Below are 72,089 nucleotides of genomic sequence, written 5' to 3' on the forward strand. Positions count from 1 at the left end.
ATTTTGTTTGTTGATATTAGGTCTATATGGGATACAAACGACAAACACATTGAAACTAAAACCACCATTGTCAGCACGCCAAAAGCAGATCAGAGACAGCACCTACGGAACCCCAGTACATTTGACCATTTTCTATCAGGCGGTCTGTCGCTAACTATAATTGTAAAACGATCGGTTGTGACCAATTATTTTAAAACTTGATGTTGGTACACATGACAATCATAAAAGTGCTAGTCAAGTTCATATTTTTAAGCCACGCCCAATGCGTTTCAGAGCTATGAGCCCCTTAAGCCTATGTTTACTTTATAGCAAGTAAGAGGTTTCTTGAGCAATCGTCTTGGTCAGTTTTCTAGGTACTGTTCTGAAACCGGGTAATCATTATAATCGTTTTATATTCTTATATTCTTTAATATTAACATTCGCCTTATTCTTTGTATAGCTAAAACCTGACGTTCATATTGTTTAGAACGCAAGGAGTTATGACGTCATTGTTTATTTAATAATTTCACACCGATTGGAGCAGCGCGACGTCATTTAACCAATGCTTTTAGACGTTACAAAAAGTAGCTATTATTTTTATTCAAACGTATGTTGTCGGTTACATTTCTATTTTCTTTGCAACAAGAAAGGACATGTTAAGAGGAACTGCCCAACTACATGTATATTGCAGCAGCTTTATTACACTAACTGCAAAGTAAGGGGCCTTGTAAGGCAGAGTTATGGAAATTTGTAAATATTAACGACAAGGAATTGCAAAAAAAACAAGCATAGACTGGGAGCAGCTAAAAGTGCTTCATCTTAGGAAATTACTCTTTAACCTTATCAATCCATTGAGACCAGGGAGTACACTGATATGAAAGTTACTTTCCCATCTATTGCAACTACGATTTTATTTGATCTATATGGCAACAGTTGTGAGCTGTTTAATAAAATAGCACCGTTTTTGGGTAGCAAGAAAATCTCATTATAGCACTGACGCTATTACATGTTCTTGATCTTATCACGGATGTCTTTCGAAAGTACGTTTCAATTATATGACAAGAACATTTGGAAATACGAAACTATTCTAAAATAACAGGATGACAAAGTTGGCCTCGGTAAGTATATTTGCTTAGAGTACCAATGTTGTATGTTTTATTTTCATCGGGTTCTGAAAAGTACCAATGAACTTTTGATTATAGTTTGAGGCTGTGTTTATGGTTCAATTTCCTTTACATGCACTTTTGGTTTAAACATATTTTATTGAGCAAAATTCATCAACATTTCAATACAAATACATAATCAAATTTCAGGATTGGATCGGTAGAAATAAACTAATAGAGTTCCTTTCCCTGTTATGATAAATTACAATTGGCATTTGAGGCAGATATTGGTAATAAAGTAATAATTATAGTAATATACAAGCTCATATTAAATCATGTTTCAAATACAGGTGATTGAATGAGAGACTTTAAATGCAATAACCTATATTAAAGAAAAACATCTTGATTCTAAATTAATCAACTGTATTTAAGTGGAAAAAAATAAAGTATGAGAAAAGAAGCAAGAAGAATAAGAAGAAAGAGAGACAAAGTAAAAGATGTGTGAGTGTTGGTGGTTTTAGTCAATCACTGGCTTTCAAATCCTTTTGACAAATATATAACGATCAACTGCATCAAACAGAGTACTATTTTGAACGGAGGGAAACCTTAGTCAGAGAATGAACAGTATTGAACATATGTTGCCTTTGTTCAGTGAAGAGAGGACAAATAAAGAGATAGTGGTATGTAATCTCCTGTCTTCCACACCTACAAAATGGTGAGGGGACAATATTTTTAACATAGAGATGGTGATTTAGGGAACTACAATCGTTGCGTAGGCGAGTGTGCAGAACCTGAAGCCGACGTTTCCCGTAATAACATATTAGTCTAAGTGTTTGGGCTAATCAGAATAGAGGTAGGATTTAAAACAGGCTCTTTTAGATTAAAACAAAAAACATTGATAAAGTAGCCTAAATGATGTTTTCAGATAAAAGTTAGTATTAATATTGTAACAAGTTTTAACATAATCATAATACAGTTTTCAACCTCATTCACATAATTCATTGCTGCCAATATATGAGACCTTATTAAATATTAACACACCTTCTTTTTCAATGTGTAAAAAATCTTCTATAAAAATAACAAACCAAGACGGGCTACTTAGTACAACCGCTCTTTTGCTTCGATCTTAATGTCATTTAATGCTAACCTGACAAGCTGCGTGTTATTCCCAAAGGTGATAATGCGCGTATCTTCCAACGAGAGAGTTTTTCTGTTAAATTTAACTGATTACCATTTCGATATCGAAACAATTTAACCAACTTTAGAACATCTCCATGATATTGTCTAACTTGTAATTAAGATTTTTTACACAACGGAACACATAAACTTATTAGTGTAATACCGATTGTTTCAAGAGCAAAGTTTAGCAATTTTCTATTGTTTGTTATAGTAATGTCTGCATGTGATAGATGACGCTCTATTTAAAAAGGAATTTAAAAGAAACAGAAAAACATATTCAAGGGTTTTCAAATAATATTTGGCATTAAAGACGCACAAAATAGGTTGATGCAAAAATAATAATTTGATATTAATCCATTAATTTGTTAAACCTTTTTGACTTCAATAAACAAAATAGAAACAAATTAGTTATGATTAGGCATAGATAAATCATAGAAGCGATGTTTTGGCGTTTTTTTAACTGAATATGTTGTGGCTACATCGGTATCAATTAAAATAAACATTAATAAAGATTAATATATTTTATCGTTTCCTAAAACATATGCTTTTTTAATTTTATTACTAAAGACAAAGGTGTTGAATTAAGTTATTTTGCATCAACCTTTTCTGCGCCCAATTTAGGGAAAGACGATACATTTGAAACTTGTTAAACCATTAAGAGTGAATTACAGTATGTTAGATTTTCTTTCTGATTCATAGACGTTTAACACATAAGACACCCCCAGGACACGTGATCGATGTTTTTGTATGAGTTGTTCAAAACACAAGTGTATTTTTGTTGAAAATATCACCATTACGGCTCCAAAACCTCTTACAATGCTGTCAGTGTCCCTATGACCTTTTATATGATGTCAGGCCAATCGCCGCTTTATGCTCTTGGTCAAGTATTCCATAAGTGTAATCAACACAAAATAAAACATAGAATTCCCTTTACATACGCTCAAACAATATTTTTATTTATAAAGCAGAGCTCTTTTATGGCCAGAAATGTTGTTGATATCTATTAATGCATATAAGAAGAAGGTTGGCAAAGACATCTTGAAATCTCGTTAGCCACTACCTTATCTGTCAAAATATGTCAACGGAATTGATAGCCATTTTCTAAAATATGTTTAAACAATATTGTACATGGTCTTCTTAAGCGGAATTTATCATACATACATCATAAAATTAAGAATATGTCCTAACCTCATTTCGCTTAAATCAATTGTTAATAAGTATTGCAAACCCCTCCCCAAAAAATAAAACGCAATCAACAATTTTACAATAAAATTAAGCGTTTCAGTTTCGAATCGTGAGCCAAGACGTCAGCTAATAGTATGTTGTCTCTACATGTTAAGATCGGACGGCTCCCAAGTGTTTACCAGTTGTGAACATCATCCATCAAACGCCAGATGGTCATCCATATGATTGTGCTCGTCAAGCTGATGTGAGCCCAAATATTGGTTTGGTTCTATGAATCTATACTAAACAATTAGCATTGATTAATGTATTATCTTACAAAAGAAATAGTCCCTCTGAATTCATTCAAGTAAAAATATTGGTTTGCATGACGCTCATATTATAACATGTGTCAATTATTTTTTCGATGTTTTACTTGCTTCTATTGTTTTGTACGCTTGAACGCGAGCGGTTGAAAATATATTATTAATGCATTGCAAATACATAAAATCGTAAGCATTTATCTTTTACACAGGCTGTTCACAGTGGTATACAGGAAATCGTAGCCCTAGAAAAACATATTTAAATATTGTTGAATTATAAGTACAAGAGGTCAAATGAAATAAAAGTTTTAATCATAATAATAGGTCAATTTGCTTCACAAATGCACTGTTATTGTAATAAATTAAGATTATGCATGGTGAAAAAAATGCTTTTTATAGGTTTTTACAGCAGCTAATTGAGTTTCTTTATAAGAGGTTGCACTATATATATTGATGAAATTTATATTTTATACGGTGTTCGTGAAAATGTGTGTGCATCCAAATTGATGTGATTATGATTATTGGCCCCAGTGACTGTAATTTATCCAATTATCTCAATGATAGCACATCTGCCTCTCAGCTAGACGTCCAAATTATCGACCTAAGTGCATGGGAGTTTATGTACTCACCAAACTAACAAGTTCGTTTTCTACTGGTACCAGTTGCCCCCACCCCCCCCCCCCCAAAAAAAAAAAACACTAGACCACACTCTCGCGCATGAACCTTTCTTCACATCGGTTTTAATAATTAATATTTAATTAAGTATTAATCTACTGATTTTGAGAACTACGTGCAGATATTCAAATGTTTCTTAAATAAGGCAATAAAGGGATCAAGTTAAATTAAAGAAAGAGTCCCTGTTATACATGCAATTTGACGTTTATTCCGTACAAAAGTGAAACTGAAAATTTACTTTGACAGTGACCGTTTAAGAGAAATGACCATCAAATACAAGCAAGAACTTCCAACCCAGTTTTTCGAAAATACTCGAAAGTTCACTGAACTCTTTAAACCATGTCACAGTCAGTATCAAAATCGTATGCGTTTTGACGTCAATAGAAGCAAATATTTCCAGATTCACATATTAAGTTTGAATACAGTCATGGTTGATACATTAAAAACATTTATTTCGGAATAAGAAATAGAATAAATATGACGAAATTACTGATCATTAGACAATTGTGCACTCTAGCTTTTTGTTCTAGATAGAAATAAATGGAATAATGAACACAAATTAGCAAATGAGATGTTTACAATACATCTATGATATAAACAAAATGTTATAAAATATGTATGTATCGCAGCTTGTAACCTAGATACTCTACAGATGGGGCTGTTCATACCAGAGAGTTTTTCTTTCGTGATCACGCAATCTTGAGAACATATTAGAGCACACTGTACTTCATTGCGAACTTTTTCCTGTGTAAAGTTGTGCTTTCTTTCTAGCTGAACAAAATGAGTGCATTTAAAGATATTCGTAATGATATGTGACAAAAAAGAAACATAAAGAGACTATAACAATCAAATGCGTATACAATGACAGCGTATATGCAAGATTGTGAAAAGATAAAATTGTTTGTTTATAATTTTGAACATTGTACTGACTATATGTTGTGTTTGAATGAGAAATGTATACTAACACGTTTGTAGAATCCATTGAAGACCACATCGTAAAGAAGATACTTATTATTTGAAGGTTCTAAGATGACGATTATTGATTATTAGGTTCCCGATCGAATGTTTTTTTCTAGTACTGGATACATTTGGCTACCCGATGGTGTTCCATCTGTTCCGATTGTAAGAGACGTTTACCATGCATCTATAACACTTTATAAAATACACATCATTTTAACTTCAAACAAAGTTATACTTCTTCGTATTAATATTATTAAGGTCTTATTTATACTACTGATCAATCGTTCTTATCCTCATGTTGTCATGTATGTAGGACCTTAGTGAAATAAAGATTTTTTGTTGTTGTTGTTGTTGGTTGTTGTTTTTTTTTTTGTTTTTTTATAAATCAATACACTGCAAGATTCCTAACCAGTACTGTTCATGCCAAGATTTACACTAAACTGAGTGTAACTGGTACAGGTTTGAACTGTCGTTTATCCGACGCGCTTTATATCATTAATTAAACCATGATCTTCGGTCTTGGACGCCTAACTACAGAGTTTTTTGGGCGATTGTAATTGCATGTACATGTGTATATTACAATAAAAATGGATACAATGAGATACAGATCAATGAGGTTAGACATTGAACACGTATCTTTTAACAATTAAGTGTTATGCATATTCAAGGTCAAGTAGAAACCCAAGCATTTTGAGTATATCCGGTTTTATTTTCCGATTATTATGTGCAATAATATTACAAAACAGACATGATATGGAGTAAATCAAATCATTTTCATAACTCACATTCAATTGTGTATGTCAATAACTACATTCAGTGATTCTATTATAAAACAGCAACAGTACATTGGATACCATATTATGATATGTATGACTTCAATGGAACATACTTGCGCTTCAAAAACAAAATTGAATGATATGAAATAAGACAAAATAAGACTTTATAAGATATTAAGTGTCTTCTGGCCAATTAATACAGACTTAATAGAAATGAAGGTAATACAAATATTGAAATCCGAATTTTTTTGCAATTAGTATTTAGACAAATGACTTAAGCATTCACAGTTTAAACTGAAATACAATAATGAGGAATTACATATATCATTGAAATATATCTACAATATCTGTAATAATTTATCAGCAAATCTCTGTTAATATTACACATTCTAATATCGCTCTTTTCTAACGTAACACGTCTACAACAACTGCCAAAAGACACTACACAATAAAAACAGAACGTATAAACAACTTAGACAGGCCACACGCGCATCAATAACGCTTGATTAAAAGCAAGTTAAAAAAGTGATAGATAAAAATACATATGGAAAATAGAAACTTTAAAAGTTGTAAATGCTTCTCCATGTAAGAACATGAGGACAGAAGTGCTTGTCTCTTATTTGACCAAAGACCCTTAGGTTTGTAAACTTTACCATTGAACTTTGAACCTTAACCATTTTAACCGCTCCAACATAAGGTCATTGAGAGAGACACAAGAGCAATTCACAGACAATCGACAGAAAGTCCGTTTTTTAAGATTCGTCTTTAGTAGCTCTTCATTCGTCTCTGTAATGCTGTGTCTGCCCACTCCACTATCAGCGCATTTAAGAACTCGGAAAAGCTTCGATCAAAGATAAACCTGAAATATTTAAAATCTTTGAATGTATTGCAATCCTCTAAGTGCAAACAATTTACATAACAAATACCCCACCCACTTACTGAAAATCACATACCATTCTCTAAAACAGTCAAACGATATAAACACAAAATCCTACTTTATCAATTATGGAATATTGTGACATGGAAATATAATACTTTGTTTACGAAACCATACTATTTAAGAAAACCACTAAGGAAAACTAAATCCAGATAATATTTAATTTGAAGAAAATACTGAATAATGTAATGTCTTGTTAATTACCATTGTGTTTTAATACGTTTTGAATTATAATTTTTTACATGGAAATTGCATATTCAAACACAATTTGAACTATTGTGATATGGAAATACAATATTTCTTTTTATTAAACCTTTAAGATATGATTTATTATAAATATAGTTATTTTGTTTTTAGAAAAGTAATACTTTATTGGCAGCAAGGTCATTACTTTTGATAATGATCTCAAAATGCTAAAGTTATGACGTTATCAATAGTTCAATTAAACTTTTTTTAGTGCGAAGAAGATATGCAGTTCCAAACTAAACGTGAAAAAGGCACAAAACCGAAATTGATGGTTGCGAGAAAGTCTGAAATTTGGCATACCATGTTATATACAACACCAGAATGCTTTTATTTGAACATAGGACATTTGTAGTTAGAGTATCGAAAACAAAAGTCTAATCAAGATCGAAGTGGAATCGTCACTGACCATCAACAGTGAATGTTTCTCCCAACTTCCCCGTTTGATCAATGTCCTCCTCTGTGATGCCTTTGACTATGAGCTCTTCTTTTACCGTCTGTATGTATTTAGCGTAGTTCCCCCACAAATACGACCTTAAAATAAAAGTTTTGCTATAATAAGACCGAAAGAGTATATTCATGAAAAGTTAACTCTAAATCGTAATGTGTCCACCTATTTTATGACTCAACCATCATTTTGTAGGCGAAGTTTCGTTCATAATATTATAATAATAGAACATGACACTTTTGCACACAACGTATTCACTTTGTTTGAAATCCATTAATACATACATTTCAAAAGAAAGCAAACTCTTCTGTACCAATATATTTCTTCCAGCCTCCCCTACATTACTCTTCTTTCTATAGTCACCGTTAAACAAGAATTTATACGTCATATTATCAAACAATAAAACACTACCAAGGATCGTGTCCGCCAGGTTTTCTTTAAAATAAATACGTACTTCGCATTTATACAGTCTAATATGTGTCATTGTTTTACAACGTTTTAAAATACGTGTAATATCGTGGAGAAACGTCATAGCATTGTATTTAGAATAGGAAATGTACATGCAAAGAAGTATCAACGGTATATTCCAACAACAAAGCTAGTTCTCTGAAAGCTTCTTTAACCGTATACCTTGTTACCCAGTTAAATTATGGCACCATTTCTAAGCTTACTTGTTTTTTCCACCTCGGATAAGTAGATCCAATAATTAAAACATGCTAAAAATTCTTATTTTGCCCACGGGCGAAGATAAAATGCCCGTATGTAACTCCTTTTTAATGGTCATCATATTTTAATTACCTCCCTTGTTGAAGAAAGTCGTCTGTGGCATCATGAAAACCGTGTCTTGTGGCTATATTTAGGACGCTAAATATTTCTCGCTTCAAATGTCATCATAAAACAGTTTTCACGCACCTTTCAAGAAACAATGCTTCACCCTCCGTAGAACTATTTTGAGACCGATTTGACTACTAACATAATGTGAATCACTGTGCGAATATCCATGACAACCACGAATTATCACATATCCATACGCATTTTTTTTCACTAAGCACAAAAGAGTTCCAGCAAAAATTACATTTTTTATCTAATTTTGTTAAACTGAGGTGCGATAAAAAGCATCTACAATAGCAGCTCGTGTAAGGTAGTTTCATCCCGGCCCTCGCGCAGGGTGTTTTGAGGAAACTCGATAAACCTCGTTTTCGCAAAACAACCTACGCTCGCCTCGAAATGAATCTTACACTCTCGGCCATGAAAGATACTTATAATCTCATAACAAAAATTAACTATAAACGAGAAAAACTACATTATACATAAAACTTATATATATTTGCTTTTATTAAACTGAAATCGAACATGAAGTTACCTTTTTTGAATGTTCTCTAGTCCAAAAACGGCTTGCGCATGAAACAACTTAGGTAGTACCAAAATAGTATGAGGATACGTTATATATTTGAGTATCTTACGAGATCGTTGACAATTTATGTGTTTCCTTAATAAAAAAAAATATCTTAAATCACACGCTACAGTATTCAGAAGTCACTGTGATCATTTTCAACTACAATCACGACAGAGAAGGATTTTTTATCAACATTTTATTAATTAAGATTCACAAAAGAAGTTAACGTTAAATATGCATATGCGTTTCAATTGAATTTATTCATGAGCTAAATCTTTGCAAGGGTTTCAATTAAATGCATCCATGAACTTTATCATATTCTAAACACTACTTAAGCGTCCAGTTTTCAGACCATGGTGAATCTTACCGTTTCTAATGAAAACGGTAAGGATAGGTATTGCATTTTAAAAAATGTATTCATGATACTATGATCGATTGTTTTTGTGTCATTTGATGAATGTTCGCATCTTGTAAATTCTCTCAAAAGAGCGGAAAACACTTCGTATGGGCAGTGCAGTAAATTCAGTAAATGATTAGGCTGACGTTTGTGACATTAATTCAATGACAATTGCGTTTCGCGCAGAGACTGGACCCTTAAACAGCGAGACGCCAGGGGTAGTGATTACAAACAGTCTCAAGTCTGGGTTCAGACTCAATACTCATTATGGCAAAACTTCATTTCAATGTATCTTTCCTTCTATCAGAGCATTGATGGTTAAATTTGCTGAAATATGTAACTATTTGAATGATTTTCTAGTTTTTACATATTTTTGATAAATGCAGTGGAAGTATGATTTTGTGTTTCTCCATATAAAGTATTTTCTTAGTCTGAGTCTCGACTGGGACTTGAGACTGTTCGCAATCATGGCCCAAGGACAACTTTCCCTTCATTCAGTGAACACCCATGCTCTTTTGCCGATCCTAAGCTGACTCTTTTTACAGCTGTTAAGAGTATTCATACCTGTAAACATACACTGCATCATTATACAAAGATACGCCCTACAGGACAAACTCCCGTATTTCACAACTGTAAACACTCGCCCTATCCTGAACGCCACCTTTAACATACTCAGAAGACTAACTATATTTGCAAAATAGTATAACCTCCATCCAATCAGTTGATGATCATACAATGAGACGCCATCTAGGACAATTTCCCCGTTATTCCCAAAGGTGAACATCCGTCCCCTCCTGAAAGCCGCCTTCAACATCCTACATACCACCTTGTTTTCCTCATCGTTTACTCTCAAACGCCCTGTGAACGTGCCACCGTTATACGGTTTTCCCGGGGACGGATGGAGTCTCTGCAAGTAGGGAAGACAAACGTTATATTATACGTGATGTAATTGATATAATAATCACAGCGTCTGCATTATACTTTCAGTGTGGTCATATTAGTAAAAAAAATATTTCAACTTAAGTTCATCACTTCTAAATACTATGTAAACATATATTTAATGTACAGTAATTAAGTTAAAAAAACGGCTTTGTATGCAGAAACTCACATCGTGTACATTCCCGCCAACTAAGACAGACACATGAACAGTATTTCAATTAATTGTTCAAAACTGTTAGACAGGTAATAGATTTATCGAAAATTCCATAAGTTTCAACGCTCTATACATTGAATGTGCAATCATAACTTTAATTGAGGGGGGAGGGGTTATGGTTACTTTTTTTCGGATGATGACTTTGAACTTACACACGAAACATATTTTGGAATCATATCATAACTCGGTATATTTGTTTACAGGTTCAGCAACAACTACCACCGAGGTATAATATGAAAACCATTTTATGCATTGTAAAAAGCTTTTATTTCGACGCCTATATCTAAATGATGATCTGTCTGACATTTGTTTATCAACACAAATTTCTGCAAATCAATCACCACCTTTTAAGATAGTTTGAAACTATTACAACCCCGTTTATATATTAACTATATTTCACATAGACTTAAACATATTTATTAATATTTATTAAGTATTTGCATGTATTCAGAATTCCCCTTTCGAAAGGAACCGGTCCTTTTCCACAAGCAATACAAGACAACCCTGATAGCTTGGGTTTGACCTTGAATGTTTGGTATGTTTACTACGTCATGTATTATACACGCTTTGAAATTCAAAAATATGTAATTTTGCGTTCATTATACGGTATCAAAACACTGAGAGTACTGAATGCGGCAAAGCCTTTATCATACTGACACTACGGAAACTAAAAACTTGGTTCAAACAGGGTTTCAGATACCATAAATTAAGGAAAACTTCTTCAAAATTTGTTTATGGTCATTATAGTAGTATATCTAAGTACACTAAATTTATGCCATTGGCGTTGTCTCTGTGCCATTGAACGGGGTTTATGTTAAAACTTTCGACTACTGGACTTGTTTCTGTAGTGTTTCATATAAATATGGTTACAGGGAAAAGTGTATCAAGTGTTTACACTGGGCAGGTACCTTAATCCATGCACGGTTATATTAAAAAGAGCTTAGATATCGCAATGGTATCTCCTTGTATCGAACTCTTAACAGTGTCTAACTCGTCTACTGTCTAGATATGACTGGAATTGGGACCACTTGGGGAACTCAAGTCGCGATGGTGTCACAGAGGGTCCAGCCATAATACAGTGGGGAGACCATTATAAACTCTACATAAACAAACATTTCTTGCATACGATGTATGAAATGCAATCTTCCTGCCCACTCTTTGATACTTAGATATATCAAAATTGAATAAAGTAACCAATCTTAACCTACTGTCATTTATACTTGACTCAATATTAGTCTCAAAAGTTGCAGATGAATTTACAGTTGTCAGTAGGATTTCCAGTGAACGTCAGTAGCTTAGACTTTGGTAGGTTCAAGCTTCTCTGCACACTGTTGGTCATAGTCTTATGTCCATTGAATAGTACCGTACTTTGATAAGTCCTGTTATTGAATGGTGCTGCATCGGGGCTAAACTTAGTCTCAACATTTGATGAAACGTCGGGAAGACCCCGCATATATTGCTCCACCTTTTCGACGGAACTGAGCACAGTGTTTGGTAATTTTTTGCTTGGATCTTGATATTGCACTCGAAACACTGGAGTTAGAGTCGCTGTTGTCTTCTTACTCTGTTCACGCAAGCTCATTTAGTACGGCCTGCAATTTGAGCTTACGTCTAATTGCGACCTATTGATGTTCAAACTCTAGCTACTGACTATCGAGCTACTCTCGTCTTTGCAATTGAGCCAACTGTGGCTCGATCAGATGACGCTTTTTTTGTCTTTATCAGCACATGACCTATCCGAACACACCATGAATGTCCGACTAATCCTGCTTTGAAAACATATCATCACTTTGATGGTCCCTGTCATATACGAGTACACTCGAAAAGTCCTTTTTGTCATTTATCAAGTTTCGCACGATATCAAGGTATTTTTCGACCTTGGTCGCCCGAGCCGGTTCGGCTGTCAGAAATTATTACATGACCTTACTGTCAAACATGTATAAACTTATGGTGTTCGGGATTAAATCCATTACAGATTGTCCGGTTAGCGCACTGGCTATGATATAACTATTACACACCTTCATTTTGCTGACTTGATTGACCGTGTTGCACCATTTAACTAGAGTTGTTTAACTCCAATGTAAAATCTTCATTTAGTTGTTATCGTAAAATTTAACATGGTTGCTGTCTACTTTTGGCAAGTGTCAGAAATTATTACATGACCTTACTGGTCTAGCTTGACAGTAATTCGACTTTGGCAAAGACTTGCAATAACGAATTTATTTTTTTAAAAATCCCTTTTTTTGTAACCAACATATGTCATTTTGTATAATTATAATATATATTTTGCGAATTTACAACCTGGTTAATTTGGTGGTTAATATTGCTTCCAAAATGTCATTTCCGATAATGTCATTTCCGATTATTAAAGCGGCATGCATCAAACATGTATAAACTTATGGTGTTCGGGATTAAATCCATTACAGATTGTCCGGTTAGCGCACTGGCACCGGATTTTCAAACTCAATCATTTTTTTTTTAAAAATCAAAAGAAATCTTTACTAAAATTTATAATACCGAATATGTAAAAAAAAAAATGAAACATATTTTTTTTCAAATATATACAGGACAAAGTGCATATTTGAAAAAAATATATTTTTCAATATTTTTTTACAAATTCGGTATTATAATTTTTAGTTAGGAATTATAAGATTTTTTTTGAATTTTTAAGAAAATGATTGAGTTTGAAAATCCGGTTCCAGTGGGTTAGCGTAGTGGTTAGCGCACTCGCTTCTCACCTAGGCGACCCGGGTTCGATTCCCGGCTCGGGCGCACGTGAGTATGGTTTGTGGTCACCAAGCAGGTTTTTTGGGGGGTTATCCGGTCTCCCCCACAACACAAGACCACATTCTCGCTTAAAATCGTGCCAACGAGAGTGATTAACGTTATGTTGTAATAACTCCTTTCACAATCGTTGTACAAAAATAAGTTTAGACTTAATACATTTTAAATAATGTTAAGGCATTCGATGCCTGTAAAACATACAATGCTTGCAGCGCATGCTAGTTCTTAGTTTGTTAGATAGTTAAGTTTTGTTTGAAGAAAATTTATTTTATCTAACTGGTAACTTCTGTCATTAAATACATATACATTAATTACTTTATTATATACTGTTACTAGAATAGCATATCTCTACACATACATTATTGCCATATTTAAATCAAAGTGTTGCATTACGTTTTAAGGTTGTGTTCCATTGGATTTGTTTATCGAAATATGCTTTTGAATACAACCAGCACCCAACATTCAGATATGGCATAATTAAGCATTCGAACACACATAAGTACCATGATGTATGTTTTGTGTTTAACAAATCGCTATGGTTTCCATTCCAAGAATGTATTGTTTTGAATTTGGCAACAACTGAAAATTAGGGCTTGGTAAAAAAAAGCTTTTATAGATCATATGTCAGGGTCAAAGAGGTTTAGGTTATTGAACCCAATCCATGTTTTCCCATTGTTCGTTAAATCGTTCGATCAACGTGTTCTTTAAATTGGACTTTGTTTACATTTACAAAGGATGGGCTGTTTTGTGATTTTCCATGTCCTTCCGCTTTATGATTAGAGGAATACCATAAATCATTTCAAATTGGTTACATAGCTAAGAGCTAAGAATCAACATTCGTATGATATAATGCAAGCATTTAAATCGTACTTGAACATTCTATATACCATGTCGCTATACGTATATTATATAATATTTATTAACAATGCAAAACGTAAACAAGTGTTTGCGTATACGGCGATTCTCATTCAAGGCATAAACTGTTGTTGTTGTTGCGTTGTTGTTTTTTAATTAAATATACTGAAGAAACTACAATGCACATCATTATTAGCATACAAAATTGATGTATTGCATTCACTTACTGAACTCTTAAAACTGAATACTTTAAAGAGACTTTTATGAATTAAAACGTTAAATTTGTATTAACAAATCTGTAATGGTTATTTCCATGTTTGCAATTGTGGCATTGTCTTACTGTTTATTTTGTGTTTTGAACTTTACTAACAATAATTAGTATACTGTCTAATATGAGTTATTTCTAATAAACAAACAGATCGGTTAAAATGCTATTTTATATAAATGTATATAAAACACCAGAACTGTTCTATAATGTATACATACTTACACTATCCTGAATTTACAAGCTTGTAACATTGACTGGCTTGACAACGTTAACCTTTCTTGAAGAATTACACCATTTTTAGCCAAGGAAAAGTGTGTTGTTTTTTTTTAATACATGGAAAGTTTTTGCAAAGCGAATCGGTATATAAATGGCAGTATTTCGCCACAATACATCCAATGTTGGTTCATGAGCAAACTTTTATGAACATATTTTCTAATGATATTAAACTGTTTAAGCAAGTATCCTTTAGCTTGAAACTCGTGATTTATAAAGTAAAGAACACAAAATGATTACCGTCTGAATGCCATCCGGGATTGTAAAAACGAGCTCGATGACTTCATACATGCACTCTGAGACATTAACTGTACCGGCTGGCTGAGTCCCTTAGAAATAAAATGACATTAAAAACTGACCGCTTCATAACGGATACGAAAAAACGGACATATTTTATTAAAAGCAGCAGAATCCTTTCAACAAGCTAAAATCGAGCGGTTGAAAGCACCGCATATCCTATTGTTAAAACATCATTATTCACGTTCCAGCTATTATTTTCCTTAAATTAAAAATTAATTACAACAATTTATAGCAATGTTATCAATATAATTTAAATAATATAATATACAATATAATCCTTTGTCAATATAATAATGTTAACGTACCTGTATAAAATATAGTTATTTAAGGATAACGTACATGTGAAGCAGTCTTTTATATGTGACAGCTGTGCCTGGAATATTGCTCTTTCCTTAAAGCAGACAATATTCCAATGACAAGAATAATTCATGGTAAATATAATATATGAATATAAATGAAAACTTTATCGATAGGGAGATCGCTGTTTCCGATGTTAATACATTCATCAATCGTTAGCACACAATATTTGTTTTCGCTCATACAATGTCATTTATCTATCACTGCTTACCCATTTAATACGATCCAAGTCTTTTGTCGATAGTTTTAACTCCACCTCGAGTTTCTGTCCTGCCTAGATGGAACAAAAATCAGCTTAAGCCATGTCAAATGGTAAGCATTGATGGGAAATATCATATAATTATTAAACATAAAGATCTTTGATATTATACCAGTGTTAACTGTGCTTACATAGTAACACTACTTTAAGATATCGCAACATTTTAAATTATGAAGGAGTAATATTAAATTTCGTGCTTTCACATTGATAGCTGCTATGTTACCAATCTGCAATAAGATTATCTTTCATAAGCGTCAAATTAGTAAGACAATAAAGATGTAGTTTACATACAACTAGTAATTTTGATTTCTGGTTATGAGATATATTTGAGGTATTGAATGTATGGACACTTATTTTATGATTTCCGTATAGGAAAATGACATCAACATTTTACATTTTCTGTCTCTATTTACGAAATTAATATGAATTGAATGATATGCCTAGCTATGAAGATAAAAAAAAGATATGCATACGGATATATACCTTTCCAATATTATTGGAATGTTTCAAAATAAATTGTCTAGAAATGCACAGTATTTTTAAAAATAAGGAAATGCCTGTGACAAATTATTATTGTTTAAGACATCCATTTCCAGTTTTATATTGAATAAAAATTAAGTAATTTCAGATAGGTCTACATGAACTATTGCTTTTCCTTGAAACAGACCAAATATCAATGACAAGAACTATTAATTATTGGTATATATAATTCATATAGAGTGAAAGATACACAAAAGAACAAATAGAGTTTATGTATATAAATGAATTGTTTATCAAATGCGATCTTTGTTTCGTATGTAATACATTCATCAATCGTTAACAAACACCGTTCTTTTTCGCCCATGTAATGACATCTATCTATCAATGCTCACCCTTTCAGTTCGATCCAAGTCTTCTTTCGTTCGTTGTAACTCAGACAGGACATTCACTCGTGACTAAATGGAACATAAATTAATGTAAGCCATGTATAACATCTAGAATTGATAGAAAATATGTTATAGACCTAAGGATTTTTCATAGTAAACCTGTAAAATTCGACATTGTTAACTTTGCTTTCACAAGGGAGAAACAGTCTGTAATTATATAAACCATTATTTTATTTTTTTAAACCGCCCATTTTCAGTTTTATATATAACTATAATAAAGTCGTTTCAGATAGCTGTGCATTGACTTTTGCTGTTTCTTTAAAGCAGACAAGATGTCAATGACAAGAACTGTTCATGATTGGTATATACCACACATATCGATCAATAGATACACAACAGAACAACTAAAGTATATGAATATACATGAATAATATATCAATAGGGCGATCGCTGTTTCATATGTTAATACATTCATCAATCGTAAACAAGCACGGTTCATTGTCGCCCATGTATTGCCTTTTTTCTATAACTGCTCACCCTTTCAGTTTGATCCAAGTACTGTTTCGTTTGTTTTACCTCCACCTCAAGTTTCTGGCGTGCCTTAATGGAACAAAAAGCAATTTTAGCTATGTCAAATGGTAAGCATTGATGGAAAATACCGTACATGCATGACGATCTTTGATATCATACCGGTGTAAACAGTGCTTACAAAGTAACACTATTCAAAGGTATCGCACTATTTTATAGCATGAATGATTGATATCAAATCTCGTACTTTCATAACGATAGTTGTTATGCTACCTATAAAAGTTCCATCTGCAATAATATTATGTTGCATACGTATATACGTATAATATTGGCCAGTATATAAAGATGTAGTTTACATCGAACTAATAATTGTGATCTCAGGTAATGATATTTATTTCAGGTATTCATGCATGAACACCTAATTTATGATTTCCTTATAAAGCAATGACTTGAGCATTCTAAATTTTCGGTTTCGATTTTTGAAGTTAATATTGAATTATATGCTTAGCGGTGAAAATAAAACTTGAGATATGCATAAGCGTATATATCTTTCCAATAGTATTGGAATGTTTCAAAATAAATCGTCTAGAAATGCACAGTATATCAGATTCAATAAATACATGTGCTTTGTTATTTATATTTTAAACGCACATTCTCAGTTTTATATGTAATTATAATTAAGTCATTTCAGATAGCTGTGCGTTGACTATTGCTCTTTCCTTAAAGCAGAGAAGATGTCAATGACAAGAAATATTCAAGATTGGTATATATTACAAATATCGATCAATAGATACACAACAGAACAAATATAGCATATGGATATCAATGAATGCTTTATCAAAAGGGCGACCTCTGTTTCGTATGTAATAAAATCATCAAGCCTTAACAAACACTTTTCTTTTTCACCCATGTCATGACATCTATCTATCAATGCTCACCCTTTCAGTTCGATCCAAGTCTTCTTTCATTTGATGTAATTCAGAAAGGACATTCACTCGTGACTAAATGGAACATAAAGCAATGTAGGTAATATATAACACCTATAATTGATAGAAACTGTTTTATAGACATAAGGATTTTTCATAGTATACCTGTTAAATTCGACAGTGTTAACTTTGCTTAAACAAGGAAGAAACATTCTGCAATTATATAAACCATTATTTTAATGTTTTAACTGGCCATTCTCAGTTTTATAAATACTTTTTATGAAGTCGTTTCAGTTAGCTGTGCATTGACCATTGCTCTGTCCTTAAAGCAGACAAGATACACATGACAAGAACTATTCATGATTGATATATACCACGCATATTGATCAATAGATACACAACAGAACAACTATAGTATATGGATATAAATGAATAATATATCAATAGGGCGATCGCTGTTCCGAATGTCAATACATAAATCAATCGTTAACACTGTTCGTTGTCGCCCATGTTATGCCATTTATCTATCACTGCTCACCTTTTCAATTCGATCCAAGTTCTTTTTCGTTTGTTTTACCTCCACCTCAAGTTTCTGGCGTGCCTTAATGGAACAAAAAGCAGTTTTAGCTATGTCAAATGGTAAGCATTGATGGAAAATACCGTACATGCATGACGATCTTTGATATTATACCGGTTTAAACAGTGCTTACAAAGCATCACTATTCAAAGGTATCGCAAAATTTTATAGCATGAATGATTGATATCAAGTCTCGTACTTTCATAACGATAGTTGTTATGCTACCTATAAAAGTTCCATCTGCAATATAAATATCTTGCATACGTATACTATTGGTTAGTATATAAAGATGTAGTTTACATCAAACTAATAATTGTGATCTCAGGTAATGATATTTATTTCAGGTATTCATGTATATGAACACCTAATTTATGATTTCTATATAAAGCAATGACTTATACATTCTAAATTTTCGGTTTCAATTTTCGAAGTTAATATTGAATGATATGCTTAGCGGTGAAAATAAAACTTGAGATATGCATAAGAGTATATATCTTCCCAATAGTATTGGAATGTTTCAAAATAAATCGTCTAGAAATGCACAGTGTATCAGATTCAATAAATACATGTGCTTTGGTATTTACATTTTAAACGCACATTCTCAGTTTTATATGTAATTATAATTAAGTCATTTTAGATAGCTGTGCATTGACTATTGCTCTTTCCTTAAAGCAGAGAAGATGTCAATGACAAGAACGATTCATGATTGGTATATACCACAAATATCGATCAATAGATACACGACAGAACAACTATTGTATATGGATATAAATGAATAATATATCAATAGGGCGATCACTGTTCCGTATGTCAATACATTCATCAATCGTGAACAAACACTGTTCATTGTCGTCCATGTAATGTCATTTATATATCACTTCTCACCTTTTCAGTTCGATTCAAGTCTACTTTCGTTTGATTTACCTCCACCTCGAGTGTCTGCCGTGTCTAAATGGAAAAGGCAATTTTAGCCATGTCAAATGGAAAGCATTGATGGAAAAAAGTTTATATACATAAAGATCTTTGATAATATACCGGTGTTAAAAGTGCTTACAAAGCAACACGCATAACATTAGTAAGACAATAAGATGAAGTTTACATTCAACTAATAATTTTGATTTGAGGTAATCAAATTAATTTGAGGTACTGATTGTTTAAATACTTATTTTATGATTTCCGATTAGGGAAATGACATAACATAAATATTCTACATTTTCGGTTTCTATTTTCGAAATTAATGTTAAATGATATGCCTAGCGATAAATATAAATCTTAAGATATGCATACGAGTATATACCCAATTTTATTGGAATGTTTCAGAATAAATTGTCTAGAAATGCACAGTATTTTACAAATAAAGAAATGCCTGTAATATGTTATTAATGTTTAAGACGCCCATTTCCATTTTTATATTTGATAATAATGAAGTTGTTTCAGATAGGTCTTCATGAACTATTGTTTTTCATCAAAACATACCAATTATCAATGACAAGAACTATTAATTTTTGGTATATATAACTCATATAGAGTTATAGATACACAACAGAACAAATATAGTATATGAATATAAATGAATTGTTTATCAAAAGAGCGATCTCTATTTCGTGTGTAAAACATTTATCAAGCGTAAACAAACACTGTTCTTTTTCGCCCATGTCATTTATCTATCATTGCTCACCCTTTCCATTTGATACAAGTCTTGTGTCGTTTTTTTGAACTGAATGCTGACAATTAGTCGTGCCTAAATAAAACATAAAGCACTGTTAGCCATGTCGAACATGTATGAATTGATAGAAAATATTATAAGACATAAGAATCTTTTATAGTATACCTGTTTCTATTCAATAGTGTTAAATTTGCTTACACGAGATAGAAACATACTGCAATTAAATAAAGCAAGACCACTAAAAAATATCGCAACATTTTAAATCATGAATGTGTTATACTAAGTTCGTAGTTTCATATCGATAGCTGCTATACTCCTTATAAATGTTTCATCTGTAATAACTCTATATTGCATACCCTCAGTATTTCAAAGTCTATTAAAATATGTTTCATATAAAGCACATTATTTTGATTTCAAGTAGTGAAGTAAACTCAGGAAGTTAATGTATGAACACTTATTTTATGATTTCCGTAATAGAAAATGAATTCAAAAGTTCTTAATGTTCAGTTGTTATTTTCAAAAGTAATTTTGATTTAAATGCTAAGCGATTAATTTAAAGCTTTATAAATCCATACGAGTATAGATAGACCTTTCCAACATGTTTGGAATGTTTCAAAATTACTGTCAACAAATCCCTAATAATTATGGAAAATAAAAAGTGCCTGGGCTTTGTTGATTATTTTTAAACGCCCATTCTCAATTTTATTTGTAATTATAATGAAGTCGTTTCAGATAGCTGTGCATTGTGTTTTGCTCTGTCCTTAAAGCAGACAAGATGCCAATGACAATAATTATTCATGATTGGTATATACCGATACCAAGCATATCGATCAATATATACACCACATAACAACTGTAGAAAATTGATACAAACTAATAATATATGAATAGGGCAATCGCTGTTTCGAATGTACTACATTCATCAATCGTTATCAAAAACTGTTCTTTTTCGCCCAGGTTATGCAAACTATCCATCACTGCTCACCCTTTCAGTTCGATTCAAGTCTTCTTTCGTTTGTTTTAACTCGTCCTCGACATTCAGTCGTGCCTAAATGGAACAAAAGGCAATGTTAGCCATGGTAAATGGTAAGCATTGACGGAAAATATTTTATATACATACAAATATTTGATATTATACTAGTTTTAAGAGTGCTTACAAAACAACACTATTAAAGGTAACGCAACATTTTAAAGTTGGAATGGGTGATATCAAATTTCGTGCTTTTTTACATTGATAGCTGCTATGCTACCTATTGATGTTCCATCTGCGATAAGATTATCTTGCATACGCATTATTGGCCAGTATATTAAGATGCAGTTTACATCAAACTAATAACTCTGATCACAGATAATTAGATATATTTGAGGGAATGAATGTATGAACACTTATTTTATAATTTCCGTATAGGGAAATGAAATCAACATTTTACATTTTCGGTCTCTATTTTCGAAATAAATATTGCATGATATGACTAGCGATGAATATAAATCTTAAGATATGCATACATCTTCCCAATATTATTGGAATGTTTCAAAATAAATTGTCTAGAAATGCACAGTATTTTAGAAATAAACAAGTGCATGTTATAAGTTATTAATTTTTAAGACGCATATTTCCAGTTTTATATTTGATAATAATGAGGTTGTTTCAGATAGGTCTACGTGGACTATTGCTTTTCGTTAAAACAGACCAAATATCAATGACAAGAACTATTCCTTATTGGTATATATAACTCATATAGAGTAAAAGATACACAACAGAACAAATATAGTATATGAATATAAATGAATACTCTATTAAAAGGGCGATCTCTGTGATACATTCATCAATCGTTAACAAATACTGTTCTTTGCGGCCCATGTAATGGCATTTATCTCTTATTGCTCACCCTTTCCGTTCGATCGAAGTCTTGTTTGGTTCGTTCTAACTCAACCTCAACATTCACTCGTGCCTAAATGGAACATAAAGCAATGTAAGCCATTTCAAATATATATGCATTGATAGAAAGTATTTTATATACCCGAATAGCTTGTAGTGTATACCTGTTTTAACCCGACAGTGTTTACTTTGCTTACATGAGGAAGAAACATACTGCAATTATATAAAGACTAATAAAAATATCGAAACATTTTAAATCATGAATGTGTTTTACCAAGATTCGTAGTTTCATATCGATAGCTGCTTAACTCCTTAAAATTGTTTGTTTTGTAATAACTCTATATTGCATACCCTCAGTATATTAAAGACTATTAAGATGTGTTTCATATAAAACATATTATTTTGATTTCAAGTAATGTAGTTAACGCCCATTCTCAGTTTTGTATATAATGATAATGAAGTCTTTTCAAATAAAGCAATGACCTAAACATTCTAAATTTTCGGTTTCGATTTTCGAAGTTAATATTAAATGATATGCTTAGCGGTAAAAAAATCTTGAGATATGCATAAGAGTATATATCTTCCCAATAGTATTGGAATGTTTCAAAATAAATCGTCTAGAAATGCACAGTACATCAGATTCAATAAATACATGTGCTTTGTTATTTACATTTTAAACGCACATTCTCAGTTTTATATGTAATTATAATGAAGTCATTTCAGATAGCTGTGCATTGACCATTGCTCTGTTCTTAAAGCAGACAAGATGTCGATGACAAGAACTATTCATGATTGGTATATACCACGCATATCGATCAATAGATACACAACAGAACAACTATTGTATATGGATATAAATGAATAATATATCAATAGGGCGATCGCTGTTTCGTGTGTTAATACATTTATCAATGGTAAACAAACACTGTTTGTTGTCGCCCATGTTATACCATTTTTCTATAACTCCTCACCCTTTCAGTTTGATCCAAGTCTTCTTTCGTTTGTTTTACCTCGACTTCGAGTTTCTGTCGTGCCTAAATGGAACAAAAAAGCAATGTTAACCATTTAATATGGTGAGCATTGATGGAAAATACCGTATATACATAAAGATATTTGACATAATACCGGTGTAAACAGTGCTTACAAAGCAACACTATTCAAAGGTATCGCAACATTTTAAAGCATGAATGAGTGATATGAAGACTCGTTCTTTCACAACGATAGCTGCTATGCTTCCTATAAAAGTTCCATCTGCAATAAGATTATGTTGCATACGCATTAATGGTCAGTATATTAAGATGTAGTTTACATCAAACTAATAACTCTGATCACAGGTATGAATATTCTACACACACTTTAGGTTTATTTTTTCAAATATAAATTGATATCGCTAGCGATTAATATAAAGCTTTTGAAATACAAAAGAGTATATTTCTTCCTAATATTATTGGAATGTTTCATAATAAATTGTCTAGAATTGCACAGTATTTTTAAAATGAAGAAGTGCCTGTACTTCGCTATTTATATATTAAACTCCCATTCTAGTGTTTTTATATAATACTAATGAAGGTGTTTCAGATACTTGTGCATTGACTTTTGCTTTTACCTTAAAGCCGGCATGATATCAATGACAAGACCTATTCATGATTGATGTATACACCTCATATCGATTAATAGATACACACCTTAACAACTGTAGAACATACAGTAATATATTATCAATAGAGCGATAGCTGTTCGTATGTTCGCATTCATCAAGCCTTAACAAACATTATATTGTTCGCCCGTGTAATGTCATTTATCCATCACTGCTCACCCTTTCAGTTCGGTCCAAATCTTCTTTCGTTTGTTCTAACTCGTCCTCGACATTCAGTCGTGCCTAAATGGAACATAAATCAATGTTAGCCATGTCAAACATGTAAGAATTGATACAAATAATTAATATACCTGATGAGCTTAGAGTGTATACCGGTTTCAATCAGACAATGGTAACTTTGCTTACACGAGGTAGAAACATACTGCAATTATATAAAGCAAGACTGCTCAAAGATATCTCATCATTTTAAATTATAAATGTGTTTTATCAAGTTTCGTAGTTTCATATCGATAGCTGCTATGATCTTTACAAATGTTTTACCTGTAATAAATCTATATTAAATACCCACAGTGTTGTAAAGACTATAAAGATGTGGTTAACATCGAACAAATATTTTGATTTTAAGTAATAAAATGCAATTAATGTAGTTAATGTAAGAACACTTATTTTATGATTTCCATGTAAGAAAATGGCTTGAAACATTCTAAATTTTCGGTTTCGATTTTCGAAGGTATTATTGAATGACATGCTTTTCGATGAATATAAAGCTTTATAAATTCATAAGAGTATATAAATACCCAATATTATTGGAATATTTCATAAAAAATGTCTAGAAATGCACAGTATTTCAAAACGAAGGAGTGCCAGTTTTTTGCTATTTAAATCATAAACGCCCATTTCTAGTTGTTTTGTTTTTTAATTATAATAAAGTCGTTTCAGATAGCTCTGTATTGCTTTTTCCTTAAAGCAGACAAGATGTCAATGGAAATAACTATTTATGATTGATAAATACAACTCATATTGATTAAGCGATTCACAACATAACAACTGTAGAAAATTGATATCAATGAATAATATATCAATAGGGCGATCGCTGTTTCATATGTTAATACATTCATTCAATGGTGAACAAACACTGCTCGCTGTCACCCATATAATGCCATTTATCTTTCACTGCTCACCCTTTCATTTCGATCCAAGTCTTCTTTCGTTTGTTCTAACTCGTACTCGACATTAAGTCGTGCCTAAATGGAACAAAAAGCAATGTTAGCCATGTCAAGGGTATATACATAAAGATCTTTGATATTATACAAGTATTAACGGTGCTGACAATGCAACACTTTTCAGAAGTATCGCAATATTTTTAAGCATGAATTACTGCTATCAAATCTCCAACTTTCACAACGATAGCTGCTATGCTACCTATATAAAAGTTCCATCTGCAATAAGATTATCTTGCATACGAATAATATTTGTCAGTATATAAAAATGTAGTTTTCATCAAACTAAATATTTTGATTTCAGGTAATGATATTTATTTCAGGTATTGAATGTATGAACAATTAATTTATTACTTCCATATAAAGCAATGACTTAAAAATTCTAAACTGTCGGTTTCGATTTCAGAAATTAATATTGAATGAAATGCTTAGCGATGAATTCAAAGCTTTAAGTATGCAAAAATATATAGCTTTCCCCTGCACACTGAATCAAATTAAATAAGTGGCTGTGATATGCTATTAATATTTCAAACGCTCATTTCTAGATTTGTTTTTAATTATAATGAAGTCGTTTCAGTTGTGCATTGAATAGTGCTTATCCTTAAAACAGGCAAGATATCAATGAGAAGAACTATTTATGATTGGTAAATACAACCGATATCGATAAATAGATACACAACAGATCTTCCATAAAATATGGATATAAATGAATAATATATCAATAGGGCGATCGCTGTTCCGTATGTCAATACATTCATCAATCGTTAACAAACACTGTTCGTTTTCGCCGATGTAATGCCATTTATATATCACTGCTCACCTTTTCAGTTCGATCCAAGTCTTCTTTCGTTTGTTTTAACTCCAGCTCGAGTTTCTGTCGTGCCTAAATAGAACAAAACACAAAAGTCGCCATGTCAAATGGTTAGCATTGATTAAAAATATCTTATACTCATAAAGACCTTTGATATTATACCAGTGTTTACCGTGCTTACAAAGCAACACTACTTAAACATATCGCAACATTTTGAAGTATGAATGAGTAATATCAAATTTCCTGCTTTCACATTGATAGCTGCTATGCTACCAATAGATGTTCTATATGCAATAAGATTATCTTGCATACGCATAACATGGTAACTATAAAGATGTAGTTTACATCCAACTTATCATTTTGACTTCACGTAATAAGATATATTTGAGGAATTGTATGTATGCAAATTTATTTTTTGACTTCACGTAATGAGATATATTTGAGGTATTGAATGTATGAACACTTATTTTTTATTTCCGTATATGGAAATGACATCAACATTCTTCATTTTCGGTGCTTTTTTCGAAATTGATATTAAATGATATGCCTTGCGATTAATATAAAGCTTAGGATATGCATACGAGTATATAACTTCCCAATATTATTGGAATGTTTCAAAATAAATTGCTTAGAAATGCACAGTATTGAAAAACAAATAAACAAATGCCTATGATAAGTTATTAATCATTTTTCATATTTTGTACTAATGAAGTAGTTACAGATAGGTCTACACTGACTGTTGCTTTTCCTTGAAAAAGACAAAATATCAATGACAAGAACTATTCATTATTAGTAAATATATATTATATAGAGTAATAGATACACAACTGAATGAGTATAGTAAATGTATATTAATGAATTGTTTATCAAAAGGGCGATCTCTGTTTCGTATGTAATACATTCATCAATTGTTAACAAACACTGTTCTTTTTCGCCCATATCATTTATCTATCATTACTCACCCTTTCCATTCGATACAAGTCTTGTGTCGTTCGTTCGAACTCAACCTCGACATTCAGTCGTGCCTAAATGGAACATAAAGCAATGTTAGCAATGTATAACATGTATGAATCGATAGAAAATATTGTATATTCCTGAAGAGCTTGGAGTGTATACCTGTTTCAATTCGACAGTGTTAGCTTTGCCTACACGAGGTAGAAACATACTGCAATTATATAAAGCAAGACTACTCAAAGATATCTCAGCATTTTGAATTATGAATGTGTTTTATCAAGTTTCGTGGTTTCATATCGATAGCTGCTATGATCTTTATAAATGTTTTACCTGTAATAAATCTATATTAAATATCCACAGTGTTGTAAAGACTATAAGATGTGGTTAACATCGAACAAATATTCTGATTTCAAGTAGTGTAGTAAACGCCAATTTTAGTTATATATATATAATAGTAATTAAGTCGTTTTAGATAACTGTGCATTTACTATTGCTCAATGACAAGAACTATTCATGGTATATACCATGTATATCAATTAAAACAAGTAAAATACAATTTACGTAGTTAATGTATGGACACTTTTTTATGATTTCCATAAAAGAAAATGGCTTTACACACTTTAAATTTTCGGTTTCGATTTTCGAAGATATTATTGAATGATATGCTTAGCGATGAATGTAAAGCTTCATAAATGCATAAGAGTATATATCTTCCCAATATTATTTTAATATTTCATAAGAAATGCACAGTATTTCAAAAAGAAAGAAGTGCCTGTTTGTTCTAGTCATGTTTTGAACGCCCTTCATCAGTTTTGTTTTTAATTATAATGAAGTCGTTTTAGATAGTTGTATATTGAGTATTGTTCTGCCCTTAAAACATACAAGATATCGATGACAAGAACTATTCATGATTGCTAGATACAACTCATATCGATTAATAGATATAAAACATAACAACTGTAGAACACGAATATAAATGAATAATATATCAATAGGGCGATCGCTGTTCCGTTTGTCATTACATTCATCAATCGTTAACAAACACTGTTCGTTGTCGCCCATGTAATGCCATTTATCTATCACTGCTCACCCTTTCAGTTCGATTCAAGTCTTCTTTCGTTTGTTTTAACTCCACCTCGAGTTTCTGTCTTCCCTAAATGAAACAAAAAGTAGTGTAAGCCATGTAACATGGTAAGAGTTGATCTAAAATACCGTATACAGATTTAGAGATCTTTGATGTTATACCAGTGTTAACAGTGCTTATAAAGCACTTTTCTAAGGTTGTTTTACCTCCACTTCGAGTTTCTGTCGTGCCTAAATGGATCAAAAAGCAATGTTAACCATTTAATATGGTAAGCATTGATGGAAAATACCGTATATACATAAAGATCTTTGATATAACACCGGTGTAAACAGTGCTTACAAAGCAACACTATTCAAAGGTATCGCAACATTTTAAAGCATCAATGAGTGATATCACGTCTCGTACTTTCACATCGATAGCTGCTTTCCTACCAATAAAAGTTCCATCTGCAATAAGATTAACTTGCATACGAATAATATTTGTCAGTATATAAAAATGGACTTTACATCAAACTAATAATTTTGATCTCAGCTATTTTTTCAGGTATTGAATGTATAAAAACTGAATTTACTATTTCCATTTAAGAAAATGACTTGAACAGTCTACACTTTCGGTTTGTATTACGAAATTAATATTCATTGATATTCCTAGCGATGAATATAAAGCTTCAGATATGGAAAAGTGTCTATATTTTCCCAATATTATTGGAATGTTACAAATAGATAATCTAGAAATGCATAGTATTTCAAAAATAAAGAAGTGCCTGCGATTTGTCTATTGTAGGAGGAAGATCAATGGGAGGTGTTGTTATGATTAAGAGTCAGTTAAATAAGTTAGTTAAAAGGATATGTGATGAGTTTGAGTTTGGAGTGATGGTGTTATTTGTTAAATCACTGTTTAATTGTGTCCGAGATGTATTGTTAATATCAGTGTACTCGCCTCCTGAAAACCCTCCTTTTTATGTTAATAGTAATTACTAATGTTTGCAAAGGCTGGAAGATTTGATTGCAGACACTAATTTTAAAGTGACACTCTTATTCAAAACCAATACATACACATGTATAATAAACATCATTTTTGACTGGTAAACGTTTAACTATTTACTAAATAATGCATTTATGGACAATATTAATTACTGATTACAAGACTGTAACCGTGTATTTAATATTAGAAAGCGCAAAAATATTAAATGATTGGTGAATGCTAAAATATCTAATGTGGTCTACAATAGTCTCATAAGGCAGAAATACCGTGTTTTATGCTCATTTCTTTCAAATTAAACTCTGTATCCTTCATAAGAACCATTGTTTTCGACATTTATTCATCCTTTTTGGAAAATTAAAACAATACTATTAATTGTGGTAAATCTTATCTGGGAGTAAGAGTGCATCTTTAAGTGTTATGAACTACTACTGCGTGGTGATTTTAATGCAAGGACCGGTATTTTGCCAGATTATATAACATTTGTTGAGGTACCAGAGCTTCATAATGTCAGGGATATTTTTGATGGAGATATCACAAGCATAAGGCAGTCGTGTGACTCTGTTGTAAACAACTGTGGAAGACTTTTACTTAACTTTTGCAAGTCGTACTCTTGTTTCATTTTGAATGGACGACGTCTTAGAGATAACTGTGATAGAATATATGATAAATTTACATTTATTAATCAAAACGGATGTAGTGTAATTGACTACTGTATTGCTACAAAAATGTTTTTGATTTAGCTGGGAATTTTACTGTTATTGATAGAGTAGAAAGTCCACACTTTCCAATATGTGTATCATTCGACATGTTCTTGAGCATATAGAAGAAATTAATGCTACACCTATTAAATGATATAACCTAAATACTGATGCAAAGCCTGAATATATTGCAGAATTATCTGCAGGCTATGAAAATGGCATATTCCATTCTTTAGAGTCTTGTATTAATAATAGTGATAATGTTAATGATATAGTGGGTAAATTAGAACATGTTATTTAACTATGCTGTGAGAAATTTGTATACGGAATTATTCCAAGGAAAGTTAACCCAGGGCATAAGGTTTGGTTCGATTCAGTGTGCAAGAATACAAAAAGAGAATCAACATTTGCATTTAGGCAGTTTCGTTTATCTCATAATGTTGTTAATCTTTATAGTTATTTACATAAGAAAAATATATTCAAGAATATGTGAAAACGAAAACGATTTATACATGATAAGCAATATGTATCAAATATTTAAAAAATGTTAATAATTCAAAATTGTTTTGGAAGGAAATAAACAGAATGTCAAAGCCTCTTCCTACGGAATCGCCAATTGATATAATATTTGGTATCAGCATTTTAAGTCGTTGTTTTCTTCGGACATTGGTGTAAATGGTGGGGAGGCTAAGGTACATGACGTAAATGTTTATGACTTGGATGAGATGGAAAATATTCTTTTAAATAGTCCTATATGTAAGAAGAGATTATAGATACTATAAAAATGCATTTGTATTATATGCTGTTATAACCAAATACCTACAAAGGAAACTAAAGCCTGTGTATGTTGCTTTTATAGATTTTAAAAAAGCATTTGACTCTGTTAACCGTTCATTATTGTATGATGTTTTACGTAAAAACAATATTCCAGGGTGTTTGTATAAAACTATTAAGTCAATATATATGCCTCTGTTAAATGTGTTGTTAAGACCAAAACGGGACTCTCCAATGTTTTGATTGTCCAATAGGATTACATCAAGGTTGTAGTTTAAGTCCAATAGTGTTTGCTTTGTTTATAAGTGAACTGCATAGCTTGCTATAAAACAACAATGTGAGAGGTTTACCTGATATGACAGAAATATTTCTAATTATGTTTGCAGATGATATTGCATGTGCATCTGACACCGTTGTAGGCCTACAAAGGCAGTTAAATATTTTACAGGATTTTTTCAATGAATGCAAGCTTGTTGTTAATACAGACAAAACGAAAGTTATGGTATTTAAGAATGGTAAACAATTATCACGACATGAAAATTGGTATTATGCAAATAGTAAACTTGATGTTGTAAAGGGTTTTTATTATGTTGATGTTCATTTTTCAAGTACATTATCTCTGTATAAAATGGCTGAACATATGTCAATTAAGGCCAAACGAGTACTTTTGCATGTTTAAAGTTCGTTTCAGAATAATAGTTATGTACCATATAAAACATTTTTCAAGTATTTGATTCAAAAATCATGCCAATTATGTTATCTGGCTCAGAGTTGTGGGGACTTAAAAATATGGTTTGCATTGATAATGTACATATGTTGGGATGCAAGCGGTTCTTGAACGTTCAACAAAACGCGTGTAATGATGTGGTTTTAAGTGACTTCAGACGTTTTCCTATGTATATATATATATATTCATATAAACGTTGTATTATATACTGGACTCGCCTTCTTAATATGCCGAAAACTAGATACCCTAATTTATGTTAAAATATCCGTTTATATTATGATAGCATCGGCTTTTGTAATTGGGTGACTACTGTAAGAGAATATTTATATAGTAACAACTTTGGCCACATTTGGGAAAGCCAACTTGTCGATAACGTTGTTTTTATTCCAGTACACTAATCGGTTAAAAGATCAGTATTTGCAAATATGGAGAGCCAGATGTATAGCGAATAGAAAGTTATCATTATATTCTCAATATAAAACAAATTTAACACTTGAAACATGGTTATGTTTTAGATGTAGCTAAATTTCGTTAATGTTTTGCATCATTTAAATGTTCTGTACATAATCTTTCTATAGAAACTGGTAAACATTTTGAGATACAGAGAGATGAACGCACTTGCCCATACTGCGAATGTTATATTGAAGATTAATTCCATTTTTGTTGATATGTCCTTCATGTTATGTTTTAAGGAATGTTTATATTGCAAAATATTATCGAGAAAACCCTACTATTGATAAATTTTATGATTTAATGTCTAGTACAAATGCTTTGAATATAAGTAAATTTAGCAATGTTTATTTATTATGCATATGACGAAAGAAAATACCTAATGGACATTTGAGTTTGATATCATAACATGTCATTATCACTATCTATCATGAGTGTTTTATATATGTATGCTATTGTGTTTGTGTATGGGTTGGAGGCCTTTTGAACAATAAACTTTGTACTTGAGAAAACTATTAAACAAAGGTCTTAAATATATAAAATTTATATTTAGTTGCTTTAATATCTCTTTGAAAGGTGTACAAAGTTTCAATCTGATGTTATAAGGATTTTATGGTATAAAGACATTCATTGGCGAAAATGGCAACGTTAAAAACCTTGAAATTTACGTTTAACATGATGCAAATCTTTGTCATAAAATGATTAGCGTTTTTTTGTTATATAAAAACTCGGTCAAAATATACCAAAACTCAAATCACATCTGCGCACTGATGAAAATAAATGTAACGGTTTTACGTCAAAAATTGTATATAATATTTCATCTAGCCAGTCCTGATATAGACGACAATTGCGCTAAAATCAACGAATTATATCATGTCCTTGGCTTTTATTATTTTCTTATATTAAGCAAGTGACTTTTCCGCAATAGCAACCAGATTATTAAGTGGTGAAATCAATATGAACATTAACGACGAAGCTTTGAATTCTCTATACAAGTATTCAAAATACGTAATTTTTGTAGCAAGATGATAAACTATATATTGAAATGACAAATAGCAAATAAGTAAAAAATGGCTGACCATTTGAATTTATTTTCACCTGTTTGCCATTAAAGTTTGTTTTTGAAAACGCATTGTTTGTATGTTTTTAATTTCTTCCAAGCCCTGTTGCAAGTGATACTGGACAGAACATAATCAATGTAAATTTGCATGATTGCCCCTTTATCAGCGTTGTTCAAGTGTACACTGTACATAAGAGGTGAAATTGGAAACATATGACTATGACGCTTTATAACAAAAAGTCATTGAAATTGATATGCATGCAGTATAATCATAAATTAAACACAGACAACTACACAGTCAGGCTAACATAAATGACACCCTCGTGGAACTATCAGGCTAATGCAGACATAAACAATGTCATTGTATACAATTATTTCGTCAACGCTGCATACACAAAACGTTCAAAAATGTATTATATTTTATTGCAAGTTCACCTGCTTGATATACCGGATTGTACGATTACTTATTTAATACAAATTAGTTATCTTGTCATGCCAACAACATTTTCAACTGGCTCCCCTGTTTATTAAAAAGCCGGAAGTTGGATTTCTCGAAAACCGTTTAATATGTTTCACACCTGTTATCCAGCTTTTCAAGGTAAATACAAGAATGTGTTATATTTATTTATGTTCTATAATACAGGAAACAATGCTCAGTAGCTAACATTTGTACAAAGACTCTGTTTAAAGAACAAGGCTTTGGCCAAACAAACACTTAGTCTAAATAAGAGTCAGAAAACGCACAAAACAGCACAAACAGATCATATTCGAATACAAACACTTTTAGATGAATTCACTGAGGGTTCAAAAACCAGTTCGTATTTACAATGCCTTACATTTGTTCCAACATTTATAAACACCTTGTGAAGATGTTAGATTAAATGGCCAAACACGACGATAACACAAACTAATTACGTAGATACGTAAAGGTACCTAAGATAAATGAGCACCAAATGATAAAATAATTACAAATGATAGTAATTTAACATGGTTGAAAATTAAAATGATAAACGTTATCGGCGCTAGCATACACTTGAAGACAAACCAAATCATTAAAACTGATAAAATAACATCAAGTTCTCAACGACCTCATACGGATAGCGCATTTCATTACTTTAAAGTATTACGGCAAATACTTTGTTGATAAATGTTGGGACAACTGTTTACTTTGGTACACGTGTTTAAACCTCGCGTAAACTACTGCTACGATGACCGTTATAAGGCGATGCTCCCAACATGTATTGCCATTCATTGGTACGTTGTGCGTGTATCGTTTAGCGTTTTGTTTTAAACAGGGCCTTGGTTTGAACCGTTCGATACTGGGCTTTTCCGTGTAATTTCCATGACATTTTCTAAAGATATGGACAATGTGCGGAACGATTGTAGATGCCTTCTTATTATTTATATAAAAAAGATTTTATTTTAATAGTCAATAGTTAATGAGAGTCACATGAGATACGTTACATAATTTTACAAAAAAAATACTATTTCGAAAAAGATTTTATACAATTAACTTTCGCGAAATGATCACATATTAAGAGTACTATATTGAATACGTATAACGTGTTGCGTGTTTAAGAAAATACGCTTAAATACAATGCCTCGTTACACCTTACCAGTTCAAACTTTTGCAAACCTTTTCTGATTTTTCTAAGTCGTGTTTGGCCTGATTCATTAGTGCAGTGATCTCCCGCCGTGTCTGAAATCACACATGTAAAAACAATATAATAATGGGTTTCAAAAGAAGATGCAAATTGTATAAAGGATTTTCCAATCGGTCATGTTTCGTCGAATAAAAGCACTGGAATTTTATATACTTTGACAAGCCTTTCTACATTTAAATAAAAAATATAACTCTATTCCTTAATTCGGTATTTAACATTTGAGCAGCATTATTGGATACCTTGGGTATTTCCTTTGTGCATGCGACATCATCGGTGGCATTATCATCGTCACTCCCAGTAACTTCTTCCTCTTCTTCACAATCTTCCTCCAAGTCCTCCAACAAACATTTCAGAATTAATTTATTTTCTTCAAAGTCAATCTTTCTTAAAATGTGTTTGCGCTTGATTTCGTTGAGGTCGGATCTAGCGTCCAAAATGTCTCTTTCAAAATATCTATTCATGAGGTACAAGAAACCTGCCTTATTATAGTGAACAAAATAATCAATTTTAATTTCTTCATCGTCACACCACTTGATTTTCTCATCACACATCTTAGTAATACGAGAATATGTTCTAACGTTTTCGTCATGTTTCTTTGTAATTCCGTCTCTAATATTACTGTTCTCATTATCTACACGTTGTTTGATCTTATTTCCTAATTCTACACATTCTTGCAAACATTTGTCCGCATTTTTCTTGTAGCTCTCCTTACTGTGTTCCGCTTCATCTTTTAAAAGCAGAATTGCATCTTTTAACTCCATGAAAAGTGATTTCATCTTGTTGACTTGATCGCAGCTAATACTAATATCTGCATGCAGCATGTCAACGACTTCTTGTAAGCAAGAAGGATGTTCCGAATGAAGGCAACTTCCACAAATCATCGTTTCATGATGTTTACAAAGAAAGATAGCTCTTTCCGTCGGATGTTGCTTACATCGCGCTTCTGTTATGTCAGCCCTAACTGCCTTTGGCTTATCCCCGTCGTCTTTATACATGTCGGTAATGTGAGTTTGAATTGGCCCTCCTTTCTTTTGATTAGGTAAGCCAGCATCACCGACATTCCCACAATTATCGCAAATTCCATTTTCGCCTAAGCACATTTCACACTGAATATTAAGTGATGCCATAATTTATATTAATGGAAGCGTAGAGGACAGAATGAATAAAGTTAAACGTTCCTAAACCAGCTATTCACATAATGCAATAGATTAGTAAATTGTTATCACGATATCTTTACATGAGTACATGTAGTACTGATAGGGTGAAAATTAAGATGATATATGCGGAAAAGAACAGAATACAGAGAGAGTTATAAAACAATTGATGTAATTAGGAAATATTTAAAAACGGAATTAATAAATTGCTCGATTCCGTTTTGTTGAATAAACTGCAAATCAAAAAAGGCGAATACATTCCTGCTTTAAGGATTTGACAGCGTAGCGATTGACTATTTTATATCTGAACCGTTTAATATAGTTGAATGGTATATGTATATAATGTAAATTGATGAAGAAAGATTAATTTAACTGAAGGAGCCAGATTACAGTTTTGATTATCTATATATGTATATATAAAGAGAAAGAGATACATATATATATTCATTAAACGTACATCATCAAACCGGGAATGCTGTTTTATCCGCCATACTACTAGTAAAATACGCGTGTGAAGCAATATTGAGAATATTTTCGTTGTAACGTATTCACATACTTTATGTGCGCATGATTTCTTTAGATACTTATATTTTGAACACCATGTTATAAACATTGTGTAAGTACAAGTATTGACTTTGTTTACGGAGAACAAATATTAATTTGGCATTAATGTGTTGTTGCTTTTGGTTACAAATTGCATGTTCCGTTAAAAATGCATATCGTGAAACACGGTTTCATTATATTTACTTCTATATAATACAAATATATTTTTGACCGATTGTTACATATGCTCAACAGTTAAATACAATCATTTGCCTTTGAACATATCGTTTCCAAGCAATATGTCGAATTAACACTAAAAGTATCACATTTGTTCAGCGTTCTGTCAACGTTCTGTCAACGCCAGGTACGTGTATCAGGAGACAGAAAAATACATAACATGAATCTTACGACACACACAGAGCAGCCAGAGTAAACGTCCCTTCTACCTTAGTTCATACTAATGTAATTTGTAAAAACAAATAGTATGTTAACGCCATACACAGAGCAGAAAACTTCCTTTCCAGCGTTTCAGTCTGATCTTCATCCGCCTACCTATGCCGTTTTTCGTCCATCCAAGCTTGCATCTACATGTATGTGTTTAATGTTATTTGGAAAGACAAAAGGATGTTTACGCCATTCACAGAGCATTAAACTTCATCTCCAACTTCTGCGTTCGATCTACATACGCCTATCTAATGCAATTTGCGTTCATCCTCGCGTGCAACTGCATATTATATGTACTCAATGTAATTTGGAATAAGGTGTGGTCTGCAGAACCAATTTTATAACTTATAACAATTTTTACAGTTGCTATATGTTCTACCCTTACGTCTTTAGTTGTTAATGTATTACTTACATGTCTCGGCTTATGCACTTGTAGCTAAACCTGCCTAGTTATTATACTCCACACAGATATCGAGTTCCAAGTGTTTGTATGGAATTAACAAAACTAAGAAAACACATCACTACTTCCTATTTGCAAAATGATTAAGATGCAAACGTGTTTTCGTTTTTTGCACAATATAACCACTATGGGAGGAAGAAATTAAGTTTTTTTGTTTTTCCTGGTAAATGTGTATCAAGTTGTTTTTAATCACTATTAAAAGCCCACATAATGTGCATTATTTCATAAATGTGTGTTTTCGGTTATCGTGGTGTGTTTAAACGCAAAAACCGGGCGTTATCGGTAGTAAACGTGCAGTATTCAGTAAAATCATGTGCCGTACATGACCGGCTTTTTGTATAGGATTAGCGCTATCAGGGCCTACATCACAACAATGGACGCTGCTCGACCTGGTTTCTGGCCGAAAGTGGGTCAACGATGCAAACGTTTGCACAAAAACATAATTTAGCATATATAGCTGTATACAAATATTAAAGAAATTAAATAAACCACATTAAACTTACTTATTCTCTTCTGAGTTTTTTTTCCTGGCTGGCTGTGATGAGTTTACTAGTTTATATTTACTGCAGTTGTTTGACTTTGTATTTGTTTCAAAAGCACTAAGTTATGTCTAAAACGTTTAATTCCTCCAACTTTTCGATTTTATTCAGAACAAACAACTTATATGGACATGATACCATAACGATGTATGCAATGAACAAAGAATTTTCAAAAATTTATTTTCTAAGATGCTAAATATGCTGTATCTGGATGTACCGATTACCGGTGTATTAAGAAACTATCCAATGAAATTTTGGCCAGGTTATATGCAAGCTTCATTCAATTTCACTCATATTTAAGGAAATTCATTTACCCATCAATAACAGTAAGGTTCTTATATCAGGGAACACTATAATCGATTTCAAGGTGCCTTTTTGTTTACCCGTGGCCGCCCTCTTGAGTTGTTCCACTTAATAAAGTGAGAATAAGACAAAATACTCCGCTATGTTGTTGTTGTTTTTTGGAGTTAAATGTAGGAACATACCAGTAATAATAACGGTTATTAATCGATTACCCGGAAGGTATTAAATGTAAATAATCCAATAACCCAGTAAATTTGAATAACAACAACAACAATTTATTCAATGGACTGAACACTGTAAAAATTAATTCGAAACAAAAATGCAACTGTCATGTAATGTTGCGACTCTATTCGAGCTTATTGTAAAACTTTTTAAAAAAATCGCTCATGACGTCACACAAGTACCTGTTATGGAGGTTATTTTCAACTAACTGTTGTTTTTTTCATGACATTTTACAGTTTTTTTAAACAAAAAAGTTACTCATGGTATGTATGTTATGCAATAAAAGCGATAATGAACCTTTTTCGGTCGTTACCATCTGCAAAGGCCCGTAAAATGGTTAATTACAGCCCGAGTGCGCAACCTTATATTAAAATGACACTCTTATTCAAAATCAATGAATACATATATATAACAAACCTACATTTTGACTGATAAACCTTAACTTCTTACTAAATAATGCATTTATGGAAAATATTAATAACTGATAACAAGATTGTAACCGTGTATTTAATAGAAGAAAGTGCAAACAAATTAAATGATTGGTGAATGCTAAAAGATATACTGTGGCCAACTATAGTCTCAAAAGGTAGAAATATCGTGTTTTATGCTCGTTTCTTTCAAATTAAACTCGATATCTTTCATACGAACCATTGTTTTCGTCATTTCATTATCTCTTTTGGAATATTAAAACACTATTATAAATTGTATTAAATCTTATTTGGGAGTAAGAGTGCATCTTTAATGTATAGTTTGTTGATACACATTTCAGTTGATTGAACGTCTGCCTTGTCTATTTAAAAAATGTTTACCATGTTAGTGTTTACTAAATTGAGGAGAGTAGTGTTAAGAGAAGCCTTACGTGTCGTACGGTGTTTTGTCGAACAGACTTGAAATTATATAAGGACAAGAATTGCAAAATGAAACTGTTACAATGTTCATCTCTGGATAATTTTCACTGCTATCGAAATCCCTAGATGTGAACATTTTGGGTATTATAATTGTTAGTAAAACGGATTAAAGACATAGTGTTTAATTATCCTTTTCACTCAGACAAAACCTTAAGTGATAGAGCGTATTTTGTCGTGAGCGGATTTCACGAACACTTGACATTGGCTGGCGGATAACGTAAATGATTGCTATTTTATTGTCAATATTTACATTAACACTTCTTTCCTTAACGATGGTAGTTGTTAATCAATTTCGCTTTATTTCTGTTAAAGTGCAATGGTAATTCCCGAAGTGCTTTTGTTCGATAATTCTATCCAATCATAGGGTGCAATAATACTGATGTGCGGGCCATATTTACTATGGTACTTTTTTAATAAAATCGTAGTAAAATTATTGCTAACCTGTCAAGAAAATGCAGTAGACGAAAACTGCAGTAAATCAGTTAACACTAAATTAGCAACGATAATTTGATTAATTTTAATGTAGATTTTGATTTTATGACGGATGAAACATTTACAGAACTATTAAATGACAATAAAGACGACTTATTTTGGAATTGACATTTGGTGAATTTAAATCATCTGGTTCTTCAACAAAACATGACATCAAGGAAATGAAACAAAAACATATTGTCAAGCACCTAGCAACGTCCAGAAGAAAGAGCTTAGTTCAACACTCTGATCGGGTCCTCTGGCTCTCCTTCCACGAAAAATCCCATAGCTAAACATGTTAACCCAACCCACACGCATCCTGTCCTTTCATCCGATGTTAACTTTCAAAGACTGGATAATTCACTTGATGATTTGTCAAACACCGTATTCTCACGTGGTTCATACACAAACTGCTCCTTCAACATAACATTTAACGAGTAAAATGACTGGAATTTCTCCCCAATTTGACAACTTGCGACTAACAAACGCTAGTATTGCTTATTATCGCGGGATAAAATAAGAACTTTGTAGGTGGCGATATTTTTGTTGTTTTCTTGTTACTATTAATTTTTCATAACTCCAGTTGTATTTTTCTAGCTGTTATACAGTTATAATTCGTTGGTACAATATACTTGTCCTTGAAAATATAGAAATTAAACCTATAAATAAACTATTTATTCTGCGAATTTTATGCGGTTGCTGTTTTAATTTACTCACCGATGAGAACAACCAACGAAAGAAAGAACGAAAGAAAGTAAAAATGCTTTGAAATAATATATTTATTTTTAGCAACAACGAACATTTGAATTAATGCAAGTATTAAAATTCGAAATTTTGCATTTTATTGGGTTATGGTATGCATGGCGAAGTTCAAAATGCTGGTGGAGTCCTTCGGACCATATATGTTAAAAGATGATAGATACCCCAAAAGGTGTTATAATATTGCTAAAATTACTTGATGAAAAAGGAAAACACAGAAAACAAACATTATGTACGAGAATGGATTCGGTTCTGTATTGTTGGCACAAGAGGTCGGCACTATCAACCAAGTTGTAAGTGTATTTAAATCCAGGCTTAAAAAATGTACATGGCAAAGTATTCAATGCTGTGTAAATACCTCGCCTAAAGTGATTCATTACAACTATTTTAAATCTATGTTAAACTAAAAGTAACCTATTCATGAACTCGCATTTTATGCATATAAAGTCCTAGTAAGTTTCAAAATCCAAATATAAAAAGGCACAAAAGCCTTCGGTATCTTAATGACGTTTAATACCTTATGGCATTAACTCCACGAACTATATCGTTCACAACCTATTTTAGATAACATTGTGTATGTATAAAACAATTATAGACTTCTGGAAAAAACATAATATTGCAAAAAGGCATTCTCGTCATAAATATTAAAACAGATTTTTTCTTCAAAGATAGGAAAAGTTTGTCATCAGCTAATTTGTCCAAATCACACTTTTACCGAGGAAAATAAAATACAGATATATTCAAACAGGCACACACGAAATGTTCAGTGAAAAAACTCACTCTTTTTAATTCAATGAAAGGGTTGTTAATATCATATTTCTTCAAAACGCTATCGTTTTATCCGCCATGTTGTAAATAAATGAAATAAAAATGCCTAAATAGCGTAGCAGCTGTGCAATTAAAATGCCTAAAAAGCGTAGCAGCTGTGCAAAGATAATCAGATCCTTCCTTTTTTTAAATTTCCTAATTTGCGATTTTAATTTAAATATGACAAGCTCATTGCTAAACCACACTAATGTTTTAACGCAATAGCAAAAAACACACATTACGTTCATATAAAAATTTCGTTCATGCAGTTCGGTGAAATATGAAGTTTCATCAGTGAAATAACGGCAGTGGAATTTAATATTTTCACTGCACAGTAAGGAAAGAAAATTACAACTTCAAAAACCTCTTTTAAATCTATTGTAGTTAAGTCCCTTCGATAAAAACTGACTTTCTCACTTTTGATCCAGTAAATAATGTTAAAATGATTCCTTAATCGCAAAAAAACGAATTGCATATGTTGGAATAAAGTTTTTTGGAAAGAACCACAACTTACCCTGTATTAGGGAAATTGCGATCTCATTTTTCGAACGTTTTTTTTAAGCTGAATGCTCAAACATTTGCTTTCGTACATAACATAAGACGAAAACAAATGGTCGAACATAAATTCGATGTCATATCATATTTTTAATATATTTTTAAACTGTCTGAATGTGTTTAACAAACTTCCCGGAAATTTCAAACAACATTTCACTTAAAATACCTCACCACACGTCAAATCATATGCTCTTCATCCCATCTTGAAAACGACCCGACCATGCATAATGATTCAAGCTCTATAACTTGGAAAATTGTTTAACACATTTATTATTTTGATTTGTTCACAAATTCGACCTTTCAAAATGTATTTCAGTAACTGGCGATAAGTACAATTTGGTCAATATATTCATGCCATGTTCAATTTAAAAAGAATTCGTGCGATAACTGTTATAATTAGGAACATCGATACAATACTAAAAGTGTATTTATGAATGTTTATATATTGTTTCCACTGAAACACGAGAAAAGAATGAAATTAGAAATACATATTTGAGAATATTTTTACACATGCTGGTGTGGGTACGATAGGCTACATCATTGGCGATCAAATCTGCGAATGTGGGTCTCACTCGGGTGGCCGGATAGCAGGCCAAACATTCAAATACAAAATACAATCGAATCAGAAGTCTATGAAGTTCTTGTTTAGTACAGGTGAGTACATTTACGGCACCTGTTCTTCTCTTTAGCATAAATTATTAATAGATATTAATTCCACTTTCGTACTATCTCACTTTTAAGATACTTTCTTAAGTTTTCTACCCCCTGTGTACGTTATTAAATCTGGTGATGGTTCCAATAGATTTCTAAAACCTGAACATTGTCTGTGTGTTTTTGCCCGCTTTTCTGAAGTCCGTAAAATATGTCTCAACATTTGACATTAACCGCCTGTATTAATGCTATTTTAATGAAATGTATCAAATTTGGTTAATTGAAATGTCAACTCATGCACAGTCTGCTGTTGTTTCACTGTGATGCTCATATGTGCACTACCGCATACCCTACATTTAAGGTGTCTTTAGTTTTTACACAGGGTTGTTTTCAACCCTGTTCAGTGTAGCCACAAACTCGACACTCACAACATAAAATGCCTATTAATAGTAACAGTTTGTGTCGTTTGCCTCTTTACCACCAAAAATATAGTTTGAGAAAGAAAGTGCGGACTATATAAATTGCAAGCTATGTTTCAAATAACCGAGCAAGATTTGACAAAGCAAGAAGCAATCATAACGCAATATCTATTTTAATCAATTAATTTGTTGAACTTAAATAAATATAATATCAAAGTAGTATCCCTCCGCCTAAAAATGAATGAACATCGAAACGTAAAAAAGAATTACTATCCACTCAAAGCGCATCATTCCATCACGTGACACAATGATCTCAACAGTTTCCCCGCTAAAACATTACGTGATAGCCCACATGGGAATTTCAAACGCACGCCATTTTGACGGACACGTACTAAAGTGCTGGCGAGTTAGCTGACGATATAAAAATAAAATAGAGCTGCTGACCATATAGACAAAGAAGATTAAAATTAAAGATTTTCAAGACTTATTTTGTTTAATTTATTTGATATACTTTTAGAGTGTACGTATAGACGGATGTTTGTGTATTTATTTTTGAAAATGGCATTTCATTGAAAAGAATTGAGTTATATTTTTGTGCAGGTTTGGTGTAAATATGAAAAAATATCACGGATTTAATATTTGTTTAGGTGTTTCATTTACAATTGTTTGAAATCACTTATTTTAATTTTGATCATTTTGATTAAGAAACTATTTCTTTTTAATCTGTTGTATTTTCGAAGTTGTGAATAACAAGGCAAACGTAGGCAAACTCTTGCTATTGAGTAAAGTTTGATTAGTATATATTTCATTTTCTTGGTTGGGAATAGCACAAGCATTCACCCTTTTCTATATTTTCATTTTTATTATTAAACCCCACACATCTTCGTGGAGTTTGTTTCTATTCTGTTTCAATAATTCACCAGCCGTTGCATATTATCTATTTATCGTTCCCGAGTGAGAATCCATTTTTTAAGTAAATAATGTATATATAATTTTAAAATACTATTTAAAATTTTAACAGTGGCCCTGAAAAGGATCGTTTTCAATTTAATAGTTAGTATAGTCTTTGTTAATGCCAACATCTAATTACCAACCGAACACGGTTTTAGTGTATATTTTAAATTCACCCTTGATGAACAATTTTTGTTTTATTTCTTTGGTTAATAAATCCATGGCAAGCCTTACTCATATTGTTATACCATAGGATGGAGTTATGCTGGAATTGGTTACATTCTCCATCCTGGTTTGCCTGCTTAAACAGCGACATTAACTTTATTGTCAATAAAATATTAATTTTTCATCTACCATCATGCTTCAATAAACCTGGGGCGGCACCTGTGGTTGGTTTAAACGGGGACTCTTAGATTCACTGTGCTATATATCAGCACCTTATTAATACACACATGATCGTGAATCATAATGATGAAAACCCGTATAAAACCCTGTTCATGCAGCGCTATCAGCGCTTTGATTCGCAACTGTTGACGTTATCGTATCTGGCGATGGCTCCTGTAGTTTTCTAAAAATAGACATCGTCTGTTCGTTTGCGCGCACTTATCTGACGTTTGTAAAAATATCGCTCAATTCTTGGCGTTGATCGTCTATATTTTATCAGTTTTTGTACTTTGCAAATCAAACTGTTTGGCTTTTATCTCCCTGCATTTTTTTGCCATTTTACAATTGTCATTTTTATGTCAGTTGTTTTGTGAGTAAAGTTGTGAAAATGACAGCCAGACGTAATGTTGATTAATGTCTAATCGCGCAAGTATTTCCTTGCAGCAAAATATTCCAGAGAATGTGGAAAATTCAGGTTTTAAAACAGAACTTCGTTTGAAAAAGAGTATAAACTTATGAGACTTTTTTAAGTCAGAATGTAAAATGAGTTGAGATTGAGATTTGACTAAAGTGTTTTTGTCATTATAGCGCCTGTACTTAATTTTTAATGTTTTATCTCTTTCTACTGTTATTTTCTTTATAATCTTGCCTTATCTGCTGAGCTATGATTTTCACTACGATTGTGTTAGCATGCTATTATAATGACTTGTTCTTTAAATATATTAAAGTCCATGTATTTAAAAAAGCATTGGTAAAATTAGTGTGAATATTATGAAGCATCAGTATACCTTATATTAGAGCAAAATTCCCTGATCTTTGGTAAAAGTATCTGTAAAATGTCTTTATGGGTATTTTTAATGTTTCACAGGGGCTTGTGATATGTCATCGTTTATAACATTCCGTTGCACTGTATCTAATTTGTTGTATCTAACTTTATTAGAACTTTTTAAAGATGTGTGGGCTGTTACTTTCTTGTTGTCTCTTTTAGGTGTATTTTCTAAATCATTTTGAAAATACTGAAAAATTTAATTAATCATTGCAAGAAATACTGAAAACGCCAGTGCAAATATACCCTGATTTTTTGCTACCGTAACGTTGATTAAATTCCCAGTTAAAATTCTATTGAATGCGCAAAAATATACACGTAAAGCTTTAGTAGTATGTAACGATAATTAACTGTATTCATTTTCTCCTACTATGTATCTTCATGACATGAATTGTCAAGTTTATTTTTTTTGTTTTCATTGCGCCTAATAATTGTAGAACTCTGGAATAAATTCATGTAGCCATTTATTGCAAGGTGATTATAATTATGCACTGCAAGTTACATAGACAAGCCCAAAAGGCCAATCAAATTATTACGCACCTGTTTAAAGATACAATATCAGCAAACACTGTACGAGTGACACAGAACTTACAAAGCACCACAAAGATGCTACACATGAATGGAAATATGTTGTCTTTCGAAAATAATAAGTGCCATAGACTTGGCCTTGTCGTTTTGATCATTAAAGTCATATGCGTTAAACAAAATATTGCATTACAATTAACAATTTAGCATCAGGCTACTATGTATGTTGTGCTCCTTTAAATAGATACAAGTGCGGGTGATTTACTCAGATCTTTTTGTAAGAGCCCGTTGAAGGCAGTGCCTTATTTCGTAATACGAGGAATTTCTAGGCTTTTGACAAAGTTAACCGCATTAAACTCGTCCGATCACTTCAGAAGATACGCTTACACGTTTTAAGGGTTCTGAAATAAATGTGCGATAATCTGAATTCATGCTTATTTGACCAGATGGTGTAACTTATTCGTTTCCATGAACAAGAGATATGTCAAGCTCAACATTTTTTTCTTCATTAAAGAGTTATCTCCCATTTAAGGGAGAAAGATGGACTTTCATAAAAAATGAAATACCAGACATCATATGCCTTATGTTTGCTGATTGCATAGCTAAATGTACATAAACAGTAGATTACTTCTAATCCAATACCGGTATGGAAGTTGAACTTGATAAACAGTTAAGAAGCTTTGAAAATAATAAGAAATAAGTGTTTAATTTTAAAAAATAATGAAAAATGAATTAGCGGCAAACAGTGTATCGATGTTACCTTTTTCGATGCATATATTACCCTTTTTTAATGGTTGGCGTAATGTTACCTGTTTTGGTGCAGATGTTACCTTTGTTTTAATTATTGGTGAAATGTTACCTTTTATAACTATAACTTTTAGGTAACTTTTGTTGTGAGTGAAAGCTAACGACGTGTAATTTTGGGTTAAATGGCCAGAGGAGCTTACCTCCCTTCTTCCAAACGACTATAATCACATGATAGGCCGAGAGAAACAACTCGCTTATAATAAAATATCGTTCTCAATGCAGAGTGAGCTAACGTATAGCTTCTTAGTTAACACGGGGAAATTTGTATACGTATTACGTTAACCTTTAGAAACGGTTTAGTGATTGATAAACAATATCTCGAAATATTCCCTATTTTCTCATATAAAGCAGTGGTTAAGTGTTATCAGGACGACTACTTACTAGAGACATCGATCACCAGATGACCGAATTACTTAAACGTCGTGGCCTGAGGACAGAAGTAATTGAGAGTGGCGTTACAAAACCAGATGGGTGTGGAAATGGAAAACATTTTATCAGTTTCTATTGTAAAATAGTGTGCATAATATTATAGAACATTATTGTATACGTTAGATATTATATTATCTTAACAACTATTTTTTACGAAATCATCGTCGTGGTAAGTGATAGAGTGGCAACAATAATTACAATTACTTGTACTTAAAAAATAACATAAACTTAATAAGATGCTGATTTGGTTTGAGAAACGTATCCCTTTGGAAACTGAAATTTGATTGGTAGAGTGTGTATGTTTATAATATATGACCTTGCCATCTTTCACTTTTATTTTGAAGGTTAAAAAAATCATGAACAGCATGTCACAGCATGATGATCTCTTAAGCGCCAGCAGTTGAAACGACAGGTAATTATAATTATAAAAGGTGACTAACAAGAATTTTAAAGATTTTATTAAGACATTATAGTGGTATGATTTCGTTTAAAATACAGACTTAAATATTAACTATTTTTAAACTTAACTTGTTTGTACTGCTTAATAAAATAAAAATCTTCTCTTTTTCTTCAGCAAGCATCAGTTAAAAGCGTGCATAATGTGACCACTACCCATCTTCCCTTGGCAGTTTGCATAATTAAGAGGATGACGGGAACCATGCCCATTATAAAGCTAAAAAACACTATTTTCTGTACAACATCAATGATTACGATTCAATGCAAAATTTGAGTACTTTAATGGTTAGTTATACGCCTGTAGCTACTTGCTTTATAGTTTACAAGGTGATGTTTTGAAAAAAATTATTATATATTATTATATTTTTTATAGATCGACACTATGCAGATTAGTATGCAAACGTTGCAGAAACCTCAACACCAAATGAAAAAGAGGTGCGTTTGTTGTTGTTGCTGTTGTTGTCGTAGTTGTTTTTAAGTTTTGAGGAATATACTTGTAAGAAATATAACAACTTTTAAAAACAAATAACAGTACATACAATAATAAATAACAACAACAGTTTAGTATCAGTTTAGTATGTGTATAAAATAACATATCATGCCATATAATACTTGTAATATTGTTTGTTTTTTTTTAATATAAAAATAAATAAATAAATAAATAGATAAATAAATAAATAAATAAATAAATAAATAAATAAATAAATAAATAAATAAATAAATAAATAAATAAATAAATAAATAAATAAATAAAAAATAATTTGAATAATTAAAAAATTAAATAAATAAATAAAAAAATAAATAAATAGATAAGAAAAAATAAATCAATCAAAGAATCAATCAATCAAATTAATAAATAAATAAATAGATAATAAATAAATAGATAAATAAATAAATAAATAAAAAAAATAAATAAATAAACAAATAAATAAATAAATAAATAAATAGATAAATAAATAAATAAATAAATAAATAAATAAATAAATAAATAAACAAACAAATAAATAAATAAATAAATAAATAAATAAATAAATAAATAAATAAATAAATAAATAAATAAAAAATAATAGATAAATAAAATAATAAATATATATTTTATGTTAGATAAGTAGCAAATGTGATTGAGCTTAGAATTATCTAAACATTAATACATGGTATGAAATGTGCACGATAAAACTGTGAGATAGAATATATTAGGTACAAGATATATGAGGTATACTATAAAAGATAGAAAAGAAAACAACAGTCAAACAAAAACTACACTTATTAATTGCAACCACAAAAGATGAAATAAATGAAATGTGATTGTATTGCAGTATGAAACGAAACTAAGCAGCAGCCTGTAGGTTCTGCCAGGTATGTACAAAATAATTTAATTTTAGTTTAAATGAAATGCAGTTATTATGTCAAAAGGAGGCGTTCAGATACTTTTCATACTGTGTTTGTTGGAAAAAATAAAGAATAGTAATTTTAAAAGTTCACTTTAATTTGTGTTAGGACTAACATCTTAACTGTATATAACATCAATAATATGTATAACAACGTAAATAACACATAACAATATGACTATAAAATAAGATGACTGTAAACAGTATGCTTATGAAAAAGTAGGAAAATGAATAAAATAATACAGAAAAAACAACAAAAACGCCATTATGAGTAAGAACAACACTGCAAATAATACAACACCTTTGTAAAAATGATGATAGCACAGTCCTTGAAAGGGACTCGAATGAGGCTGACAATTTAACCCAGGACGGTGAAATGACACAGACCCCAAAGGACATTGAATCAACTCAGGAAAGCGTCACAACACAGAACCCCAAGTACAGTGCCACAACACAGAGCCCCCAGGACATTGACACAACACAGAGCTCCTAGGACAGTGCCACAACACAGAGTCCCTAGGACAGTGCCACAACACAGAGCCCCTAGAACAATACCAAAACACATAGTCCCAAGGACAGTGCCACAACACAGAGCTCCAATGACAGTGTCACAACACAGAGTCCGCAAGTAAAGTGCCACAACACAGAGTCCCCAGGGCAGTTTCACAACACAGAGTCCCAAGGACAGCGCCACAACACAGAGTCCCCAGGACAGTGCCACAACACAGAGCCCCCAGGACAGTTTCACAACACTGAGTCCCAAGGACAGCGCCACAACACAGAGTCCCCAGGACATTGCCACAACACAGAGCCCCCAGAACAATGCCACAACACAGGGTCCCAAGGAGAGTGCCACAACACAGAGCCCCAAGGACAGTGTCACAACACAGAGTCCCCAAGTAAAGTGCCACAACACAGAGCCAAGAGGACAGTTTCACCACACAGAGTCCCAAGGACAGCGCCACAACACAGAGTCCCCAGGACAGTGCCACAACACAGAGCCCCCAGGACAGTGTCACAACACCGAGTCCCAAGGACAGTTTCACATCACAGAGTCCCAAGGACAGCGCCACAACACAGAGTCCCCAGGACAGTGCCACAACACAGAGCCCCCAGGACAGTTTCACAACACAGAGTCCCAAGGACAGCGCCACAACACAGAGTCCAAAGGACAGCGCCACAACACAGAGCCCCAAGGACAGTGTCACAACACAGAGTCCCCAAGTAAAGTGCCACAACACAGAGTCCTCAGGACAGATTCACAACACAGAGTCCCCAAGTAAAGTGCCGCAACACAGAGCCCTCAGGGCAGATTCACAACACAGAGTCCCAAGGACAGCGCCACAACACATTGAGATTTTCACAATGGATCAATTAAAAGTGTTTTAAGAAATTCTATTAGTGGGAATGTGTAAAAAAATACTTTGTATTGTTATGACCATATTCATTTGATATAACATATTTTGAATTAATTTTGATGTCACTAATTAAAACAGTAAATTTAACATTTTCCCTGACAGTATATATAAATACAAAGAATTTCTTACAGTTATCAACGTCTAATAAAACACCTCAAACATGTTAATATTATTAAACATTTCAAAACCATAATTGTAACTGAAAAAATAGATAAACATATATCCACACAATATCAGATAAAATATTTCAATATATTGTATTCATATATTTTAAGACACAATAGAATTGTTACTGATAAACACAAAAACCCGCACCAGAACACAATGGTTAATATTAAATGTAGTTGGTATTGATATATTCTAGTTGAATGATGATACACTGATTTGAAATGATATGGTGTAGATTTAATATGACATGGTATATTGCTAGTCTATTGAATCACATGCACAGACACATTGTTATATCAGAACATTGAAATTAACTTGATAAATAAGAGTACAAGTGGAAATCCATCTCAACAATCAAATGCTAAACTTAACTATTGCAGCAATTTATAACCTTTACATGAATATTATGAATATTAGATTAGAACTGTAGTATACCAGGTGAAAAGGTATGTGTATTATACGATGTATGTAAACATAACGTTAAGTCGTTTAAATTTGGATTTGATATTTACCTGAGTTATTTTACAAAAATAAATAAGAAAAGCAAACGTAACTGTGATATAGAGAGGTACTTGCAGAAAGATTGTTACAATTTTTAGAACTAAGTTATTATAAAAACTGACTATTTCTGGGATTATCAAAGAATCGTAATTAGAAAATCACTTTGCAGTTTTTGTTTGTCATTTGACTTATAGGTTCTTCTTCTTTTTCAGAGTCTTCTTCCACCGCATCAAAATTGTAACTCAAATTCAACAGGTAGCAGGAGGGGTTGACGAGGACATAAAAGGCAGGGCGGAGTGACGAAGAGGCTTTAATGAGTTTCTAGAAGTGTTGTCAAAGCCTTTGAGAAGTGTGAGGGTTCCATTATGTGCATCCCGTTAACAAATATATTTATGTTGAATTAAAGTTAGTGTCAGGCGATATATCGTTCACTGACCTGCATAAATAATGGAGCGAAACGAGAAAAAAAATGGTCTATATCCGTGCGACAAATGTAGCTATATTTTTCCTGGAAGAATCTGTTGCACTGTTTACGAGTGGGGTATACCTGCGCATATTATTTCTAAACACGTATATGCTGTGAGCAAACGATCGAATATCGAAAAAACATTTCGTTTCATTTCAAACCTGCGCGGTTAATGGTGCTACTATAAAATCAAGTGTCATGAGGTTTACAAGAAGATTAGTCGTACATAAATGGGAAAAATGGATCAATTTGATACACGAACATAAATATGAGGATGAAATTGAAAAGCAGAGCGTCTCGAAAAAAACATGAACTTTTCTCCAAAATGAATATACGAATGGTTCTCCAGGCTAAACAGACAACAGCTATCGCCAAAAGCATGCTTAATCGTCAGTCGAAACCTACGGGACTTGGATTGACTTGGAATTACAAAGATTAAAGGAAACCAGGAAAAACAACGAGAGGGCATATTTTGCAGGGAGAACGTGTTCGGTATAAAGGACAACAAGAAACCTAGGAAGGTGGCGCCATGGAAGAAAACGCTGTGACAAACTTCAGAAAAGTCCAAAACATTGTTACCATCGGGCAGGTATTAAGCTGAATGATTCTCTCAATTGATCATTAGCGCTTAACGATTTGGTTGCGATGTACTAGTGTGATATTTGCTTGAAAAGCTTTCTGAAAACGCGATAATATGTTGCGACATAAAAGGTCTGCGTATTCAAACGAAGGTACGGACGAATACGTTAGTGTCAATCTCATTATGAGGAATAAGTACATGCACTTGTGCAGAAAGATATGGTACTCATAGCATCCACACTCTTGTGTGCCTGATTGCGTTTCTGTAGTTAGTAGTCATCCTGATAACACTTAACCACTGCCTTTAATAAGATAATGGTAAATATTCCGAACCAGACTGTTTTTAAGGGCTAGCGTAAGAAGTTTACAGTTTACCATGTTAATTAAGGAGCTATTAAATAGATCACTCTGCATTAAAAACGATTTTTAATTATACGCGAGTTGTTTATCTTTGACTATAAGGTGTTTATAACCATTTGGAAGAAGGGAGGTAAACTCTTATCTACATTTAAAACAAACTTACATGTACACATCGTTAGCTTCCCCTCTCAACAAAATTGAGCTTTGAGCTTTGCGAGTTAAATGTTTTAAAAAGGTAACATTTCACCAACCATTATAACAAAGGTAGCCTTTGCACCGAAAAGGTATCGGCGTACTCGATAATTACCACGACATTACAAAATAAACTTCCTCCACCCACGATACTAACCTAATATTGTCTATGCCTTCTATTCTATTTTAAAATCTAGTCATTCCGAAACATTACACGAATTAACCTACTATGTATAACATTGTTTATTGAACACTGATAGTCAAGGGAGTAATCATGTTTAATATTTAAAATATGTTTGTACTGATGCATTTCCGTGATCTATATTCGTATGTGCTTTTGTAGGCTTTGTTTTTTAGGCTGGTGGCCTTTTCTTAGTTATTAGACATTGTCATGTATATGAAACAAATCACACAAGTCATGTATGTATTACGCAGATCATATATAATTATAATAAATAACACACAAATAGTTTTTTAAGAAATACATTCTGTATTAGAAATACCACAGAAGTGTTATATACAAGAAGTATCCCACAAACAATTGTGTAAGACATATCAAAGTAATTTAAGACAAAATGTATTTGGAAATATTGCTGGAAAATTAGACTAGTGTATGAAATTAATATGATATAACAAGTAATTGGAACGTGTATTCCAAAATGTTGATACTATTTTTGAAAACGTACTTTTTTTCTGAGATATATAGCCAGTTTAAAAAACAAGATTAAAGCAGAACAAATCTCAACGCTGTTTCATAACACAGCAGTAATTGAAGCCAGTTATGAGACTTGCTACAACTAACATAAATGGTTTAGTTTTCAAATAAAATGCAAATGTATAACAGAGGCAGGCATAAGTGTTACTCTAATAAAGCAATGTAAATATATTCATGTATTCAACATTCATGTCTTTACATCATGACCTAGCTAAAACATTGGCATTGGAAATTATCCAAATTGTTATAGAAAACGTCCGAGGTCCTTGACATCTTTATCCTTACCTACTTAAGACTTTGGTGTCTAGCAAACTATACATACAATCAAGTTAGTATCGTACACCACCCGAACAGCAATCACGATACCAACTAAAGAACCCGCCGATAATTCGAAGCTTACTGTAACCTCTTTTCTTTCTAAAATAAAAGATTGTGTGATACTGGTATGCACAGTAGACTGATAATGAGAACGCAAACCTAAATGTCTAACATGAAGACGAATATCACTGAAATGTGTTAGAATGTGTTCTATTTAATGAAAGCAGTACGGGTATGTAATATTCCGTAATGGATACCATGCGACTCATTGCATAATATGAAATCATAGTTTTCGGAATAAGTTCGATTTAAGATTTCAGGTGATATAGTAAAGTAAATTAGTATTTGATATTGCTCTTCGCTTGGGTTTTTAAATATGCCATGTTTTAAGGACACGATGTCCATTTAAAAAACTGTTTCATCTTTATGGTTTATAATGCTAACCTGACCTTTGATCTGCTACGTACCAGTAAACATAAAAACTAGTGCAAAAGGATCCATACATCCTGGTGAACCTACCCCTTCATTGATGCCTTCGGTCAAAGACGACACGGCGGAGGTGATGTTGACAGTGATCACTGTTCCATCAAAATTGCAGATGGTGAGGACTCACTGTTTACCTGGTATGACTGTTATGGTGTGAGGCTCTTGGTAATCTCTTTCTCGGATTTCAGCTGAAGATGGGCGTAGATTACAGCTGACGACAATCAATTAATTTACTTGAACATTGAGGATGTCCTATCCATCATTTAACGATACTTTTACCACCACCGAACAACACCGCGAAGCTTGAACAGAGCATGGCACTTGAACTGCAGAAAAAGAAAATCCTACGTGTAAAACAAATATATAAAATGGCTCAAATTATCCACAATAGTTGTAACCATAGTGTTTGATGTTTTACAAAACATGGTATGTCATTACAAAGTATGTAAAGAAGATGTAGACCACTAAATAACTAATGATTGTTAGGAAGTACTTACACATGATAAAATGTTTTGCCACGGTTTCATACTAAGTTATGATTGCGGTTAAAGGTTGTTATGTACTCTCCGAATAAAGCGTTTGATGCGACAGAGTCCCATAATTAACCCCACTGACAATATTTAAGAAAATAGTGGTCTACATTAAATTGTGTAAACTACCGACTTACGTGGTTATCCACTGTTAATATCTACCGTTTTAGCTGATTACAGTCAAGAACGACTGACTGCTGATTTAATGAAATAAACGTATAATTGGCAAATTTGAAGTAATCTACCTTTTATAGGACAACATAATATGTTGATCACTAATTAACAATAACATAGTGTAGAACACTTTAGATTTTTACTAAGTATTTTTGTATGTACTGTAACAAAAAACTGGTTATGCGACTAAGTCGCATTTATCCATTAATTTTGTAAGTACGTATCTAAATTTAAACTACCACCTGGGTGAGTGTGTCATTTAAGTGTATCATTTTTTTATAGTTGGCAATTATTACAGAATACTGTACACCCGGTAGCAAATGCGGCACATGACATTAACAAATGTCGTCTGCTTTTAAACAAGATGGCCGTTCAGGTATGAATCACGTTTCAAGCATACTCCGTAATATTATTTATGACATTCTTTACATCAATAATCGCCGTAAAGCCAAAATAATTTCCTAAATTGGACTGGTTATAAACAAATGAGTATAACATTTACTATAAAAACAACTATTTCTGACTGTCATTGGGAAAGAAACTTGACAATCGTGTTTAGATAACGTGCAGTCGAACTCAACACCTTCTAATGTTACAGATAATACGTTTTATCTCTACTTTATAATCTGAACTATGGACCCTTAAGAATTGTATTTCGTTTTCAAGCATTGATATAATATGGGAGGTACAAACCTTAACTCCGTGAATAATAATCTAATAAGTTGTGAACAAATAGTGTATGTAGCTATTGAAAGCATAAAGGGTTATTGGTGAAGACAAAGCAATATTAAGTTTCTCAGGCGTTGGCGCACATTTTTTATTAAAGAAATATTTTGCTAGTTTAAATATCATCAATTTTGGGGGAAATGATTTTAAGAAATATTCTGATATAATTCACACAAATTTCTATTGAATTATGTGAACATATTTATCGTTTTGCTTATCATGTTTAAGTGCCATTTTCAAAAAAGAAAGCAAAACAGGCTTCATATTTTTTTGAACAAAAGTATTTATTCAGTTAAACATTCCCATTTCTTGAAAAATGTACATAAAAATTTTAAGCTAAAAATTGCCTTGTCCAATTCATGATTTTTGTCAATTATTTCAAGAAATTTCCAATATCCTTCAAAGGGTTTTACCACAAAACTAAATTTACATATAAGTATATAATAGTAGATTCTTCGATATTGATGCATACTTTTGACTTTTAATGTTTATTAAAGATATGCACTAGTATTTACCAAATATCCAATAACGGGGACATCCCTGTGAAATCCAATGTATATTTCTCTTTATAGATTAATTTCTCATTCAAACCTACAGTAATTTTGATCTGATTATCAATTAACGATTGCATTACATTCCCAAGTTACCAACACTTTTCTGTAGACACTCCCTTATCAATATCGTATTCAAAACGAATGACAGTAGTTAAATATCACATTTGTATGGCGTTTAACTGCAGTCAATTAAGCCGTCAATTTACATTCGGGATCAGTGAGCATATCTCGTGATTAAATAAAGCAAGTTAAACAAGAGCTGTGTGTCAAACATTATACCCTCCTCCCCTGAGCACCATATTGTCAGTACAATATGGACAATTGAATGAAATATGCATGGACCGAAATGACAGCTGATTTGTCACTGACATTTGATGCCGTTGAGGCAGTTTTAAGATTATGACCATTCAAAGTGTGAGGATACAGTGTGTTATGACCATAAACTTTGACTCTATGACCTCAAAATCCATAGGAGTCATCAGCTCGTCACTACATCTACTTGTCAGGCCCAATCTCCAAGTCAAGTTTGAGGGCCATGGATGTAGGCATTGCCGAGTCAAACTCGGACAACATTTTACCATTCATGGTCACTGTGACCTATACCTTTGGCCCGATGACCCCTTAAACAATAGGGATCATATAATGGTCAGACCCAACTTACATACCTAGTTTGATGACCATAGGCATAGGCATTGTTGAGTTATCACTCGGACAAACTTTAAAATCCTTTTACCATTAAAGGTCAATGTGACCTAAACCTTTGACCCCATGAGCCCTTTAATAAATATGGGTCATCTACTTGACAGGCCCAACCTTTACGTCAAGGTTGATGACCATAGGTCTAGGAATTTCTCGGACAAGCTTTAAAATCCTTTTTCCATTAAAGGTCTCTGTGACCTTGATCTTTTACCCGATGAGCCCTAAAATCAAAAGGATCATCTACTGGTCAGGCCCAACCTTCATATCAAGTTTGATGACAATACGTTCAGGAATTGTTGAGTTATCACTTTGACAAGCTTAGGTCTACCGACGGACCGACCGACCGACCGACATGTGCAAAGCATTATACCCCTCTTCTTCGAAGGTAGGGGGGGGCATAAAAACACCCAAATACATACCCAACATGTTGCACAAAAGAAATTGCAAAAACATAAATTTATAGATGTGCAAAAAAAATGATGAACAAATACACGTGCCAACAAAACTACACGAGAGTTCCCAAATACAGCACGGCAAATGTGCCAAGATGCTAATCAACATGCAGTTGCGCACTCAACTACAAAAATGCGTGTGCATAAATACGTCTTCAAACAAGTGTCATCATAACTGAACAAATACATAATGACAAACTACTCGACAAAAACAACTTCACAATTCAATTCACAAAACAGCAAGTGCCAAAACAACTTCACAATGGATGTTCACAAAACAGCACTAAACAGCACATGCCAAAACAACTTCACAATGTATGTTCACACAACAGCACTAAACAGCACGTGCCAAAACAACTTCACAATGCATGTTCATAAAACAGCACTAAACACACGTGCCAAAACAATTTCACAATGCATGTTCACTAAACAGCACTAAACAGCACGTGCCAAAACACGTCTTCACAAGGCTACTTCAAACAAAAGTCATTGATAATACTACCCAGCCCTTTGCGCATTTATTTGTTTATCTAGCACTAGCACAAAAACATTTCTTTCTGCACGTAAGCAATTGTTTGTAAACGATATCGGCCACTCAATACTTAAGATGATCACTGAATGAAATGTTTTGAAGTTTGTGAAAAGAAGGCTTACATTTCGACTCGCTTCAGATGGTAAGGTAGTCTGAGTGCGTTTTGATCAAGAATACCAGCCGTATTATTTGCAGCGATATTTTAGTATTTTGAATTGTATGCGTTTAAGAAAGCAAATATTTAGAATCGGGTTTAAACTCGCCATACATTAGCCCAATAAAATACGAAAATTGCGTTTTGTCATTTCAAACATTAAATAGCCATCCTTTAACTAATTGCGTAGGATAAGATTAACATTACACTAAACGAACATTTGATCAAGTCATGCGATTTGTATTCAATTTTAAAATTGTCCGGTTGTTTAAACGCTGCTAAAGGATTTGCATTCGTTGTAATGCATTTATTTCAAATGAAACTGCAGCGTTTTTTCATAAGGTTTCTACACGTTTGTGGTATATTATAACAAAGTTTATTATCTAGTTTATTCACGTTTGATTTTATCAATGGATGACCTAAATGTAACATTTACTAGCTATCAAAAATTTATATTGCTTATATCTAATCAAGATGACAATAGACTAGTTTTAACAATACCTGTTGACCCTCTCCATGATAAGGATTTCTTGACGAATTTTAATTTTTGCTTAACTTTGATGCCAAGCCATTGCCTAAAATGGTGGTACATTTTATAGTAACCTATATGACTTTATTGACGTAATATACAGTTAAAGGGTAAAAGCCCAAATCATAGGGTAATACCAATAAATCCTAGGTTGAGCCTATCTGATATTTATTTTATCTTAACAATAAACTGCCTCCGACAGAAAATTAAGTAAACAATTTTTTCCCGTAAAGAAAGGGTTTTCTGGGTAACCAATTAATAGTATTTAATCCGATAACCTTTTTAAATCAGAATAATTTTTTACAAGCAACAAGAATGGGGCTTGTCAAGCATCTTCCTGGATTTACACCTGAAAAAAATCATTGATCATTGATTTTGATGATTCTTAGGTGTGTCCGTGACACTGAAAACCATATGAAACCAATGTTAGTCCGAGGTATTTAAAGGTAGTTTAAATAGTTCTCATGTGCATGAGTTTAACCATCTGAAAATGAATGTAATACAGTAATAGATGTTATTAATGTTGATACTGTGAACAATCCGATTTTAACATTACCTGTGCTTGGTAAATAAAGCTCTCAGTGATTACAGTTCAATATCGATATATGGATGTATGTATATTTTAAAGAAAAAGGGTTTAATTAAGGTCATTGCATTTGAATCTGATTTAAGACCAGTCGTAACATTCGGCTTAACAAGAGGGCAGAACGTGTTATTAGTTTTGAACAGTCGTTATTTTAATCAAACGCTTGCGACTGCATGTCGATGAATGAAACACACCTACTTTGAAAATGTATTGAAAATTATGTGTTGAACCTAGACGTTTTTCTTGTATTTAGTAATGACATGGTCTTACCGCTCATCAACGAAATATTTATATCATTCGTCTTCCTCTATAGTAAATTTGTTGACTATGGAGTGAGCCAACCGCATTAACATCGATTAAAACATGACTTTTGTTGAGCCCGCTCTCAGTGAGCTAGACATGGATGTCGCAATCGCATTTCCGTGTACGTGCATGAGTGAGTGCGACCGTAAGTACGTCCATCTGGACGGATTTGCCCGGGCTGTATCTTGGTAATGCATACAAGGATTTCTAAAATACTTGTCATGGTGGTTAACAATTACGAGGCGGCGTGTCGCTTACAAGACCCAGGTAAATAAAAACTATGTACCTCAAACATGAAAGGTCAAGGTTAATGTCAAATGTTGAAATGATCCTTGTCCGGGTTGTATCTTGACCTCATAGGATTTTCAAATAAACTTACCATGAAGGTTCACTCTGATGAAGCGCCGTAACGCGCACAATACCGAGATATGCACCTCAGATATCAAAGTCACGCTTAGCAATCAAAGGTAGAAATGGTCATTGTCCGGACCGTATCTTGTCCAGGCGTTAAATAATTATAAACAAAAATTGCACTGAAGTTTCATCATGATACTGCGACGTGTCACAAACAATACCCTGGTCAGAACCTCAAAGATCAAGGTCACAATCAGTGGTAAAAATGTAAAAATGAGTACTGTTAATAGTACTGGTCTTGAATGGGCCTTATCCGAACTTTATCGTAATCATGTATTATAGAATTTCCAACATGCTTTACATGGAGGTTCACCATGCTGATGCGTAGTTTCGCCTGTACACGTAGGCTCTTTCAGCAGGCTCGACATGTCGCCGTGTGGCGTCTAGTTTACCATAGTCGCGAATGTAATAATCTATCACCTCAAGCAACTCATACATATCCAAGAAGTGAACACGCCTATTTCGGTAAGTATGTGTGTTTTGAAAGGAAAATATGTCGTTATGTCTGACAGACTTTTTATGTCATACTTACTTAATATTCAGTGATAGTTTTCTTACAGAAAAACTTCCAATACCCTTTGTTTAAACATTATTCGAATTATGCAGTTTTTGTATTTTGTTTATTTTAACTATATTAATTCTTTATTTGTGTTCTACAAATAGCTCTTTTTTAAAACACAAGGTTCATTATCACACAATCATGACTGTACTCCGGTGTATACTATTATAAATTAACGGTGTTACAGTTGTTTACGATTTAAAGGTTATTGATACAAAACACATTTATTGCATCATCTGTGATGAGTAACATTGATTTCCTGATAAACGAAAACACGGAATTGCACGTACGTGGAAAGATATTTTGTTTAAGTACGTTTTTAACTATCGCTCGTATAAGTTTTGATATACAGTTACGAAAATAAAGTTATTGTATTGTAGATTGAAAAAGTGGGTTTAGATGCAATATATTAGTCCACATTTTAGTTCAACAGTATATTTCGTATATTTGGTCATTTATAATTCCGAAAAGAAGGATATTACATTATAGATGCATTTGACACTTTGAAAGCGTTTTTAATGTGTTTGTATTACTCTGAGGGTGAATAAAAGGTTTTGGTTAATTGTTCAAGAACTTCAAGTAACCTCTATTTGATGTCCAAGGACTTCAAGTAACCTATATTTGATGTTCAATGGCTTCAAGTACCTATATTTGATGTCCAAGGACTTCAAGTAACCTATATTTGATGTCCAAGGACTTCAAGTAACCTATATTTGATGTTCAATGACTTCATGGACCTATTGTTGATGTTCAAGGACTTCAAGGAACCTGTATTCGATGTTCAAGGACTTCAAGGACCTATATTCGATGCTCATGATCTTCAAGGGCCTAAATTTGATGTTCAAGGATTTCAAGGATCTATATATGTTCAAGGACTATCTTTAATAACCCAATGAAAATAGTACACTATTGTCTATTAGACTTTAATAATAGCAAACTATTGAAGTAAGACATGTTTGTGACATTTGTGACATATTAACCCGTCAAACATTTATTTAACTATCCTTAAAGGTTTTCAATGTATCGTGTTGTTCCTCTGAAAGATTATTTAACCACATCTCTTTTTCATTCCACCCTCTTCCTATTACAATTTGAATGAAATTGTAAACATGTCTCCAAATAACTGACGCTATTGGTAGGCAGATTTCACAACACTCATCTATCATTTAACTTCATTTAAAACAGCATTTTTAAAGCGTTAACTCTTCTTTTATGAAACGGATTGATATGTATTAGCTGTTGTGATTTGAATAAAATAAGGCTGCAAATTGGTGATATTGTCATTTCCTATACAATTCTAATGTCTTAGGACAAATGTGTCAGAGGTTTGTATTAATATTGTTTAAATTTGCTGTTTCCCTTTTGAGTGATAAAGTTGTAAATTCTTGACGTTATGATCATTTTTAAGCTGTTTGTTTGCGGCAGTTATTTGATTTATATTATCCTGTCAGTGGAATGTCACTACATTTCACGATTGCGATTGAAAATAATGTTTATTTGCATTACCACTTCATTCCTTAACGATGGCTGTTGTTTATCAATTTCATATTATTTCTGTATAAAGTTAAATGGCATTTCCGATTGAAATCGCGTGCATTTGTTCGATACTTCTGTCCTGTCATTGGACGCAATAATACTTATGGGCGGAGCATAATTTATTATTATCTTTTTTAAGAACAGCTTGGGATTCCAGTTTGGGATTCCAGTTTGGGATTCCAGTTTTGATTTTCAAAAAACTAAAAATAGTTGTGTGGTGCGTCTGAACTTCGTCTTTTAGTGATATAAAAGTTCGTCCTCTGTTGTAATAGTGCACAGTTTGTTATCCTCCATCAAATAAATATTTGATGGAATATTTTTGTTTCGTTTTGTTTAATAGTATATTACCTACAAATTTTGTATACATTCTTCTATCTGCAGGTAAGTCAAATACGATACTTACTTTAAATAGGTTTTACAAACTGGGTCTATGTTTAAACATTTTGCTACTGAGCTAGTTCCTGTAGCATTTTGCATAAATATCATGTGAAACGCGTTTAAGGTTAACTTCGATAAAAACTGCACTTGTGATGCATGGTTTATACGTTTTGCAAAGACTGTTATTGAAATAAAGCGAAACTTACACTTAACATAAGGTAAAAGATTAAGTAAATGGTTTGAGTTTAAATCAGCTTGATAATACCTGACTTGTATTAAGTGCATTATGCATGTTAATAAAATGACTTTCATTTTTAATTATTCTACTCGACAAATGTCTTCAAATGTTCATTAATTCAGTGGGATGGTTATCATTTTATTTTTGTTATTCACTTGTTTTATTCATTCTATATATTTAATATCATTTAGAGAATGTTGATGAAAATTATGAATCTGCATTATCAGAATAGCTATATAACTTTAAAAGAGCATGCCATATAGTGGAAAGGTTTCAATTCAATATTTAGGCAACGTAAAGAGCTTATTAGTGTGTTTGTTTCCATGGTAAATAAATTCAGATAAATATAAATTTATGTATACACATCAACCCAATTATCGTACGATCGTCTTTTTCGAATACATTTTTCTGACTAGATGTAAAACGCAGTTATTTATTAAAAAGGTTCGAGAAAAGGAGTTTGATCATACACAACACACTTCTTGTCGGTATGTGGGTGAAATCGAAAAGTTACCGGTATTTAACATTATGTGAAGGTCGTACGCATAAACAAGCAAATGTTTTGTTATATTGAGTTTGTTCAACTTATCATTCATATATTATCTAATGAGTCACTCCTTTTTTGAAATATTTCATAATGAGTACAGTAATTGTTAAGCCATGACGTGCAATTTGGATATTTCGTACAACGGTTTTACACTGATGTTTTAATTGGTAAAACGACTGAAGCAAAATCGCTGTTTAGTGAATGCGTTTAGTTTGAGCCACTGAAAACCAAAACAATTTCATTATATTTTTACTGATTCATCACTGGCCATGCCAATTATGTAACACTAACCAGTTTCATAAACATTAGTTTATCGTATTTTTTTTCTTCTAAAGACATTGTATGTCTTAAGTAACGTGTTCTTAAGACATTGTTCAGTGTTATACACAGGATACTGTGCACGTATCAGTGTGCAGAGGTTGTCTTACCTCTTGTGTTATTGAATTCACTTGCTATAATATATACTTATTAATATTGTATCATGTTTATGAGGGTTTGCAACATGTCTATGATGTTCCCACTATGAACAATATTTTATCTCCTAATGTTTGTGGACAACTTCAAAAGGCCTGATTATATATATGTTATGTTAAATTAAGCCATATCAATGCTCATCAAGTGTTCATGCTTAAGTATACGTTTTATATCATGACATTTATGATCTCTATGTTTTCACTGTATACCTCTTCAAAACACCACTTAAACCGGTCGGCAATGTTCATCGGTGCAAACGATCTTATACCGCGGTTATTCAAGTTTAAACTTCATCCAAATATCCTAACGATACGTTCGTCAATACCAGCCTAAGCCAGTTGATCTTTTCATAGACTTTATGTAACATTTATCTTATAACCTATTTTCCAATATTCAAATTTATTAAAGCGTTATCCCTAAATTTACCATCATTATAAAATCGAGACCTCGGCTAGTTTAAATACTCATCAAGTCAGATTTAAGATTTTAAGATTTAAGATTGTGTTCCTGTATTGTTAAGCAGATAACAGCACGCTCAGTTATGTGTGCTTCAATCAGTCAAGAGATACTGTAGTTACCGTATATGGTTAAAATTGTAAAACGCCGACTACCTATGATTAAACAAATTGTTTTGCTATTGTCAGTTAGTCTTTAAACTGATTTCATATAAATGAAAGTCCAGCTTGAGAAAAATTATTACAAAATATCATGCATTTAATATTACACTTTTACGTTAAAGGAATTTCCAAAAATAAACATTACCACGTCTTAAATTATAGACATGTTTAGGTGATAGGAATGCAGTGACCTATAATGTGTTTCAAAAAATATGTTTAACAAAACATATATCCTTATCAGTGACCATTGTGCCGGAGATCTCACGGTAGTTATAAAGAGTGTATGGAATGTTTTCGCCACCTATTCACCTCTCATACATTTTACAGTTGCATTTTTGTCTATGACCAGCTAAATTTACTTCTTCAAGTCAGCTTTTTTAACCATATCGATAATCTCAGCTATCAAATTATCATCATCCTCGCAATCATGACGTTGTTTCCTACGCAAATCAAAATGGATTCTTTTTTAAACACATTCAACTGTAATATAGTAATCGCCCACACTCTTGTTTTATTAAATTGAACTGAAAAAACGTTCACTGTTCATGTGATGTTTTTGAGTGTGATAAGTGTTAATATATTTACCTGTTTCTTAAATTTTAAGAAAATTGAAAGAAGATGAAACATTTTATGAATCAATTTCAATAAGAAAAAAAGACTTGCTGTTACATGTAATTTGGTGTATGATTTGCAGTTTAAAGATTACACGAGCAAGAGGCAGACGAGAAGATGGAAGGGGCAATAGAAAACAATGATTCAGGGACGAGCTTAAAATTTATCAAGGTATATTCCTTTGATTGGTTATATGCGTATTTAAGATATTGCACTTGAAATTATAAACGCATTTACGTGATGAAAGACACATTATGACTGACAAGGAAATGAATTCCAATGCGTTTCATTTTTCAAATATTTAAATAGAATGACAACACAGTTTTTAAATGATGACACTTTTGCTAAATACATTATATAAATATACATAAATACGTCATTATATTTTAAAGAATGTGGCGACCGGTAATAAAGCCAATACATTTACTCTATAATTATGCCATTATTAGAAGGGGAAATGAGAACAGACTGTTCATATTGTAATGGCGAAGTCAATATATGAGACCACAATATAGTTAAGAGTCCGTCAAGACTGAATGACTTGACTGCATGACTTTGAACACATTGTATTTTGTCTATCGATAGAGTCAGTGTGAAGGGGAAAGTGCAAAGGCATTTCACTTACAGATGAGAGATAGCATCGAGGAAATGATACAACAGCTACTGCATTCGTTTGACACAGTTAACCAGGTAAGCAATGTTCCTGTAAAACCATTGTATTATATAGAACACGTTACCAATTTAATTTAATTTCGCTTGAATTTAAACACACTTGCACTCAAAGTGTCCTAACGTCCACATTCCAAAAATATTCACCAATCGTTGTTTAAGATATTATTTCTAAAGTTTAAACGTTCAGTTAAAAAAGTCATTTCTTAACTATTTAGATGGTCAATGCATCATTGAAATTCCTGGAGGCCCGGCTGTTACACTTTGCAGTCAAATTCAAAAACACCCCAAAGGAGAATAACACCGAAATGTTAGAACAACCACAGCATGCAATGTCACCAAAGGGAGATGACTCTTACACAGCCATATCAGATCAGTCAAAGTATGAGTGTGTTTGTGAAAGTGTCTCCACCAGTTTCAACGGTGAAACGCATCGACAAGGAACACTTTGTTTGAACTCTTCCCCAGTCGCAACCACACTTAAAGGCCAGAGTAACGACAGACACGGGAGAAGGTCCGATAAAGAAAAGCAACGTTTTAAAATGTTCTTCGATACGTTGAAAAGTTTACAGCTACCGATTACACAACTAGTGTTCTTATTGACCATGTTTTCTGAAGCAGTTCACGGATGTGCAGGTCAGGGTATATTTGATACTTAAATGATATAATGTATTAAGAATTAGTATAACTGTTTATACAGGTATTGAAATATCTAAACATCTAATATCGATCAATCGTAGGCCATAAAAATGACCATTTGCTTTTGTGTCAGAAAAATTACATAACATGCGAGTAGACTTTTACAAGACGGCTAATGTTTATTGAAGGCCACATTGTCCAAACGGCAGCAGTAGGAATGCGTGCTTCAATTGAATGCGACAGAAAAGAAATACTCAATTTACGGTAAGTTTTAAAATCTGACAGAACACTGTGACAAAACTTTTATCTGTTAACTTCGCATCGATGTATATTTATATATCGGAACGGTTACAGGCTTATAAATTACTATTATTAAGCGCGATTTGTTGATTTATAAAGATTATTTTTTTATGATTTAAACTTGACGAATGCCTATGGTGTGATTCATTGAATGAGGTTAATTTCAATCGTAATTTCTTGTCTTGACTTATCATTTCAGGTCTTCTCCAGTAACAATTTCAACGATTGAAAATAGAACTGTTACGTGGGCAGATGCAGGAGCTTATATTTGCAAAGAAACTAAACAAACTTCGGTCAATTTGGAGGTTACTTTTCTTGCGCCGCTCTTTCAAAATGATCGTTTGTCCTACATAAGTTTTCCACTGGAGAAAACGCAAAGCCTTATGATTCAGTTGTCGTTCAAGCCATTTTCAACAGACGGTAAGCATGACAAACTCCGTTTGCTTAAACTTCATTTAATGTAAATATTTTTATGAACAATTACAGGAACAAGCTCAGTAGCCTAAAGTTTAAACATAACCCCTGTTTAATGGCATAGGGTAGACGCCAAAGGCATAGAACACAAAATCATACACTCACAAACCATCAGAAACATGCAACAACAGCACAAAACTCCATAAACACAGTACATATATTCTAGATAAAACAACCATGTGTGCTGATCAAGGATTGTTAGGTATCTCCTTGAAACGGTCAGTAATTGGTCCAGTTTGTCTGCACAACCTCACTCTTATCCCCAAAATTAAGAGTAAAGTAAAAACCTCATAGTAAATCTTATCAAAGAATACATTATTTGAGGATTAGTGTAGTGTGTGTGTGTGTTAGAACCAGCCGCCCGGTTTGCTCAGTTGGTCAGAACGCCCTGGTAGAGTTCCGGCTGTCGTGGGTTCGTTCCCCACACCGGGCACACTTTCCTTTCAAGGTTTACTTCACTGGTGCCAGCGATAAACTATAGGAGTGCCTTCGTCGGCTTTGAAGGTTAATGGGGGGAGGAGTGTATTGTGTGGGGGATAACACCCTTGGTCAGAGCGCCGTGATAGTGATCCGGCGGTCGTGGGCTCGAGCCCCACATTGGACATTTTTTTCCTCGAAGGTTTACTTCATAAGGTATCCGACTCTATCTGCAGACGAAAATATACAATTCAAAGTACCTCATGCAAACTCTTTTTAAAGATACGATGCAGTTATAGTTTGAAGCTATGGACATCACAGACAGTCTGCCTTTGAAAAAAAAGGTTTAAAACTGTGTGATCATAATGAAAGGCATGATTGTACTACATCTGGGAACAAAGAAAGAAAACATTATCAAAAATAAAAAACCGACATATATTTGCTCAAAGTTTCTAATCCAAGTAACTTTTGAAAGAAAGAGACATCACCCGCTGGAACATTCCAAGCAAGCTAAAAAGGTTTTAAAGATAACACGAACTCTGCAAAATTTAAAAAAATTAAAGCACTGAATGTTTTGTTATGTAAGAACGTCATGTTTCTTGTTAGTGTTTAAAGCAATATGTGTAAACAATTCTCTACCCGTGAAGCTAATAAAACCGTAGTAGGAAAACGGAAATACTTTATGATTCATTTACCTATTCGTGTTAATAATCTGTTTAATTTAGGTTTGGTTGTATACATTGCCAACGCTACTGATGAAAGACCAAGTGCTACGTTCGCACAGGAAGGGGGATATGCAATGCTGCGTTTGTACAAAGGATCTGCTTTTACTATGATCAAAGGGAAGCAACTACTGTCCGTGAACGAATCGCATACGATCTATTTCAGTTTCGATAGCAGTGAAGGTTAGATTGTTTTTTACCTCTTAAAATGGGCATCGTTAAAACATGTCGCTACAGTATATGTCACTCAGCCTGTAATGTTCATTTCATAAATGTGTGTGTGTGTGTGCGTGCGTGCGTGCGTGTGTGCGTGCGTGCGTGCGTGTGTGCGTGTATGTGTGCGTGTGTGTGTGTGTGCGTGCGTGCGTGCGTGCGTGCGTGCGTGCGTGCGTGTGTGTGTATGGTGTGTCTATGCGTGCGTATTTTGGAAATTGCTTTACTAAATAGTAACATCTTTTTTTAAATATTTTTAAAATACAAAGATATCTCAGACAAAACTCATATTTATATGACAGAACACAAACATGCACTGTTTAATACAGCAAGATACAATGCACATTAAATGAGTGTACTTAATGCCGGATGTTCAACTGACCTTATAGTATTCGACATGAGCATAAGGTGTAATATAATTTTCAAATTTAAGGAATGAAAAATGTTAAACTCCATTTTAATACTACTATTTAAAATCACAAGTCATACAATCCTTAAACTCGTGCCCAAGTAATTTATTTTAGTTGTATTTGCATTAGAGTGAATTAATGGTGTTATTCAACAACAGTACCGTAATTATTCCATCAACGCTACATGTATTTATTTTATTAACAACACAAGTTAACAGTGTCCGTATCATTTATCACACTGTGTAGCAAATCTTATATATTTTTAAGTATAATTGACTCGCTAAAATCGGTCAAATATAATCTCTTCAAAAGGAGACAATACTAAAACAGAGGCTAGCAGTAAGATATAACTAAGTCGTCTCGACAATTGTTAAATATATAATGGGTTGGAAGCAATCAACTAAGAGGTTGTATACACTCATCTACTTGGTCTGAGTTTGAATAACAAGGTTGAGCTACAACTCTTGACTACTTAATCTGATGTTGCAAGGTTGAGGTTCATCATTTTACTTCTTGGTCTAAGATTGAGCTAGAACTCTTGACCTTTTAATTTGAGTCTGAGTAACATCACTTGACTACTGGTGTGAGATTGAAATACAACAGTCGCCTTGTTGGGCTAAGTTTGCATATAAAGGTTAGGCTAGAGCTACCACATTTGACAACTTAGTCTGAGGTTGCATATCAAGGTTAAGCTACATCACCGGCTTCTTGGTCTGAGATTGCATATAAAATCAGCGCTACAACAGTTGGCTTCTTGGTCTGATGTTGAGCTTCGTCATTCAGGTAGTTACCGTTGAATCGTTGTTTCTATTAACAGCTACTATGGGGTTGGACCAGTATCAACCGGAAGTAATTTCTCTGCCTAAAGACCTTTATCAGGGTATTGGTGGTAGGGTGTACATAGGCGCGTCCTTATATCTCACAACTATGGACAATTCGAAAGGATTTGAAGGTAAATGACTAAATTATTTTAAGATATTTCTATGAATAGTTTTGTCTAATATGAAATGCAAATAATGTAAAGTTATTTAACTTATAGTTTGTAAATGCTGTTTTTTTCTATTTCTGCACTATTTTGACTATAGCATTAATCAGAAGAATAACTTTAATTTTTATTTAGGCATTGTCAGTGAGTTCAGGCTAAACAATCGACTTGTAGACATGGGAACGGAGGCCCAGGATATAGTTGGCATAGTAAACTACAATGCCTGTTCTGAGAACGCTTGCGAAAATTACAGTGTGTGCATACCAACCAATAATAAAGAGGGATATGTCTGTATCTGCCCCGACAATCATACAGAGAACATTGGTTGCCAACTTGCGAGAAAAAGTTGTTCTTACCGTAAGTAACTATTTGCTCAATATGGCGCATTTTAATGATTTTTTAGTTCCATCTACTGAAGATTGTTTATCATTTAGTTATTACAATCTGAGAAAATAATTATTTTTGAATATCGTTACTGGCAATGTAATACCCTTGCGTAGCTTGAAAATGTGTTTTTTCAAAATGTTTACTTTGGTTATTGTTCCTGTGATATTTTTTTTAAAATAAGACGTTTGTTGTTTTCTTTCGTTTTTTTTCACTTAAAACAGAAGCTATATGTAAAATGAGATATACCCGATTTTGAAACATATTTCCAAAATGTTGTTAACATGATTGAACTCAAGCAATATAACCAACTGTCTTATTCAAACTCAAACAAGTTCGCATTCATATGAGAATCACGTTATGTGCATATACGCACAATCAATTCGTCATACATTTAAATATAAACCGATTTCAACACACTTTTGTTTAAATTAACAATAAAAATAGGTTGAAAATAAGCTAATAGTTAGTGTGTACCGAATTTAAGATGAATAGTCAGTTATCAATATCACGTTGTTATTAAATTATTAAACGTTACGTTCTTCTAAATACGTTATCTTAACAATGTATAGGACAGACATATTATTTCAGATTATAACGACACCATTAAAGAGGATATCGTGATAACCTGGAACTCGACTGATGGACATATAACTTATGTCAATGTGAATAATACGAACATTGCTAGTTGTACACCGCTGCATAAAGATCCAGAGTTAAATTCCAGAATAAATAATACTTGGTACAACGCATCATTTAGAAATGGTTTCTGCGAACTTAGTATAAGTCATTATCTACTATCTTCTGGACGAATGCTTGTTAAAGTGGAGTCTAGTACCTTTGGCCTCAACCATGTTTTTGTTAACGACAACCAAGTCAATTGCAAGACATCTGTAATCGCTTTTATATACATCCAAGGTAATATTTAAAAGTCGTTCTAATTGTTCATACATGGTGACGACAGTGATAAATGTTGTTTTGTTTAATAAATGAACCAAGAAAGAACGTTTGTAATAATGTTGCCTTTTACTGTAAGCTAGTAATGTTACTATCACTAACTTTACACACAGTTAAATAGTTAAAAGTAGTAAATTTTGTTTGAATATTACGTAATGTAGTAGAAGGGAAGGCACATAACTTATTGTTAATTAGTTTCAATACAAACGTGGTATATGTCGGTAATAATTCAAATTTCGATGTATGAAAATAATACAAACTTCTTACATTTGATTTCTTTATATTTCATAACAGGCGGAAAGGACGATTCGCCTAAGGATTTAGAGACACAGCACCCTTTTACTCCTTTAGTTACACTTATTATTATCATGTCCACGCTATTTTTAGTGACAGCAAGCGTCATAGCAATTTGGAAACGTCGAAGTAAGCAAAAATATATGTACCTTGAATTATGAAATAAACACGTTAATAGATAGAGTATGCAATTAATGTTTATATTTATACTAACAAATGTACATTCTTATTTCAATGTTGAACAGACACGTTTAACACGTAAAAAACTTACATTTTGTAGTAGAATATAGTTTGCTTTTATAAATTCTAGTTGCAAGCATTAAAACTTACTGGTTTAGGGTTCTGCAGCTAATTGTATAAAACTCTTATTAGTTGTATAAAGATCATCCTCGGCTAGATGCCTCAAGAAGGCGATTTGATTGGTTAGATGTTATAATTGGATAAAAATGATTAAAAGTTTTCAATAACAAAAAAAGTTTAATACAATTGACTGCAGATGAGTCAGTGTTTGACGCAACAGTTTTGATTTTATTTGTTTAATACGTTCGTTAATCATACCTGTTACATTGATATTCTGTAAATCATTGCGTTCCAGGTATAATTTGCTACTGCCGAAAAGGACGTAAAGAAAGCAATGTTGGTAATGATTTTTCTTCATTTTTGTTAAATGTATAACAATCTTATCAATGTATTGGCAATATCAATTATGCGTCATACATATGTTTTATAATTATTTGAAAAGCTGCAATAAAGTAATTATAATTATAAACGTAATGTTTCTTATACACCAAATGTATCGTCAGATCGGTTGGAAACATTATTTTCAGTTAAAAATGTGGTTTCGTTGAGAGCAGTTATTTTGATTGCCAATTTGCTTCTAGTCTCATTTTCTTTTCAATTTTTGGGTGTAAAAAATTGTGTAAGTGAATAGATAGTTTACCATGCGCTAGATCAAACAATACATTATCCGTGTGCATTTACTAGTTAGTTAACTAGAATGAAGGTTTTGATTAAAACTAGAATAACATTATCTAAAAGACTATGAATTAAGATTTTAAAAAATGTTGTTGTTTTTGCCTTTCAAGACTTATGTTTGCGTATTTCATTTTATTTTTTAAATGCACTAACTTATGTAGTAAATCGATTTTTAAGTTACTGTTTAAATTGAAATATAATATATACTTTTTGTAACAAAACTATTATTTCAAAGCATTAAGTGTAGTTACATCTCTATAAATACATAAAGCAATACAACACTGATAAATAAGAAGAAGGGTGATATATTTTGTTCCCATCTTTTGAACAATTCTGAACTTGTCAGGCACAGAATTATTTGCAACATGCGGACGATATTCAATGTATTTTGCTTCTTGTTCGTCTCCTTTCTTATTACTAAACCGCCACATTGAAATTGTTTCAGGAAATGATCCAGGTGGTGAAAGTCACGCCCTCAATGGTGAAAGTCACGCCCTCAATGGTGAAAGTCACGCCCTCAATGGTGAAAGTCTCGCCCTCA

At 32.6% G+C, this 72,089-nt stretch overlaps 3 protein-coding genes across 3 annotated transcripts in view; 2 read left to right on the plus strand and 1 right to left on the minus strand.

Moving 5' to 3' along the window:
• Window positions 1-6,847: 6,847 nt before the first annotated feature.
• Window positions 6,848-35,286, minus strand: LOC128204553 (myosin-2 heavy chain-like). Its single transcript, XM_052905962.1, has 21 exons — window positions 34,531-35,286; window positions 34,264-34,326; window positions 27,941-28,003; window positions 26,859-26,921; window positions 25,906-25,968; window positions 25,047-25,109; window positions 24,085-24,147; window positions 23,240-23,302; window positions 22,279-22,341; window positions 21,375-21,437; window positions 20,402-20,464; window positions 19,609-19,671; window positions 18,685-18,747; window positions 17,230-17,292; window positions 16,699-16,761; window positions 15,779-15,841; window positions 15,550-15,601; window positions 15,151-15,239; window positions 10,285-10,484; window positions 7,746-7,870; window positions 6,848-7,015 (listed from the first exon to the last, which is right to left on the minus strand). The coding sequence occupies exons 1-21, from the start codon at window positions 35,284-35,286 to the stop codon at window positions 6,981-6,983; spliced, it is 2,202 nt and encodes a 733-aa protein (XP_052761922.1). The 3' UTR covers window positions 6,848-6,980.
• Window positions 35,287-37,265: 1,979 nt separating this feature from the next.
• On the plus strand, window positions 37,266-50,679 carry LOC128204554 (repetin-like). Its single transcript, XM_052905963.1, has 3 exons — window positions 37,266-37,298; window positions 48,940-49,571; window positions 50,592-50,679. The coding sequence occupies exons 1-3, from the start codon at window positions 37,266-37,268 to the stop codon at window positions 50,677-50,679; spliced, it is 753 nt and encodes a 250-aa protein (XP_052761923.1).
• Window positions 50,680-61,498: 10,819 nt separating this feature from the next.
• LOC128206461 (uncharacterized) overlaps window positions 61,499-72,089 on the plus strand; it is a 13,797-nt gene continuing 3,206 nt past the window's right edge. The window contains exons 1-13 of the mRNA XM_052908891.1: window positions 61,499-61,624; window positions 64,192-64,280; window positions 64,695-64,799; window positions 64,997-65,414; window positions 65,606-65,681; window positions 65,917-66,137; window positions 67,334-67,513; window positions 68,771-68,905; window positions 69,074-69,295; window positions 69,914-70,240; window positions 70,574-70,702; window positions 71,169-71,213; window positions 71,994-72,089. The exon at window positions 71,994-72,089 is cut by the window's right edge and continues 12 nt beyond it. Of these exons, the coding sequence (XP_052764851.1) occupies window positions 64,227-64,280; window positions 64,695-64,799; window positions 64,997-65,414; window positions 65,606-65,681; window positions 65,917-66,137; window positions 67,334-67,513; window positions 68,771-68,905; window positions 69,074-69,295; window positions 69,914-70,240; window positions 70,574-70,702; window positions 71,169-71,213; window positions 71,994-72,089 (2,008 nt within the window). The 5' untranslated portion in view covers window positions 61,499-61,624; window positions 64,192-64,226. The remainder of the gene's footprint in view (window positions 61,625-64,191; window positions 64,281-64,694; window positions 64,800-64,996; window positions 65,415-65,605; window positions 65,682-65,916; window positions 66,138-67,333; window positions 67,514-68,770; window positions 68,906-69,073; window positions 69,296-69,913; window positions 70,241-70,573; window positions 70,703-71,168; window positions 71,214-71,993) is intronic.

This window comes from Mya arenaria, chromosome 10 (assembly GCF_026914265.1).
Source record: "Mya arenaria isolate MELC-2E11 chromosome 10, ASM2691426v1".
Classification (NCBI taxonomy): Eukaryota; Metazoa; Mollusca; class Bivalvia; order Myida; family Myidae; genus Mya; species Mya arenaria.

Coding starts and splice junctions, on each gene's coding strand:
- LOC128204553 (XM_052905962.1), bottom strand. CDS start 35,286: ATGTATAAAGACGACGGGGATAAGCCAAAGGCAGTTAGGGCTGACATA. Junction 21,438..22,278: donor ACTTCGATCGAACGGAAAGG/GTGAGCAATAAG, acceptor TGTTCCATTTAG/GCACGACTGAATGTCGAGGA. Junction 18,748..19,608: donor ACTTGAATCGAACTGAAAAG/GTGAGAAGTGAT, acceptor TGTTCCATTAAG/GCACGCCAGAAACTTGAGGT.
- LOC128204554 (XM_052905963.1), top strand. CDS start 37,266: ATGGACGCTGCTCGACCTGGTTTCTGGCCGAAA. Junction 37,299..48,939: donor GACCTGGTTTCTGGCCGAAA/GTGGGTCAACGA, acceptor GCCACAACACAG/AGTCCCCAGGGCAGTTTCAC. Junction 49,572..50,591: donor TCACAACACAGAGTCCCCAA/GTAAAGTGCCGC, acceptor CTTCTTTTTCAG/AGTCTTCTTCCACCGCATCA.